At 40.9% G+C, this 54863-nt stretch overlaps 1 protein-coding gene across 1 annotated transcript; it reads left to right on the top strand.

Moving 5' to 3' along the window:
* Positions 1-41466: 41466 nt before the first annotated feature.
* Positions 41467-52077, top strand: LOC307119874 (B-cell receptor CD22-like). The gene is made up of 8 exons (XM_079806578.1): positions 41467-41501; positions 43773-43847; positions 48592-48987; positions 49146-49463; positions 49590-49853; positions 49964-50054; positions 51055-51112; positions 51599-52077. Exons 2-8 carry the CDS (start codon positions 43781-43783, stop codon positions 51848-51850), a joined length of 1446 nt encoding a protein of 481 aa, XP_079662704.1. The 5' UTR covers positions 41467-41501; positions 43773-43780; the 3' UTR covers positions 51851-52077.
* The last annotated feature ends 2786 nt before the right edge of the window (positions 52078-54863 follow it).

Genomic DNA, 54863 nt, shown 5'->3' on the forward strand with positions numbered 1-54863 from the left:
TGGCACACAGCTGGTCCCGGGGCCTGCGCAAATATGTGTTTCCCCCAGTGAGCCTTCTTGCACAGACACTATGCAAGGTCAGGGAGGACGAAGAGCAACTCCTCTTGGTAGCTCCGTACTGGCCCAACAGGACTTGGTTCCCGGAACTAGTGCTCCTCGCGACAGCACCTCCTTGGCCCATTCCTCTGAGGAAGGACCTCCTAACTCAGAGACGGGGCACCCTGTGCCACCCGCGTCCGGACCTCTGGAAACTCCATGTCTGGTCCCTGGACGGGATGCGGAGGTTCTAGATGACCTACCGCAAGCGGTAGTTGACACCATCGCTTCCGCCAGAGCCCCCTCTACGAGGCGGCTATATGCGCTGAAGTGGAACCTGTTCGTCGATTGGTGCTCTTCTCACCGAGAAGACCCCCGAAAGTGTTCGGTCAGATCTGTGCTCTCTTTCCTTCAAGACGGGTTGGAGCGAAGGCTGTCTCCCTCCACCCTCAAGGTATATGTTGCCGCTATCACCGCAAATCATGACCTCGTTAATGGTGAGTCCTTAGGCAAACACGATCTGATCGTCAGGTTCTTGAGGGGGGCGAGGAGATTAAATCCGCCTCGCCCTCCCTCTATACCCTCTTGGGACTTGACTCTGGTGCTGACCGCACTGCAGAGGGCGCCCTTTGAGCCTTTACAGTCAGTAGAGCTTAAGATCTTGTCTCTAAAGACAATCCTCCTGATTGCATTGGCCTCAGTTAAGAGGGTAGGGGACCTGCAGGCATTTTCGGTCGACGAATCGTGCCTGGAATTCGGGCCAGGTGACTCTCAGGTGACCCTGAGACCCCGGCCTGGATATGTGCCCAAGGTTCCCACTACTCCCTTCCAGGACCAAGTGGTGAGCCTGCAAGCGCTGCCTTCAGAGGAGGCAGACCCAGCCCTGGCTTTTCTCTGTCCAGTTCGCGCCCTGTGCGTCTATGTTGACAGAACACAAAGCTTTAGGACCTCAGAGCAGCTCTTCATCTATTACGGAGGACAGCAGAAGGGAAAGGCTGTCTCCAAGCAGAGGATGGCCCACTGGATAGTGGATGCCATCGTCTTGGCGTATGAATCCCAAGACGTGCCCTGCCCGCTCGGGGTTAGAGCTCACTCCACCAGGGGTGTAGCTTCTTCCTGGGCGTTGGCTCGTGGCGCCTCGCTGACAGACATTGTAGAGCTGCGGGCTGGGCGACACCTAACGCATTCGCTAGGTTTTATAGCCTACGTGTAGAACCGGTGGCTTCTCGTGTGCTCGCTTCCCATAGTCAGCTTCACTGAAGTGCCCGTTCTAAGTGTCGGCTTACTGCGCCATTCCCTTCCCCATGGAACGGATACGTGCGCTTATTTTCTCCAGTCGAGTTCCCCAGGATTGGCGAACCCTGTTGAGTCCTCCGCACCCCTCGGCAGTCGGATGTGGCGGAGCGTCCGACGCCAGGTCTGGCACTTGTATGCATTGGTGGAACTTGTGTCGGACTGGAGTCCGTATGTCGTGACCCCTACGGCGGTCCCATACGTGTATTCTCCATGGTACAGCTCCCTACGGCGAGCTGGTGTCTTTCCCTTGGCAGAGTTCCTCCGCCGTCTCAGTACGGTGTCGTCCCCCACCTGTAATAGGCCGGGGCCACCTCTGGGACTTCCGTATGTTGTGCTGCCCACGGCCAGCCCATACGTGTACTCTCCACATGGTAACTCCCTCCGGGCATGATGTGACTCCCGCAGCGTCCTTCGGGCACGCTTTCCCAGCGTTATCCAATAAGTCTGCTGAATGGGTCTTGCGGAACAGCAGTGTGACTCTCCCTGCGTGAATCTCCCCGCCCGCATCAGAACGGGGTCTGAGGGGCTCTCGCTGGGCGCTGGAAGTGGTAGTAACTGTGGCGTTTTCCATAGGGATCCCAATTCGTCGGTATTACCGACGAACGTCGTAGTGACCGACTGAAAGGGAACGTCTTGGTTACGTATGGTAACCCTCGTTCCCTGAAGGAGGGAACGGAGACGTACGTCCCGTCGCCACAATTCCTTCCATCACTGCAGGGCCGAGCCACTATTTCGGCTTCTCAGTGAAAAACGTCAGTGCAATGCTCTCGCTTCCTACTTATACCCGCAGCGCGGGGCGGAGCGCGAGATGCAAATCTTGCACGCCAATGGCCCATTGGCCTGTTCTCTAAATCTCGAAGCTGATAGGGGCTTGCTAAAGTGATCCCAATTCGTCGGTATTACCGACGTACGTCTCCGTTCCCTCCTTCAGGGAACGAGGGTTACCATACGTAACCAAGACGTTTTTGTGTCAAGTTAACTATGGCAAAAACAGAATAAAAACAACAACCAAAAAACCCCACAAACTATGCATATTACATAAACTTAAAGGTGCCCTAGAATGAAAAATGTAATTAACCTTGCCATAGTTAAATAACAGGAGTTCAGTACATGTAAATCACATACAGTGAGTCTCAAACACCATTGCCTCCTCCTTCATATGTAAATCTCGTTTGTGAAAAACACCACGGAAAAATAGGCAAATCTCAACATAACACAGAGAATGATGCAATCGTCGGGATCATTAATATGCACGCCCCCCAACATTTGCATATGCCAGCACATGTTCACTGTCAGGCGAAACTGCGCAGCCGTATCATCTCTGCAAGTAAACAAGCGTCACGCGAGATTAGCGAACATGGCAGATCATGGAAACAAATGTTATGTTCCAGGCTGTGCAGGGGATGTGAAGACGTTTCATACTCTTCCCACAGATAAAACATGTCAACAGGCATGGTTGATGTTTATTTATAATCGGATACCGCAACAATTTAATTCAAAGTTGTTAGTTTGCTCAGCCCATTTCACCACGGACAGTTTTTCAAACCTGGGACAATATCAAGCAGGCTTTTTGCCTGTCCAAAAATACCTTTGACCATTCATCTACTTACATTTGCGAAGTTTGGCCAAAGTGTTCAAGTGGGGTTGGCTGAGCTTACATGAATCGCTTAGGAGATTGACACGGAAGAGAAGAGATTGAGACAGAGCGCGACATGCTACCTGCCTTCAAGGAAGTAAACGCTTGCCAATGGAGAGTGGCCAGACTCTGTACAAATGAAATGTATGAGAGTCTGGTCATACCAGGCTAGTATTCAACAGTAGCATTCAAGAAATTAATTGAATAAACAAATGTAAAAATAAAACACTACATAGACATTATATTTACACTGATTCTTATTAAAGCTACTGAAGTTATTTAATGAAGAGCAGTAATTGATTTTGATTTGATTGAAGAAATCCAAGTTAACATGTGATGTGAATGTACGTCACATACAGTATGTTGGGCGCCAGAACTGCAACTGATGAACTGTGCGCTGTAGCACGATGCTACAATATTTTTTCAAAAGCAGATTGTGGAGACATTTTAATCAAAAATCGTGATATCGCACACCCCTAATGCACCCCATATCTACATGCCTGAATGCATTGCTGTCATATGATTGGCTGATTAAATATTTGCGTTTAATTGTTCATGAATATTAATTGCGTTATCTGTGTTCACTCAAATGTATTTGTTGAAATCAAAATGTGGACTGGAATAGGTGGGCTCTAGCCAATGAGAATCAGGGTATCTTGCGTCCATTCCAAATCCGTTTTCAATTAAAAAACAGAAAACGAAAAAACGAATCGTTTTTCTTGTTTTCATTATTTTCAGAAAAACAAAAAAAGAGATTTCTGTTTGATTTTTTGTTTTTCATTCAGAGGTAGAAAAATGTATAAACAGTTTGAATATTCGATTTCTACACGTGGGCGGGAATTATACGCCCCCGAAGATCAAACTATTCCGTCATCGGTTCTTCCTCAGTTCGCACAGCAGAATAAAAGTCCTGCACTGCTAAAGCTGTACGGATTCTTAACGCGTTTATTGCAACTACATTTAGGCCTAATATATTTTTCTCATCAAACAACCAGACTAACAAATGGTTCGACACAACCCGTACCGGGGCAGAGCCTAGGCAGGGTTTTCTTCTGTGTAGACCAGCGGCTTTAGACCAGCAAAGTGTCAGAGGGTCCGCAAAATAATTTGCTTGGCTATCCTACCGTATTTCCCTGACTGTAAAGTTAAGGTTTTTTTTTATCACGAAACATGCTCTGATTTATTCCAAAGTGACTTATATAATGTATTGAACGTCAAATAATCGAAATGTTGACTTTTTAAAGTAGGCGCGTCTATTCGGTGTATTTTAGTTCATGTTTCTGGTGTGCGTCAGAGAGATGTTCATATGAGACCGAGACGCGCTAAAGCAGCGCATCATGTTTTCTTTTACGAAGGCATGACATTTTGTAGTAATTTTAAATGTACACAAATAAAATAAATATTTTACTGCTTCCAATGAGGAAAAAATGAAGTGATAGCGCCGGAGACTCGCGCGCTCACATAACAGTTCTGGCATTGCTGACTTGACATCGCAGCCTGTTCATTATCAAAATAAAACCAAACATATAAAAAGTTATTCTGCTTAGCCTTAATATTGTACAACAGACTAATTAAATTGTGCCAGTCAGTACTTGCTGTTATTCCAAACTCATACCTATCTCTGCATGTAAAATACAGATTTAGCCTATGCGCGTGACGAAGCCTTCTTTACATAAATAGGCCTAGTAAATAAACAAATGTTACATTGCAAATATGGAAACTTTGGACTGAATGAAAGATGTCCGATACAGTCCAACGTCGATACAGTTTCTATTCAAATAATTTCATTTAGGCTTGGTATTTAAACTAAATGTTGTTTGTAATAAATGGCACAATATAGGCTAGACTATTTTTATATAGGCTTCTATATATTTTTTTTTATTATATGGCTACTTATATTTTTCATTCTTGTTGTTTTCTTAATAACATTAATTTAAGGATTTGTCATACAGCGAGGGGAAGTAAAATACGCATAGCCGTGTTAATAGTGTTTATTAGGCCTATGTTAATGTTGTATTTTATTTACCTGTATTTTAAACTATGGCTACTTCTGAATGCAGGCTAATAATAAAATGCAGATTTTACTACAATGCAACGTTCACGTGTTTCTCTCTCAACATGACCCGTGTGAATTAAGCTACACTCGGTGCGACTTTTCTGGCAAATAAGCCTACGATCAATAAAATATGCTGTATTATTACAAAATGCATAGGATGCATTATAGGCTATACATTGTGTTATTTATCCTCACCCACATTAACTTTGTCACTGCCTAGTTATATGGGGGTCATTGGACATTTATTTACTCAATATGAAATAAACTCAAAGTATAACTGCTTCGTATTTCCTGAACATGTCCCCGCCTGACTGGTGCGTTTATCTGCAGTTTACGTTTATTTAACCCATCGCAATTTATTGGAACTGTGTGAAATAGGGTACCTACAAAATGATGTTATGCTTAGTACTTTCTTTCTTTCGGAACACACACACACAGACACAAAAATATGTCCTGCTCGCATTTGCCCCTTTTTTTTTTAAAGCGGAAGCAAATATCTCGTAACATAATCCATACACAACTCGTGCCATAGGCTATATATTCCAAGCGCTCTGAAGGTATACTGGGTTTGAGAAACAAACTGAAATGGCAAGATAATACAGGCTTTAATGAAAATCTTGTGTGCAGCAGTAGCCTACACAAGCACCCTTTTGCGGTATCAATTATAATCCATTTTAATAAAACACGCATAAATCATAAAATAAAAGAGTATGTCTTTTAATATCTGTTTTTCTCCGGTTGTCTGGTTGCAACGCATTATTCTTTATTATTCTTCTTTCTAATTTATTTTTAATTATTTATTTAACCAAGGTAGGCTATGACAGCCGTCATATATCCTGCCAGCTGATGCAAAGGAGTGAATTTATATCTACACAGAAGAAAACCCTGCCTAGGCTCTGCCCCGGTACGGGTTGTGTCGAGCCATTTGTTAGTCTGGTTGTTTGATGAGAAAAATATATTAAATGTAGTTGCAATAAACGCGTTAAGAATCCGTACAGCTTTAGCAGTGCAGGACTTTTATTCTGCTGTGCGAACTGAGGAAGAACCGATGACGGAATAGTTTGATCTTCGGGGGCGTATAATTCCCGCCCACGTGTAGAAATCGAATATTCAAACTGTTTATACATTTTTCTACCTCTGAATGAAAAACTAAAAATCAAACAGAAATCTCTTTTTTTGTTTTTCTGAAAATAATGAAAAAAAGAAAAACGATTAGTTTTTTTCGTTTTCTGTTTTTTAATTGAAAACGGATTTGGAATGGACGCAAGATACCCTGATTAATGAGATGCCACTATTCACTATTCTCACCCACTACCAAAGGAACCAGCCAGCAGTGGCTTCTGCTTCTTAACCCTTTAAGACCTGAAGGCATTTTTAGAGTTTTTTTTCTGAGTGGCATACACAAAAGACTCATGACCTCAAAACTATAGCAAGAAGAGTCAAAAGGTTGGTATCGTTTGATAGAACACTTTACATTTTTAGAAAATATAAATTACATTACATTTGGACATTCTCGTGTTGAGAAACTGCTGATTTAAGACAAAAAATATACAAATTTTACATGTTTTTTCTTATTTGACACGCAATAACTCAGGAAAGAAATAAGGCATGGGGAAAATTGTTTTTTGCTTCCCTACATGTGAGCTGTATCTGCGTCAAATTTTATGGTAGATCTAATTATCCTGCCAGGCTGTTGTTGAAAATAAGAACTTGTTCTTAAGTAACTTGCCTGGTTAAATAAAGGTTAAAAAAATATAGACTAGGCTACGTAAATTTTATATTATTCATTCTTCATTACAATGGGCCGGCCCACATTGTCCAGCAGCCCACCGGGAAAACTCCCGGTGCTCCCGATGGCCAGTCCGCCCCTGATTGTGCATACATGTAACTAACCCTAAACCACACCCTACAGAGAAGTAGACATTTTGCGCCGTCATGTTTCTACTGTAGCCCGAAATGGACAAACTGCTCTGCAGAGCGCTAGCAACTCTGCTGTTTCAGACGACATCTTTGTCTTGTGTCGGCCAACGTAGATTTTCTGTGCTTTGAAAGTGAGGCGTGAGCGGTGGGCGGTTGCAATTCGCAACCTCACCCCTAGATGCCACTATAAATTACACTGCACCTTTAATTAGCATGTACTTACTATAGAATTAGGAGTTTACTGTCAAATAGCATGTACAACAAGGTCACTGTAAAGTGTTAACAAACGTCATGTGTAAATTATCAGCTATTACTAATATAAAGCTCTGGAAAAGATTAAGAGACCACTTAACATTGATTTCTCAATGTTAAGTGCACTGTAAAAAAAAAAAATAGTTGAGAAAACGTAAAAATGTAAGGTAACTTGATGCAGTAAGACTTTTGAGTTATCTCAACAATTATTTTATTAAATCCCCAGTAAAGATAATTTGTTTAGCCAACGTAAATTTGTTCGTTCGTGCAATATTGATAGCCGTATTTTGCTAATAAAAATATTCTTGTCACAGCAACTGAAACAACAATTACTGTTGTTGAGAGAATTATTTTTTTTCTGTTTCCTGGATGGAAAAAAAATTAATTTGTAAAATAAAGACCTCACTATCCTTTCTACAATTAAGTGATTTGACATTATTTACAAATGACAACGTTTCAGTTTCAATTGAAAAATCAGTTTATTCAGTTGTAAAAAGCACATACATTGTAACAACTGTAGAATTTAGTGAAATGTTAAAGGCAATATTCTTAATTCTTAAAGGCATAGTTCACCCAAAGTGAAAGATTTGTCATCATTTACTTACCCTCATATTGTTCCAAACTTGTGGGAATGTCTTTCTTCTGTTAAAAATAAATTATGATAATTAAAAGAATGTTGGTAACCAATCAGTATACGGCACCCATTGACTTGCATGGTAGGAAAAAAAAAATATGTTCATTAAGTCAATGGCTACCGTCTACTGTGTGGTTACCAACATTGTTCAAAATATCTTCAGAGTTCAACAGAAGAAAGACACTCATACAAGTTTAGAACAACATGCGGATGAGTAAATGATGACAAATGTTTCATTTTTGGCCAAATTATCCCTTAAAGGGTTAGTTCACCCAAAAATGAAAATTCTGTCATTAATTACTCACCCTCATGTCGTTGGACACCCGTAAGACCTCCGTTCATATTCGGAACACAAATGAAGATATTTTAGTTGAAAGCTGATGGCTGAGAAAGGCTTCACACAGGCCTCCATTGGCATTCAGTACATTGACACTTCCAAGATCCATGAAAGGCACTTAAAACGTCGTTACAAAGTCTATCTCACCACAGTGGCTCTACAATAATCTTACGATGCGACGACAATAGTTTTTGTGCGTAAAAAAAAATCAAAATAACACCTTTATCCAACTTGTTCTTGTCTTCCGTGTGCGCCTCCACGACGCATGCGCGAGAATATGACGTAGCGCCGGTTTCGGGAATCGATGAAATACACACTTAAGCTCCATTTTGAGCACTACGCCGAGACCTAAAGCACGATCAATGTAGAATCCAACAGCTTAGACACGCGCGTCTTCCTCTGCTCGTAAACAAATCGCTTCTGGGTCATATGTCCGAACGCCGGATCTGCGTCATATTCTCGCGCATGCGTCGTGGAGGCGCACACGGAAGTCGAGAACAAGTTGGATAAAGGTGTTATTTTGATTTTTTTTTGCGCACAAAAACTATTGTCGTCGCATTGTATGATTATTGTAGAGCCACTGTGGTGAGATAGACTTTGTAACGACGTTTTAAGTGCCTTTCATGGATCTTGGAAGTGTCAATGTACTGAATGCCAATGGAGGCCTGTGTGAAGCCTTTCTCAGCCATCAGCTTTCAACTAAAATATCTTCATTTGTGTTCCGAATATGAACGGAGGTCTTACGGGTGTCCAACGACATGAGGGTGAGTAATTAATGACAGAATTTTCATTTTTGGGTGAACTAACCCTTTAAATTAACAATCGGAACACTTGCCCAATTTACTTTAGGACAAAGCAAATACAAACAGGTCAGTCAATGCCAGATACATTCAACAACAACAATCCTTGTTTGGAACTTGCTGACAAGAAAAAAAAAAGTAGTATCAATATGAGAGTGCAGAATGTTTCATTGCAAAAGAACATGAAATCCACAACACTGCAAGGAACAGTTTTCATACAAACTGAGTAAAAAAACTGAGTGAACTGTGTAAAACCATTTAAACAGTCTTTATAAAACTTCAATGCTTTTTTGTATTTTTAATGTCTCGACAAATGTAAAGTCTCAAAACTTTTCAAAGCATTTAAACTGGAAACACTGGTCCAACTATGCCTCACCAACAACAATTTTTCTAACAGAAAACAATCTTTGTTGGTGACAAGGTATCCCACCACACTTTTCCATTTTCACTTATAACAGTTTGTTTTTAAGAGAAAGCACACGTTGGGTGCATCCAGACCCAAGCTCCATGAACAGATTCTGAATCGTATCAAAAGTGTACTTGAGGTTTTTGGGATAGGAAAAGTTGAGAGCATAGAGAAGGCCAAACAGGTATGCCAGAGCAGTAGACGGATCAGGGAGATCTTCCAGAACAACAACCTCCTCCAGTACAACAGCGATGTTCTGGATCATTGGTGTTGTTGTTTGGGTGTTATCTTATAACACATAGAGAATGCCAACAGAGACCCCTTTTGTCTCATCTTCCTGTGACACAAACACATAAGAAAATATTTTAGTTTAGAATTAAAGTTGTTCGTGATTTATTTTCAAAAAAGGGGAACAAAGTAAAAAGCAAGTAATTTTAATGTTTTAAGACTATGAACAGACTACGCATAAGACTAGTTCTCAACTTTGTTGTGGTAGATAGTTTTATACCGTGAAATCCTTCAGAAGTGAAATCAAAAGTGAACATTAGATAATAATCTAGGCCTAGAACAAGTAAATAGTAAGCAGAAAACACCAAATCTGGAAACAGTTTAAACTAGGGGTTTCCAATCCTTTTCTATGGGTCACTGTGCTGTTGAGTTTTGCTTAAACTCCAATTAAACATATCTGAACCAGATAATAAAGGTCCACAGGATTACTAGAAATGTCCAGGTAGGTTGGAGCTACACTCTGCTGGACATTGGCCCTATAAGAGCAGGTTTTGACATCCCTGCTTTAAATGGTTAGTTCACCCAAAAATGTATATTCTGTCATCATTTACTCCCCCTCAATGTAAGGTTTATCTTCAAAACAGAAATTAAGATCTTTTTTATTTAATCTGAGAGATCTCTATCCCTCCATTGACAGCCAATGCTTTCAAGGCCCATAAAGGTAGTAAAGACATAATTAAAGTAATCGTTGTGACTCCAGTGGTTCAACCTCAATTTGATAAGCGATGTGAGTGCTCTGCGTGTAAATAACAAAAAAAACTATTTATTCTCAAACTATAAATCACCAACACACGTTTACGAGAGCAAGATATTTGTGATGCAAAGCAATTTTAAATATTAATCCTGCATGTTCCGTGCGGTTTCATTTGCAGCGCACGCAGGCATTATTGTCAGAAATATATTTTACGCTATTGTACAGTTTTAGCTATGTTATTATAATTATTATATGTATCTAGATGGTTGCTTATTTTTCATTTGATCTTTTTATAAACAATGTTTACTTTTAAACACCATGCAGCCTTTAAATGTTTATATGCATTTACTTATAATGATTATCATCCTAAATAATAAACTCATTGAATTTAATTGAATGTTTTTCAAATAATTAAATATCATAAGAACGCAAAATGTTAACGGTATTGGTACCAACAACTGGAATTTTGGTATCGTGACATCCCTAGATGGAGATTTATTTTCATTTTGTTTTTTGCACAGAGCATTTGCATCACTTCACAAAACGGAGGTTAAACCACTGGAGTCACATGGGCTACTTAGATGGGCTGCGTAGACTGTCAATAGAGGGACAAAAATCTCTGATTTAATTACAAATATCTTCATTTGCATCCTGAAGATGGACAAAAGTCTTACATGTTTGGAATAACATGAAAATAAGTTATTCATGACAGAATTTATTTTTGGAATATCTAACCCTTTAAGCCTTTTGAAGTCTTTGATACATACTTTACACTTCTTGAATAGCTCGGTTGGGTTCTCGCGAAGAAATACAGGCAGGCCTTCCTGAGCAGCAGTCCTCCTGTGATTAGCAATGTGTAGCGTCTGGAGTGTCTCTCTCTCTCATGGGATCAAAGTGATCAGAGATGCTTTCCTCCAAACAGCTCTGCATATAAATTAAATCCCTGCCCCACTGGCTCCAATGAGTCTGAGTCAGATTGCACAACCGACTGATTAAGACCGGCTAGAGTGTGACCAGAAGATACCATGATGGCCCTTTCTGAGCTTCAATCAGATTCTAATCAGCCAGGACACCTACCTCACTCTTCAGTCTAGAACGGACGGGGGGTGACCCTAACACACACACGCACACACAAGCATTCCCCTCTATTTAGCCTTTAATTAAACTATCCCAGAAATTACATATATGATGATTTCTTAAGTATACGCATGCTCCCCATATTTCTTATGTTTGCGTGATGTAAGAGCTATCTTAAACGCTCAAAATTGCTCTGTATAGAAGATGCACTGCCTTTAGGTCTGTAAACCAAGGCATGTTTGATGTCTAAAAGTTCCTTTTTCTTTGTCTTAGTCAATGGTACAAAGTATATGATTATGAGATGTACCGCTAGTATGTTTAGTCCTTTTGGAGTGAAACTTTACTAGTTCTGGCTTCCAGCAAGAACATTCCATTGAGTAATAAAGTCGCCCGCCTGAAATTCACACCAACGATTGGTCGCCGCAGGGAAAGTGGGCGTAGTTTAATGGACTTTAAAGGACAGAAACACCAACACATTTGTGGCTCAGTCAACTTGCAAGGACCCCGACGAGACAAATTTCCTTTTCCTCCCATCTCATCAGCGCGGCTCGCGGGCTTCGACCTGCGAGCCGGCGCGGTCCAGCCAAGCTGTTGTTTCCTTTGAGGATCGACGCGCTCCGCGACAACAGCCAGCGGCGCGCTCCATCAGACAGAGGAACCTAGCTTGGATAAGATGAACTTTCCCTTCCAAGACACTCCCTTCCCAAACACCTTTAAAACTCCCACGGACCAACTAAGCTCCGGAAAAACCAAACGGAGAGAACGCTTCAGCGCACGAACACTGAGAAACGCCAACGCACGCATCTTGCTTTACACAACACAAAGAAACCATGCAAGTATCAATTCTATCGAAATTTAGATGCGTTTTAAGATTGTACCCCTGTTTAAGGTGATATGGTTCTTGCTGGCTCTAGTGGTTATGTTCGGGAAGGTGTCGGATCGGACACGATCATACCCTTCCTCCTTTCCCTTCTCCTCATCCCTCCTCCTCATCCTTTCCCTTCCCCTCTTTCCACTATTCTGTAAATACATGTATTCTTTATGTAGTCATATGTAATCGTAGTATTAATCGTGATATAAACCATGATATCCACATTTTGATTGTCATTGTTTTGCTCACAGAACACGAGTCCCTTTAATGTCAGATCTAAGCTACGAGCTCTTATAAGCATCGTTGAATGCCTTAATTAATACCATAACTCGGAAAGTTTGTCCTTTGTGGCCAGAGGGATAAACTTCCCGAAAATTGGGTAGGAAGAATAGACCTAGTGAGTGGATAAAGAATTACAGCTCGTTCTTTAAACAGAACGGAGAGGAATTTTGAATCAACTCCCTAGAGGTTATTCTGTGATTGTTTAATATAGATATATCTGTAGTTAATTGCAATAAATTGTTGTTAACCATATATACATTATATATTGCATAAATACCGAGGTTAGGTATTCCCCTTTTGGGTGATTTTGGAGATTTGTGATTAGATTATAACCCGTTGTGATTAATCATAAATCCCTAAATAATAATACCCACTATTCCCTATTGAGCTAATGTTTAATTTAAATATATATGTAACCCTAAGACGCTACATATACAAAAACATAAAAAAGAAACAACCAAAGAGCTAAAGTATGAGAACTGTATTTAGATAGATGGATCAAACCATCAAAACATTAAAATTGAATGTACCCTTTCTTCAAGTCTTTCTAGGAGCGCTTCCATGTCCTGTCCGAAAGCTCCTTTTCTGGCTCTGTAAAGTTTCAAGAGCTTCGGTGTGTACATGTCAATGGCTGCCATGAAGACTCCCAGAAGGTCTTTGTTGGTGATTCTAAAAAACTCCTCACAAATCTGTTAATAAACAATTCAATTGTATAAATAAGCACACATTATGTGATCTGAACACAGATTAAGAAAGCAAAAAATAACAGGTATAATTACCTGTTCTTGATAACAGAGTGCAGGCCACCTCTCCTGAACCTCTTTACAAATGCACAGATAGACAATCAGCAAATCAGCGCCATCTAGAGACCAAAAAAGAGAAAAGAACCAACCTCAACTAAAAATAAATAATTTGAATAATCGTATGGTAAACAGAAATATTACTCATTAGTTTCAGTTTCCTTTATCTTGGCTATATGAAACTTTTATCATGTGTAAATTGTATTATTTACTTGACAAGTAGGCTATTACCACGTAATCAGTGTTGCCAAGTCAATTGGGCTACTTCAACACTGTTCTTCATGTCCGCCGGTTTGAAGCGACCCCAATTATGTGATATTTAGCCACGGGAATGCCAATTTTAGTAGGCAACCCTACCAAAAAGACAAATATTTTACCCCCAAAATTTTTACCGGAGAACCCCCCCTGAAACGAGATTGGGCTTGTTTTGTCTAGCAATTGGGAGGGGTTTTTTTTTGTGAAAACCTGGCAACCCTGCACGTAATGTTAGAGGGATAAATTACTGCATTTGCGCTGGGATCCTGATAACTTAGTTGAAATGCTTAAAATAAATTATCTAATTTACCATAATCTGTGTCTAGAGAACTTTAATTAGCTATTTTTCTGACCAGTGACAAACTTTAAAACTACACAAGGCTACACAGCATTTTTTTTGTTCATTTAGCCTACACAAAACATTTCTGTTGATGGCAAAGGTGCTTCAATGATATGCATTTTAATGTATACGTATAATTACGCCAACATATGCGTATCTGCGGTTTAACAATTAGCATTTTAAACCTCACACAACAAGTATTATGTCTAATAACACACTGTCAGCTTGGGAGTATGAAATTCATTGCATGCATAAAAGTAAAAGTAATATTATTACTTACCTACAGGCGTATGGCAATATTAGATCCTCAAAGGATGAGCAAACTTCCACATGGCACAGAGAAAATGAGGCGCAACCGCAAAAAAATGGAGAAGGAAACCCTGTGCAATCGGCGCGATTTTCTGCCTCATCACGCATGCGCAAAATATAGATCTTGTGGTTGCTGCTCAACATAAAGATGTTTGTCCAGAAAATTTTGTTTAAAAAATCATTCACAGTGCAGGGTGGAAAAATTTATTTTGGTATGTAAACTGTATGCTTTACTTGATTTATTTGTGTGCTTTGGTTCATTGTCTTGTTGCATCACATAACCTCTCTAAAGGTTGAAGACATGAACTGCTGTCCTGTATTTTTTTTTTTACATAACATTGGTTATTGCTAATGACATACAGAGTAATTAATCTACACTGTGAGCCCGAACAAGTTGATTCTACTTAAAAAATTGGAGCAAACTGGTTGCCCTAAAAATGTAGTAATGTGAACTAAAACGAGTACATTTAACTTAAATTTAAGTTAACATTTTAACTTAAACTTTAAACTTGTTTTAGTCAAAAAAATTCAGAACCTAGATAAAACTCCCCCTGCTGCTACTCTGATTTGCATTTGTGTAGCTCACAGCATGTTCATTTACATGATAAAGCCTCCCCTAGAATTAAGGGGAGGGGGGGTCATGGGGGGACAACTGCCAAGCAAGGCCCACGTCAATTTCCAACAATTTACGGCAGTTTTCGGTGTTGCCTGCAAATTGCCGTGCACAGTCGTAAACCTGAAGTTTCACGGCAATCTACAGTGCCACATACTGACAAAAATCCCACTTTTCATGCAGTGAGAGAGTCAACGGCCTGACTTGAATTTACTCACTCAGTATTGGCTGAGGCCACTACTTTTAAACAAGAAAAATCTCTCGTGATTGGTTGGCAGATCACTGCAAACCAATCATTATTGGTCCCCCTGGCTCATTATAAATGTAAACCCCAATAATAATAATAATAAATATATAATAAATATATAATTTATGTTGTAATAATTTATGTTTTATATTAATGTTATTGTGCTATGAAGTATTCATACCATCAAGGAATATATGGGAAAAGTATACGGACCGTGCCGTTTATTCAAAGAAAGAGCTTCATTTATAAACACACAGCTGTTTATTCAAAGAAAGAGCTTTATTGTTAAACACACAACTATGTACAGTGCAGCAGTAATGTCTCGTAATGTAATGTAAAGTTCGGCGAGCTCCAGGCTGCGAGAGGGCAGTGGCCGCACAATCCATCCAGACACCCCGTCAACAATGCCGTCTTCCTCGTCAGACATGAGTTCAATGGTCGCGGACTTCCAAATGTCTACCTCATCCTCAGCCAGCACAATCTCGCTTCCAGCAACTGTAATACAATCCATAAAGACAATAAGCAACCTGAAAAATACTCAGATTGACAAAAAACGGATCTAATATAATAAATCTTACCCTTTTTCTTCTTGATCCGCCTGCGATGTAAGTTCAGGTTGTTTGTATCTGAAGATCCGGCGTGTCGATTCATAATACGTCTTACAGGCAGCTGGAAAACAATTACATGAGACTGGTATTAATAAAAACAGTCACAGTAAAATTAAACAAGGAATGAGAAAAACATTAGAAGTTATACTTACACACAATGTCGTCGTGATCAGCGGTTAAATCTGGACTCGCGGAAATCGCTCCAAGCAGATAAGAGGTCACGGCTTCGTTATGAGGCGAGGATAGTCAATGTAAACAAAATGTGCAGTTTTAAGCTCGGATCTATTAACGCATCCATTTTCTTATTCAGCTGAATAAAAGCATATTCTTTAAATCGTAACGTTACATTACCCATGCTCTGGTTCATAGCGCCTGCAGTTTGCTTTAGAGTTGTGAAGACGAAGACAGCTGAAAATTAGTCGAAAAAGTTAGCCGCGTCCATGCAGAGGAGTTGAAGGGGAGCTGAAGGCGAAACGGCGTCCTGTCATTGTTGATCACGAAAAAGCAAAGCAGCAAAAACACAGGAAATGTATAAAAAAAAAGAGTCCAAGGGTCCGTCCACACGGAGACGCGTATCACTGTATACGTATACATTTTTTATGAAAACGACACCCTTGCGGTTTCGTATATGCGGCCAATCCGTATATTCTGTGAAACGATGATGTCATCACACCACGTCCTGCGCAGGGAAGACTTGAAGGGATACAACTACGGGCACTAGGCATGCGCACATCAATACTGCGTTGTTTAATTACTGTATTTGCATTATTATAAGGGTATGTTTAGGGTTGGTATAGGTGTATGTGTTAATAAAACACATCTGGTAAGTAGCAAATTTATTTATTGTTATTTTATTGTGAGATTTTACCTCACCTCCGACTGTTGCCGTACCCCTTCTAGCCACAACTCTTCTTCTCCGTTTTTAGTGTATATCTGTGGCAGAATTACAGTGCCACATACTGGCCTGGCATGTATACTACATCGTTTTGAGCCGTTTTCATGCTCTTGTGTGTACGCTGATATTTCTTGAAACAAGGAAAAAAAAAAGATCGGATAGGGAAAGTTCTGGCTTCGTGTGGACATGGCCCAAAACACGTCTGTTTAAAGCTCGTCTTCAAGTTTTGTACGCGTCATGGCCATGACCTCGCACGTGAAGTATTGTCAAGTATCGTCAAGAAATGTATTAAATTAACAAGAAAATGAAACAAAGAATGTTAAGAGGTGAATAAAAAAAAAAAAAATGTATGTATTTTGGCTGTGTGCGTGTGTGTGTGTGTGTGTGTCTGCCTGCACAGATGTGTGTGTGTGTGTGTGTGTGTGTGTGTGTGTGTGTGTGTGTGTGTGTGTGTGTGTGTGTGTGTGTGTGTGTGTGTGTGTGTGTGTGTGTGTGTGTGTGTGTGTGTGTGTGTGTGTGTGTGTGTGTGTGAGAGAAAGAGATAGAGAATCACAAGAGTCAGGAAATCAGTCCACAGAGGGGCTTAATTTATCCCTATATTCTTCAACCTCATTGAGGTTTCAGACCACCAAGGAGCTCCAGAAAAACCTATTATATTTATTTTCACTTCATTTAAGTTAATGGGTGTGGCAAAAGTGCTTCAATTACATATAGGCATAACACCATAACTTTTTAATTTGTGTGTAATATTGCTAATGACATACAGAGTAATTAATCTACTCTGTTAGCCCGGACAAGTTGAATCTACTTAAAAAATTTGAGCAAACTGGTTGCCCTAAAAATTTAGTAATGTGAACTAAAACGAGTACATTTAACTTAAAATGTTTTTGTTCTAGATAAAACGTCTCGGGTTATGACTATAACCCTTGTTCCCCGAGAAGGGAACGAGACACTGCGTCGTCGAGTAACGACACTCTGGGGAACGGCCACAGCGTTACGCATCTGAAGCATGAATGAAATCAAGCCAATCTGATTGGTGTTGCGTCGTGACGTAGTAGATGACGGCATACCCGGAAGATACAAAAGGAAGCTGATGCAAACACACACTAGCTCTTTTGCGATGAAGCAAGCACTCTAACCGTGATAGGTGTGGCGACGAGACGCAGTGTCTCGTTCCCTTCTCGGGGAACAAGGGTTATAGTCATAACCCGAGACGTTCCCCTTCGAGGGAACTCGCACTGCGTCGTCGAGTGACGACACTCTGGGGAACGTTAATACCCACTAGGCCACACCAAATCACCCCCACGTCCCAGTGTGAAGCTGGAAACCCAGGCACACTCAGGACGCAAGAACTCGAGCACCAGGCGTCACCGGGAGGTGCAGACTGTAAAAACTTATGAAGGTGTGCGGGGTGGCCCACCCGGCCGCCTCGCATACCTCTTGAAGCGAGACGCCAGAAAGGAGGGCCACTGATGAAGCCATGCTCCTGGTGGAATGGGCCCTCACGGCCATGGGTGAAGGCAAATTGCGCACCCTGTAAACCGTGGCTATAGCCTGGACGATCCAGTTACTGATCGTCTGAGTTGACGCAGGCAGCCCCTTCTTGGGTGAGCCAAAGCACACCAACAACTGGTCTGACCTCCTCCAATGGGAAGACTTCTCTAGATAAATACTCAGAGCTCTGACCGGGCAGAGCAGATGAAGTCTCCCCTCTTCCGCCGTCAGGTGGGGAGGGGGATGGAAAGCCTGAAGAACCAGAGACCGGGCTCCCTGAGATGGAACCTTGGGAATGTAACCCGGTCTAGGGTGAAGGATGGCCCTTACTCCGCCGGGGGCAAACTCCAGGCAGGTTGGCGTGATCGCCAAGGCCTGGAGATCTCCCACTCTCCTCAGAGAGGTAATGGCGAGGAGAAAGGCCACCTTCAGGGTCAGGTTCTTAGGCTCAGCCAGCTCCAGTGGCTCAAAGGGGGCCTCAACCAGCCCTTCCAGAACCACCGCCAGGTCCCAGGTTGGGACTCTGGAGCGAGCTACCGGCCTCATCCTCCGAGCCCCACGGAGGAACTGTACAACCAGGTGGTGCTTCCCCAAAGGTCCATCACCTAGAGGTGCGTGGAAAGCCCCAAGGGCAGCCAAGTACACCTTCAGGGTGGACGGGGTAAGACCCGTGGAGAAGCGATCTTGGAGGAACTCCAGCACTGAAGCCACTGGGCAGTTAACTGGATCCACCTCACGCTCTCTACATCAAGTGGAAAATACATTCCACTTGAGGCTGTACAGTCTCCTGGTAGAAGGAGCCCTGGAGCTGAGTAAGGTCTCGACCACTTCTGCTGACAGGCCCGCCTCTAGGTACCGAGCCCCCTCAGGGGCCAGACCCAGAGGCTCCATAACTCTGGCCGGGGGTGAAATATTGTGCCTCCTGCCTGAGAGAGCAGATCCCTCCTCAGAGGAACCTGCCACGGAGAGCCGTCTAGCAGAGCTATGATGTCCGAGAACCATACTCGAGTGGGCCACCGGGGTGCTACTAAGAGCAGGCTGATGCCCTCCCGGCGGACCGCTCCAGAACTCCCGGGAGCAGAGCGATCGGGGGAATGCATACAGACGCAGCCTCGGCCACGTCTGCATCATGGCGTCCAGCCCTAACGGAGCTGGATGCTTGAGAGAGAACCACAGTGGACAGTGGGACGTCTCTCGAGACGCGAACAGGTCCATTTCCACTGGGCCAAATCTCTCGCACCTGGCCTCCACCACCTCTGGGTGGAGTCGCCTCTCCCCGGGCCTCAGCCCCTGCCTCGACAGGATGTCTGCTCCCTGATTTTGGTCCCCGGGAATGTACATCGCCCTGAGGGACGATAACTTCCCCTGGGACCACAGGAGGATTTGATGCGCCAGTCTGCATAGAGGGCGCGACCTCAAACCCCCCTGGTGATTGAGATACGCGACAACCGAAGTGTTGTCTGAGCGTATCAGGACATGGTGGCCGCGGAGGTCCGGGTAAAAGCTCCTCAGAGCTTTGTAGACCGCCAGCATCTCCAGGCAGTTGATGTGCCATGAAGAAATGCCGGGTCTCCCACAGACCTCTCGCAAAACGGCCTTCCATGACCGCGCCCCAACCAGTGAGGGAAGCATCTGTTGAAGCGGCTCTCTGGCAACATGATGCTCCCAGCACTGGTCCTTGGGACAGGAACCAAGGTTTCCGCCATATGACGAGGGAACGAAGGCATTTGCGCGTTACCCTGATCATATGAAACGGATTTCCCCTCGGGGAAAACCCCCTGGCCCTCCGCCACCACTGTAGGGGTCTCATGTGCAGCAGGTCAAAAGGTATCACCTTGGACGCTGCTGCCCTGAGCCCCAGCAGTCTCTGAAACTGCTTCACAGTGAGGCTGCGGCCCGGCTTCACTCAGGAGACCATCGCCAGTATGGACTCCACGCGTGCGGGGGACATTTGTGCCCGCATCGACGTGGAGTCCCATACAACCCCCAGGAACGTAGTCCGCTGGGAGGGCGTCAACACGCTCTTCTTCGTGTTGAGTCTCAGTCCCAAGCATCTGATGTGGGCCAGAACGACATCTCGATGCCGAACCGCCACCGCGAGGGGAGAGTGCCAGGCCGAAGGGAAGATCTCGGACTGGATCTGACTCACGATGGCTGGAATTATGAGCATCTTGAACCTGAATCTCCTCAGAGACCGATTCAAGAGCCTGAGATCTATAATCGGACGCAACCCACCATCCTTCTTTGGAACTATGAAGTACCGGCTGTAGAACCCGGAGTCCCTGTCCGCCAAAGGAACCCGCTCTATGGCTTCCTTGGCTAACAGGGCTTTTACTTCTTGTTCCATAACCCGAACCTGCTCTGGGCCGACCACAGTCCGGACCACCCCGTTGAAACTCGGGGGAGGAGAACCGAACTGCAGCCTGTAACCCAGCTCTACAGTCTGCAGGACCCATGTAGATACACTCGGAAGGCATGACCATGCGCCAAGATAATCTACTAAGGGAACCAGCCTCTCGAGGCTGGCCTCGGGTGTCAACCGAAACTCATTCCCGACCCCCCTGAAGCGGCTAACCGGCAGGGAGCGGTCGAGAACGATTTTCGGTGGGCGCACACGTTCGCTGCCCAGTCGCAAGTCCCTTTGGAGGCGACGAAGGCAGCGTGTGTGCGCGGGAAATCAGTGAGGCCCGAAGCGTCTTTGACGGCGGGAACACAGCACTGATTTCCCGAGAGCTCCTGGGGGAAAACGACCTCGGTCGCTCCTACCCGGGAGAGGGGGCTGGCCAGCAGGGGCCTCATCTAAGAGAGCAGCTCGACAGGGCCTCAACACTAGGGCGGACACTGCGCCTAGCAACCGCCTGAAACTGATGTGTCCCGCAGGCCACCAGGCGGCGAGAACGACATCAACTTCAGGAGGGCTCCCTCTTAGATGAATATCCAGACAAGTCAAACACGCTTGGGTGACAGATCGATTAAAGTATCTAACTTATCAAAGTCAGATAACATGACACTCAATTCCTCAGAATTAAATGCCATCATAATCACCCAACCAGTGCAACCTAGTCTGAATAATAGGCTGAATAAAAAATACATCTAACTCCTCACGTTAGATAATACTTTAATTTAATTCCTCAGAATTAAATGCAGCCATAATATGGTCTGAATGATAGGCTGAATATCTAACTCCTCAAAGTCAGATCATATATTATTTAATTCCTCAGAATTAAATACAGCCTTAATCATCAGACGATACTGTTTTATTGTATTTATATGGCTCGTAACCACACGTTGCCTCAGCAACGTGGCTCGAGCCGTTATAATACAATTGGCTTTCATTCCTCTGGAAAAAAGTCAAACAGGCGCGAGGCGAAACACCCGAAAAGTGCACAGTAGTACGCGTCGAGATATTTCTCAATGAAAACAGCCAGCACCCTCAGGCGCTGACCGCATGCCTCGCACCCAACAGTATCCACAATACAGTGAAACATGGTCAGAAATGACAGGCTGAATATCTAACTCCTCGAAGTCAGATCCCATTTCATTTAAATCCTCAGACTTAAATGCAGCCCTACTTATAGACGATACTGCTTTATTGTATTCATACGGACTCGTGAACCACACGTTGCTTCAGCAACGTGGCTCGAGCCCTTATAATACAATTGCCTTTCATCCCTCGGGAAAAAAAGCCAAACAGGCGCGAGGCAGAAACACCCGAAAAGCGCACGGCAGTACGCGTCGAGATATTTCTCAATGAAAACAGCCAGCACCCTCAGGTGCTGACCGCATGCCTCGCACCCAACAGTTTCACACTTTCACACTTTCTTTTTTTTTTTGGCAACGCGAGATTGAATCTTGCACTAGGAAATGGCGAGCCTCGATACGGAGCACGTCTAATTCCTCAGAATCAGACAGCTCACGCATCGGGTCCTCCACCCTGGGGGAAGAAGCCGCAGCGCGGGCTTCCACACGGGGAAGGAGAACAATGGAACTGTCAAACAGGGAAGGAGAAGATGCCTCAGCACCCTCTCAAGTTCCCCTGACAGCCCATCTGCGAGTCCCATGATTGATCAACCGTGCTGTCTTTTTTTTTTTTTTTTTCGACAGACACGGGACCAGCCACGGGGTTCGCGAGCCCTGCTTGTGAACAACGTTGGTAGACAAACAACATTTTCAAATAAGACTGACAAAACACAGAGCGCTTCGCTGAAGAGCAAAAAAGCTAGTGTGTGTTTGCATCAGCTTCCTTTTGTATCTTCCGGGTATGCCGTCATCTACTACGTCACGACGCAACACCAATCAGATTGGCTTGATTTCATTCATGCTTCAGATGCGTAACGCTGTGGGCGTTCCCCAGAGTGTCGTCACTCGACGACGCAGTGCGAGTTCCCTCGAAGGGGAACTCCCCCTGCTGCTTCTCTGATTTGCATTTGTGTAGCTCACAGCATGTTCATTTACATGTTAAAGCCTCCCCTAGAATTAAGGGGAGGGGGGGTCATGGGGGGACAACTGCCAAGCAAGGCCCACTTCAATTTCCGTCAATTTACGGCAGTTTTCGGTGTTGCCTGCAAATTGCCGTGCACAGTCGTAAACCTGAAGTTTCACGGCAATCTACAGTGCCACATACTGACGAAAATCCCACTTTTCATGCAGTGTAATTTGCTCTGTCCTGTCAGAGCGCTGAGAATATACATAGAGCGTTCCGCTGCTTACAGGCAAACTGAACAGCTCTTTGTATGCTTTGGCGGCCGCACCCGAGGGTGCGCGGTTACAAAGCAGACCTTGTCACGTTGGATAGTGGATGCTATCTCACTGGCCTATGAGTCTAAAGATCTCAGCTGCCCTTTAGGCATTAACGCCCATTCTACTAGAGGCATGGCCTCTTCGTGGGCTTGGTCTACTGGCATTTCTCTGAATGATATCTGTGCGGCGGCAGGCTGGGCCTCCCCGTCCACTTTTATCAGATTCTATAATTTAGATTTTCCGGCCTTAAGGCCCGGGTATATTTCGGCCGTCCGCTTTCGTGCACCGCCCGCATGACGTAATTTTCGTCACTCGGAGGGCTCGCGGCCGGCCGCAAACCCCATCCGCGCGCAGCCCAAATTTTCAGACCGCGCGGACGGTCCGCGTGCAACAGCGCATGCACCAGCAGTACAGAAGAGTCCACTAGGTGGCAATACGCACAGTATTGAGCACAGTGTTCAGCCGTCGAAGAAGAGTGTGCAAAGACCGGTTTAAAAACAACACACTTGAAAAAAATCGAGAATTTTTGATTCTTCAGTGTTTCTTCCAAACTATGTTGCAATGGTGGATGCACTACAGTTCTTCTCCGATCATGCCCAGCGTATGTTCCGTTGATGGCAGGACTCAGTGCTGCCCTCCGATGTCTGGTAGAGCATAGACACTTTTTTACTGCGCATGTGTCGAACGCGATCATCCGCGCGCATCCGTTGTGTAGTATACTTTGAAAGACGCGCGGACAGGGCTGGGCGCGGTAAGTGAAGTATACCCGGGCCTTTACAAGCTGGGCTTCTTGCTGTGTAAACAGATTTAACCCCTTAAGGCTCGAAAAGTCCGGTCTGGGTTAAATATTGTGTAAGTCATAAGCACATTCCTTATACGGCTCGAATTATCTGGCCATTCATTATTCCTGGCCCGACTATGTCTGGTCTATACATTATATTATTACACGTATATCGTGTTCATTCTCATTAAGGGCCCGACTCAGGTCTGGCTCATTTTGGGACTTCTTGATATCATATTACGGGCCCACCTAGGTTGGCCTGAGTTTGGTGTCGTCGGCTTTAGAGCCGTTAAGCAAGCACGGCGTTTTGCATTGGTCCCCCGGAAGCGTTTTAGCAAACGCAATACGAGAGTACTTTCGTAAGGGAACGCTTCGGTTACTAACGTAACCTCGGTTCCCTAAGATGAGGGAACGAGTATTGCGTTTGCTTGCCATGCTTGCTTACTTGCTCAGGAGTCGTTTCAGTCGATTAACCTGACTAACCTTGCGAGACAGGGTCTTATATACCCTTGGCTATGCAATTTCTTTTGCCCCTTGTGGCGGGAATTTAGAAGGACCTGATTGGTCCGTCCCGCCCCGCGGTCTCGCCATAGGTTGCTGCAGTTGCAGCGGCACAGCCAATCAGCACGCAGCTGCTTCCTGCTGAGAGCTGTGCAGCTGCACTGCGTGTACATGGTATTTTTGGATAAAAATTTTGCTTCAATATCTCGAGGAAAGGAATTCATCTTAGGGAACCGAGGTTACGTTAGTAACCGAAGCGTTTTAAGTGTTGCAACCTCCCTCCAAACCAACCACGATGAGACAATGGCTATTTGTAGGTTGTAAATGTTTTGTGAGTGACCCATAAAACACCGGGGAAACAAAAATGCAGAAGTACAATTTAGTTTTCACAAAAGCCCTTAGGCTAACAAATAAACGTAAATTTCTCAGTTCAGGTAACATGGAGAATGAGGAAACATTGTTCAGTTACTACATATACTGACATATAACGATATAAAGAGGGTTGGAAATCATCAAAATTGCTTAATTATTTAAGTAGGCGTGGGTCGCATAAACACATTGTTCATCCATTCACTGAATTATCAGATTTCTGCCAAATTTGATTGGATAAAACTTCAAGTCAAAGTCTGTATAATTTCATTCAATGTTAACTACATGTTAAAGTCTATGTTTAAAGGATAGTTTTATTGAACAGCTTATTTAGTTAGCATTAATGTTATGGGATAACATGCTGAATACTGCATTAAAGTCTTGGTTTCATTTGATAAAGGGAAAGATCAACTATTTAAAGTTTATTTCATGACTGATGTCAGACCACAATTCATTTTTATCCCTTTTTAGGGTGTTGCAATGGAAAGAATCTTCTGCTTTTGTGAATGACTGCAATGTGGTGTGGTAAGGATTTGTTTCTCTATTTTGTAAAATTATTTTAAATTATATTTAAGTTATCTAAAGTAAATCTCTGTAGTAGATGTATTAAATGCTACTGTACACCTAGCATTAATTCTACAGTAAAAGAGATTTTATTTATTGAAATGGCTATGCGGCTGGCTTTTTGTGAGAGTCTGTAGTAACTGTCTTCTTGGCTGAGGTTCTTTGCTTAAAACACTATTTATTGTGTCAATTAAGTTTTAGCTTTCAGTTTATGTGCACATTAGAAATAGCCCTGAATAAATTTAGTATTATTGTATTTAAATAAATAAAAAATTCACACAATCAAGAGTGTGTTGTAGCAATTGCATTTACATTCTTGTTCCAAAAAGAGGTTTTCGCAGCGATGCTATAGAAGAATGATTTTTGTGCCATTGAAGAACTTTTGTGAACAAATCTTAAAATAACCCTTGTTACATTTTTAATAATTTAAAGAACCTTTTCCTCTAAAGAACCTTTTGTATAATAGAAAGGTTCCATGGATTTTAAAGGCTCTTAATGGAACCATGGATGCCAATAAAGAGCTTTACGATATAGCTGAGCGAAACAGCATGTTGTCAGTTCTTCAGAAACTCACAGACAAAAGCGCCCGCCTCACCGACTGAATGGTTACTTTAAACATAAAGTTAGTTTATTAACAGTATTTTGAGCAGATAAAAAAAGAATGAACCTAAAAAAATGACAGAATTCTAGTCAAATATTGCATTCAAGCATGTATTGATATCTAATCTCAAATTTTGTACACTGCCATCATGAGCATTATTAAAAGTGGCATAAACTGGCTTTTAAAAAAAACAAAGTATACTGTTGTCTGAGGTCTACTTGTTATGTTTGCGTGGTTTTTTACATTAAAAATCATCATAATGAATAAGTAATAGGCTATTTTCTGCCCTGGTTTTGAGCCTCTCTCAAGACACGTTCGGTTTTAATGGGCATGCCGCACTTGGAAGTAAACACCCACTGCTATGATTGGATAAACTTTGCATATTTAATGAGCTTCGGCTCCCCCAAGGCATTGTTTTGAAACCGTACGGGGAAACGGCAACCGGAATGATTCACCCCACATGGCTCGCAAAACGTCTTTATCAAACAAACACAATGATTTATCTCTCATCCACCAGCAATTAATATGAATGTTATTTTATATTACTTGGCCCGCCCGATCGGTGGATATACGTGCGCGCCAAGTACGTTGCAGACAGCATGATCAAAACTTCTGCGATTGTTTTTTTCCTTCAAATATCAAGTCAAGAGAGTGAACAACGTGTATCAAGAAAGGAATGTTATTTCACTATTTAAGATGATACGTATTGGTAGCCCGTCTGGAAAACACATAGCTCCTGGACGTTGGGCTTTGCGAGCCCAGTGACAGCGTGGTAAGTTATGTTTAGTTAGATATGTACACAATGTAACATTGTATTTTATCTGTAACAATGCAATACTATCACATATAATTTTTTTTTTTACTCATTTAAGTGTGTTGCTTCATTCATTCATGTAATCTCATCCTGTCTGCAAATCCAGTCTCGTTTACAAACGAATCCGGTGAAATTAACATACGTGCAATGTCTTCTCCATGTGAGCTGGATATTCATTAAAAATAAAGTTTGACCACACATTCCCAATATTAGAATCTGAAGGAAGCTTGTGCAGTGACTGTGTTCTTCTACAACCAGGCAAAGCGCAATATCTTGCTTACTTCGGCATGTTTATTGATCCGTTTAGGTCCACGAGTCGGTGGGCGGGGCTACAGAATTAGGCGTACATATTTATTTGTTGAGGCGGTGTTTTAACATACGATGACGTCAAGGGTCGACATATTCTGGGATTGAGTGTTTTCTGGGCCTGGTGTGAATAAAAGCTTTTCTTTGTCTGACAAGGAAGTTTTCAGCTCCGAAACATACAAGATATTCTTATATCACGATTAACTTTTATATATCAAAGGCTCAAGGGAAAGTTGATTTCTCAATTCATCACCCCTTAAAAACAAGCTTGGTCAATCAAATTGGAGGATAAAGCCCTCGAGTGAAAACAATAATGATAACTATAAAAATAACAACTAAATAGACCTAACATCCACAACAGTGAATGGTAACGTTATGTTTATTCTTATATCTATTGACTTTAATATTTTATCTTTCATCAGCTGGAAAAAAAACACTCTGAAAGTGATTCTAATTAGGCTATATAATCTGTCTGTGTGTCCTATATTAATTGTTATGGTTATGTTCAGAAGTCAGGACTTTTCTACACTTATTCTGACTGAATGTATATTAGACGTCTAGAGATGCTTCAGATAACTACACTGTACTACATACTCACACAGGTTAGTCCTTTTTTAAAAAAAAATAAGTAAATAATAGCAAAAGGTTCGGTTTCATTTACCAGAAGTTCTATATGACAACTTAAATATGATAATAATGTATGGTTGACATTTAAATAATAATAATTTAATCGGCTAACTATGTGTTTTTATGTTTCAGCTGATGATAAAAATTACTTTGCGGTGATGCCTCAGACAGTAACAGCTCTGACAGGCTCTTGTGTGAAGATTCCTTGCACATTCAACATCTCCGATTTTGAGGACAAACGTAACAAGACAAAATCTATTTATGGGATTTGGCTGAAAAATTAGTGATAGTTTAATTGCTTTTAATAGCAGTGAAAACATCATTAGAGGATTTAGTGATATATAGATAACTGGAGATCTTAGTGAGAGGAACTGCACAACTGTCTTCTATAACATTATGAAGAATCATTCAGATCGCTACTACTTCAGACTGGAAATAGAGCCAGATGTGTTCAGAGCAACGTTTAACCCCGATACAGATGTTTCAAGAGAGACTGTGAGGATCACTGTCATAGGTAAATGTCATCACTGTTTTTAACATACAGCTTTGTAATGGTTTTCTTCATTTGTACAGTAAGTCACTTCGGACAAAATATCTGACAAATAAATATAAATATTATGTATATAATACTACAATCCCAAACCACTAAGAAGTGTATTTTTTCCTAATGATGAACAACAATCATTTATCCTGTAGTGTAGTAAGGTATGTATGTTCAGGGAAGAAGGAGGCGGGAACCGGTGAACGCTCAACATACTTTTAATAAAATAAATGAACACAAAATGAAAGTAAAAGCGGCAGCCCCTCACGGACTACTGCCGCGCACATACAGAAATAAAACACAACTTAAAACCCAGGCCTGGTCCTCTCTCGTCCTTCACTGTCGTCGCTCCTCCTTTATACTCCCGTCACTCCTCCGTGAGACACGAGGCCGACGGCACGCAGCTGGTGATCATCATCACTAATGACCGCGGCCTCGTCCCGTTCTCACGGTCCCTCAGCCTCGCTGCTCGCCACATGTAGATTCACCACAACCTCCTGAACTTAAACCCAATGATAAACTCTCTGTGATGGAGAACTCAACAGTCAATCTGAGCTGCTCTGCTGAAGCACCCTGCCCCGAACAATCTCCTACAATATACTGGACCAACATCCCTGAATCTGCCAACATTACAACACAGTTACAGGAGAAACCTGATAAAACCCAGTTAGTGTTTTCACACATGACTTTCAAAGCTTCATACATGGATCACAGAAAGAACATCTCCTGCACTGCTACATATCCAAGAAAAACATCTGAAGACTCGACTGTGGAGACCACTGGGATGCTACAAGTCCAGTGTAAGAGACTTGGAATAGTTTTGTGTCCATTATACAATTAATAGATCAATGTTATAATTTAAGATCGGGTCTTAATGTTAAGTTTGATCTGTGATTGTGTTTCTGTCAAAGTTCCTCCAAAAGAAACTTGCATCACCATCGATCCATCTGCTTCAGTCTCTGTTGGCACTAATGTCACTTTGACTTGCAAAAGCAAAGCCAGTCCATCAAATGACATGATCTACACCTGGTACAAATGTGAACAGGAGATGCCAATAGCTTGGGGAAAGAAGATTAGTTTCATCGTAACTATAGGATCGTACTTCTGCTCATTTTAACAAAACCGTGATAATATTGAGAATCGTTAGGGATGCACCAAATGTTCGGCAACCGAAATTATTCGGCCGAAGATAGCAAAAATGTCACTCTCGGTGTTCGGCCAAAGAAGTGAAAAGGCCGAATAAATTTTACCGAACAATGAGGTTTTTGATGATGTGAGTGCGACGTGTCGAGTAGAAACAAGGCTTAAAGAAGGCTTGAAAGTGTCCGAGAAAGACACAGAAATTGCTGTTTGCAGACACTGTTCTGCTGAATTGTCTAAGCACCCTCAAAGGCAAGCATGAGCACTTTCAGTTGATACTTTAATAATAATATATTGGCAAAAGCTCCAGTGCATATTTGTGTCTGTAGAACGTCAAATGTGTCCATTTACAACGTGTTTCTGCAGCGGTGACATAGCTGTTGATCTCTTGTACGCAACCAATTGGCCAACAGCCTATGTTTTAAGTTAGTCAGACTCCACTCAAACCGCCAGAGTTTTTATTCAGTGCTGAGTTATACAGGCTTGCAAAACCTCTCATGAACAAACAAACAAAATTGCCTAAGATAAGATGGCCACATAAAAATATTTTTTATATTGTGCTTTGTTTGTATAATGTCTGCTGGAATGCTAAAATGTTCAGTGTTAAAGGTCCCATGGCATGGCATTTTTCTATTATTTTATAATGTTTCCTGAGGTGTACTTATATTGTTAGTATGACTTTTACATCATAAAATGTCATAATTTAGAAATAAAAGGCATTTTTTCTATACTGCTGTTTGCCCTGTGGCTGAATGCCCTGCTTCAAGAGGTGTGTCTGCTGTGAGACTTCAGTAAAAACGCCCACTGTTGTAATTGGCTGACATCTTTGCATTTTAAATGAGCGGAGGGGGCGTGGTTTAACGAGGTCTACGAGGCACGAGCAGGCACGAGCTGCTGCCAGAGAGACGGATGGACCTGAGTTCACTTCACATCAGTTCTCAGCATGTCTGAACTGTTGTAGTTACAGCATATACTTCAGGTTATTAGTCTATTTCTAGTCGGAGGGACTGTCACTCATGTCAGAAAGTTAGTAACTTTAGTAAATTATGGATCAGCGCTGACTGGAGACGCGAACCGTTTAGAACGATTCAGTCCGATTTGGTTCACTAAAAAGAACTGGTTCAAAAGAAAGATTGTTCGCAAACCGGACATCACTAATGTACCAGAGATGGAGCTCAGCGATTGCTAACAAAGTTATTTATAGTAACTACTGAGTTATGAGAGCGCTGTCAGTCAGCGCGAGTTTATTGTGTTTGTATCTGAGAGTTCTGAATAAACACGAGTCCCAGTCACACCGAGTCCGTCTTCATCATTATTACCAACTTTGTAACACATGCAAAGTGCCATTACAGCTGTCGAGATGAACGAGTTAAAAGTAAGTGTTGATAATAGCATTATTTTTCAAATAAAATAAAAGCGTCAGTGACGCGCGTTGAGTACACAGCGCAAACAAAGACACAACAGCAGTAATCGAATGTAATCCAGTTTATTGTGGGGCTAGGCTGGCTAGCCCGGATATGCTCACGCTTACCCCCCTTCTGCTTAATCTCACGCCGCGCTTGGTGCCTCCGCTATGGGCCAGATGCAGTACTGGGGGTCGGGGATGTTGAAGGCCACCGGCCAGTGCAGCCCGAGCTTCGGCGTGTGTGAGGTTTATCTCTAAAGATGTTACTCTGCCGATGTTGAGCAGAAACTCATGACTGTATGCACATTCTAGAACCGATAGACGCGACGAGGACGTACAAAAACACTAACTCACAAGATAGAAAACACAAAAACATCGTTCTGTCTGGAGGGAGAGAAGACGCATTGTTTGCACGAATAATAAATAATTAGCTACACATCAGAAATCACTGATCACAGATCAGAAGGAACTGAAAAAAGACTTCTGTTTTCATTTGTACATCCAAACACTGAGAAACTGCCAGCATTCACTCGTTCACAACCCATGATATCTCGATCGCTTGCATGGGCGTGCCAGATTCTCTGGGCGGAGGAAAGCGAGGTAACCGTTCCTGCTTGGATGTCAAACCAGGAGACTTCAGGATTGGCTTGTCTGGCCTGTCATTTTCTCAAAGGCAGAGAAAGACAGCCAGAACTCGGGTTTACACCGATCAACATTTCTATCCACTTGGGGACAATATTCAGGCTAGGGGAACTCATATTAATGTTGAAAAACCGCATAAAATGAAAATTTCATGCCATGGGACCTTTAAATAAATATTTTTAAATTGTAGTTTTGTATTTTTTATTTTTTTTAAAAGCAAGACAAAATGGTAAAAAAGTAAATGTATGCAATGGTGAAAAAATTGGCAAAATAAATGAAAAAAAAAAATTTGAAAAAAGGCATTCGGTATTCGGCTTCAGCCAAGTGTTTTATTCTTCTTCGGCTTCGGGCCAAGAATTTTAATTTCACTGCATCCCTAATAATCGTGATAATTTTGGTTACTATAATCGTGAGAAATTTTCATCCCATCCCTAGTTGTACCATTGTTTTTCAGAGAAACGAGAATGTGAACTCATCGTTTTTCCTAAATATCTGCAAACACATTATGGTATTTTTCCTTGATAGCACACATACATCTTGTTTTTTTTTTTTTTTTGAGTGTTTGCTCATCTGCAATACATTTCCTGTTAAATGTCAAATAAATTGTGCATTGTGCAGCACAGGTTAATATCACAGAGGTGGATTATGTCAACACTGTCAGTGACATCATGATCAATGAACAGATTTCTGATGATCAAACTCTGATCTGCTATGAAATGACTGACATCTCAAAGCAACAGAACTCCTGCATCACAGAGACACACTTCAGACATGATGAATACACAGAAGTAGAGTACAGAGTATCTTAGGATTTGTAGGATCACTTAAGGCCAATTCACACAGCACTGACAGACACAATTACCTCTGTTGGCGTCTGTTGCTTTTAGTCGCCATTTGTTTCAAATCAAAAACTTCCGGGCACGGCTCTGCCGTACTGACGGTTAGTATAATCGTTTATCGTTTAAAATTGAATTAACATTAAATACATGCTTGATTATCACGATTTTGAAAACTCGTGGTAAATCCTGTCCAGTCAGCATCAGTCTGATTCAGACGTAGCGTGCAACATTGTTTTTTGAACGAGAAAAAAATGGAAGAAGGCGGTGACAGTTTTTCAGCCTTCAATTCGCATACTATCCGTCCTAAATCATATTCGAAAATAGAATTAGTATGTCCTAAATTGTAGTATGTTAAAAAGAGTATTCCAAAGATACCTGGATGGTCTACTACTTCCAGTAAGAATTCGAAATGCAGATCCGTGCACACTCTAACGGCTGATATTGCCCACAACCCATTGCGAGTTGGACGAGGATTCGATTAGAACTACAAACGCGAATAAAAAGTGTTAAAAAACTACAAACATGACTGATGTGTGAGTCTGACGATTAAGCAGAGAGGTTCAGATAAAGGGGTTTGAGTGAGCAATTATCTATTTAACCTGACAAAAATATATTTACTCAATGTTATCCACATTATACACTCACCTAAAGGATTATTAGGAACACCTTACTAATACTGTGTTTGACCCCCTTTCGCCTTCAGAACTGCCTTCATTCTACGTGGCATTGACTCAACAAGGTGCTGAAAGCATTATTTAGAAATGTTGGCCCATATTGATAGGATAGCATCTTGTAGTTGATGGAGATTTGTGGAATGCACATCTAGGGCACGAAGCTCCCGTTCCACCACATCCCAAAGATGCTCTATTGGGTTGAGATCTGGTGACTGTGGGGGCCATTTTAGTACAGTGAACTCATTGTCATGTTCAAGAAACCAATTTGAAATGATTCGAGCTTTGTGACATGGTGCATTATCCTGCTGGAAGTAGCCATCAGAGGATGGGTACATGGTGGTCATAAAGGGATGAAAATGGTCAGAAACAATGCCGTGACATTTAAACAATGCCCAATTGGCACTAAGGGGCCTAAAGTGTGCCAAGAAAACATCCCCCAAACCATTACACCACCACCACCAGCCTGCACAGTGGTAACAAGGCATGATAGATCCATGTTCTCATTCTATTTACGCCAAATTCTGACTCTACCATCTGAATGTCTCAACAGAAATCGAGACTCATCAGACCAGGCAACACTTTTCGAGTCTTCAACTGTCCAATTTTGGTGAGCTTGTGCAAATTGTAGCCTCTTTTTCCTATTTGTAGTGGAGATGAGTGGTACCCGGTGGGGTCTTCTGCTGTTGTAGCCTATCCGCCTCAAGTTTGTGCGTGTTGTGGCTTAACAAATGTTTTGCTGCATACCTCGGTTGTAACGAGTGGTTATTTCAGTCAAAGTTGCTCTTCTATCAGCTTGAATCAGTTGGCCCATTCTCCTCTGACCTCTAGCATCAACAAGGTATTTTCGCCCACAGGACTGCCGCATACTGGATGTTTTTCCCTTTTCACACCATTCTTTGTAAACCCTAGAAATGGTTGTGCGTGAAAATCCCAGTAACTGAGCAGATTGTGAAATACTCAGACCGGCCCGTTTGGCACCAACAACCATGCCACGCTCAAAATTACTTAAATCACCTTTCTTTCCCATTCTGACATTCAGTTTGGAGTTCAGGAGATTGTCTTGACCAGGACCACACCCCTAAATGCATTGAAGCAACTGCCATGTGATTGGTTGATTAGATAATTGTATTAATGAGAAATTGAACAGGTGTTCCTAATAATCCTTTAGGTGAGTGTATTTCACCTGCAACAGCATTGTGAACTTTTGTAATGATAAATTAAATGTGGAGGATTTTAACTGTGACGAGATGATTGTCAGTGCAGTTTAAACGGTGACAGGATGCACGTAACTAGGCAACAGCGCTGTCCATTCAAAGTTAAGTAGTATGTCCCAAAGTTTGCATACTCTTCTGCTACACACTCAAAAGTATGCACTTTCAAGTCGTGAACTGGGACGCAGCATAAGACAAATTTTTAGCAGTGAGAGGCGCCTTTTTTAAATAGCTTTCTATTGGCAGTGAGCGCTTTGCGCACTGCTTATGTCGTCTGCTGTGCCTTGTGGTTTTGTAGCAGCGCTCTAAGTGCCTGAAGTGAAAAAAAACCCCAACTCTGAGCAGAAAAGCACCTGACGTCATTCATGTTTTCTTCCATGGAGAGGCGGGCCTTCCGTTGTGGTGATGGTTACCTTGATAGACTGACAGCACAGATTCGGGGGTTGCCTAGCAACCTAAAATAAACAGTGCATTGCTCTTTTCTAAATTTAAAAATGTCAACCTAAAAAAGACAGTGCGGTGTGCCTCGCGTTTTCAAACCTGAGAAATGCGCTCTGTCTGATCGGGGCCTAAAAGGACAAAATCTGAGGTGTGGTCATATTTTAGCTTATACAAAAGTTCTGAGGGAAACTCAAGGATGCTCACCCATTTCTGCAGAACATGCAAAAAGAAAGTCACTGCAACAGGAGGAAACGCTTCAAATCTGCCAGGTCGTCTTCGTGACCATCACACACTGGCTGAATCCGAAATAGCGTTTGTGCATTAGGCACCTCACGAAACTTTTCGGACAGGCTTCTTAGGCAGTGCAAATGTTTAATGATCTACAGCAAAATAGAGAGAGCTATGGTGAGAACTAAACAGATATTTACATTAGTCATTTCTCACTAGAAATGACATCAGAAGTGGAAAATGTTGGTAAAAAAAACTTTTACACACAAACTGACCAGCAAACGCAACTTTTGAACGCCATCTTTTTTTCTTTTGAACGCCAGCTCAACTGTCACAGAATGGAATGCACAGGATTGTGGGATATCAAAGGCAGCGAAGGATACATACATGCTGCCTTCAAAACTCGATCAGATGAAGGTATCTCAGGAGGCAGGAAGTGAAGCAAACATTAAATTTGGATGTGCCTTGATGCCTTCCTACCTTGAAATGTGTCCTTCGAAGGCAGTATTTTCCAGGTTTCGGACGCAGCAATTGTGTGTACATCAGATGTACACTCGTTATTGGGGAGCAATGTGGATAGAATGAGTGCACTCAATAACATCAACTATGGTTTCGGACACAACTACAAATGGCTGTTCCCTCAAATAGTGCCCTATTTAAGGGCATAGGGGGCGATTTCGGATTCAGCCATTCACTTTCCATAGTCATGGAAACAATGAACCGCTCGCAAAGACCCGCCCCCTTTAGTTACTGTTGCTATGTCCGACAAGCCGTAGTGCTCTCACACCACATGTTCTCACGTAGAGAAAATACATCGCGGAGCAAAGAGGACACTGACAACACGCTGACAGACAGGACAGAGCAAGTTACTTTTGATATGAAACAAAGTCTCAACTTTGAAATTGTAAAAAAAATGTGTGGCTCTTTGATGTGTCATGAATGCTGTAGCGCCTAGTTAAAGCTGCTCGTGAACCGATTATCTCTGCTTTCTAGTTCATTGATAAGCATGAAATAAACATGAATGAACACTAAAAGAAATGTTAAAGTCCACCGACATTAATCTACCAACTCTCCTGACTGCTTTGTCGGACAAAACGGCAGATTCGGCGATGTGATTGGTCAGATCGCCTGTCAATCAAACTTGAGGCGAAGGGTGAATTAGGTTTAGAAAAAAAATCAACAAGTTTTAACTCAAAAGGTTATGTTATCGTTGACTATAGCCTACAGTGGGCAAACACAGCTGCAGCTGTACGGATGTAACTACAACTATAGCTGTAATCTCATGAGAAATGCGATGCCTGACAAAGGTTAATGTTGGTTGAATAGCTAATGACATCAACTGGACATTTTGTCACCTTTTGTTTCCTTGTAAGTTATGTGATTGGTTTAAGCCTTTTCTGTCGCTGCGAGAGTTAAGAAGATCGACATCGAAACGAAAAAAATAAATATCGTTTTTTCGCTGCAGCACATTCGCGTTCGATGTGGAAGCACTCATTACACACACAGCTGTGAAAGGACCTTAAGGAAGGAAATGCCACAGAATAGAATCTTGCTTTAAAAAGTGCATAGAGCCGCTTGTTTTATTTGTTGGTTGATTTTCAAATATAGAAACTTGTTGAAATGTTTTCACTGTGTGCATCAGTTATTTTCGAACACTTTCATCTCATTTTAACAAAACAGTGATAATATTGAGAATCGTTAGGGATGCACCAAATGTTCGGCAACCGAAATTATTTGTCCGAAGATAGCAAAAATTTCACTCTCGGTGTTCGGCCAAAGAAGTGAAAAGGCCGAATAAATTTTACCGAACAATGAGGTTTTTGATTATGTGAGTGCGACGCGTCGAGTAGAAACAAGGCTTAAAGAAGGCTTGAAAGTGTCTGAGAAAGACACATAAATTGCTGTTTGCAGACACTGTTCTGCTGAATTGTCTAAGCACCCTCAAATGCAAGCATGAGAACTCTCAGTTGATACTGTAATAATAATATATTGGCAAAAGCTCCAGTGCATATTTGTGTCTGTAGAACGTCAAATGTGTCCATTTACAACGTGTTTCTGCAGCGGTGACATAGCTGTTGATCTCTTGTACGCAACCAATTGGCCAACAGCCTATGTTTTAAGTTAGTCAGAGTCCACTCAAACCGCCAGAGTTTTTATTCAGTGCTGAGTTATACAGGCTTGCAAAACCTCTCATGAACAAACAAACAAAATTGCCAAAGATAAGATAAGATGGCCAAATAAAAATATTTTTATTTTATTTATTTTTTTAAAGTTATATTGTGCTTTGTTTGTATAATGTCTGCTTTATTTAATGTGTTAAATAAATATTTTTAAATTGTAGTTTTGTATTTATTTATTTTTTTAAAAGCAAGACAAAATGGTAAAAAAGTCAATTTATGCAATGGTGAAGAAATTGGCAAAATAAATGAAAAAAATAAAATAAAATAGAAAAAAGGCATTCGGTATTCGGCTTCAGCCAAGTGTTTTATTATTCTTCGGCTTCGGGCCAAGAATTATTTTCTAAAGATTACGAAAGATTATTTGTTATTAGCTAGCATCCGTTATATTACCGTTATGTTACTAATGTTACTAATGTAAATTAGAAAATCATATACTGATAATATACAACAATGCCAAGGTCTCTGGAAAGAGGTTTGGTTAAGTGATGTTTACGTTCCACGTGGTTGAGTAAGCAGTCCGATGGCGGTGACTTCTTCCACTGATTGTGCTGGGTGACAATGCAGTGGGGAAAGGAGCTGGAATCCGTTTCAACAGCCTTGAACACGAAGATCTGTGGGATACTGATCTCCTGGGGCACCAAAGGGTCCTAAAATCTGTAACATGCAGATGAGGCCCTGAAGTAGGTGCAGAAGGTCCTTAATCTGGAACACGCAGACGAACGAACATTGAAGTGAAGGTTTGCTCTCCTGAGCTTAACATTGTTGCAAATGTCTCTTTGTGTCTTCTGCTTCTCTGGGCCAGACACTCAGAACTTTATATACATACATTTGTCTCTCTGGCATGGAGACTCAGGACGTGCGGTATTGTCACTGTCTCGCTAGACTAAAACTCGGAATTTAGTGTTTGTTAATGTCTCTTTCCTCACAGGCTGGAGGCTCAGAATGTGGTCATATCTGTTGCTGCCTCACCAGCTATAGACTCAGATCCTTGGATCTTTTGTTGTCTCTCTGGATGAACCAGAGGCTCAGAATGTTACGGTGTATCTGATATGTCTCATCCTTGGTGGACAGACTCAGAACTTAGTGAACTGTTTGTCTATCTCAAGGAGAAACCCAGAACAAGGAGTGTCTGTTGAAAGGGTACCTTTATCCCTTTCCGACGAGGAGGAGATTGCAATTTGGTGCTTCTCCATTCCAGTGTTGCAATTTGCTGCTGGCATCAGAGGGGGCACACAGTGTGGCACATCCTTCTTTCCCCTGTGGAACTCATTTGCATACTCTACAGAGTTAGAAGTCTTTAAAGTGTCTTTACAGTTTACCAATGCATTTCTCACTTTCGAAACCACCATCCGAATACCCTTGCCAATATTCTAAACAAATACACACCAACCATAATGGGTTCCTTAACAGCTGAATCTGTGTAAGATGTTGCATTACAAATAGCTGTCACTGAAAATACATATTTCTCTGAATAAGTATGAAATGGATGTGTGTAGTTTACATCAGTCTTAAGGTTTTCAAACATAGTTATGAATGGATTTGGATGGATCATTGTGGTCTTTCTTTGTTTCACCCACTTCTGCTGAGGTCCTGAGGAATTTTTATGGCAGTCACAGACCAGGACATTAGGGATTAGTCTTTAGGTGGGTGAAGGGCAGAAACTGCATGTGGACCAATAAGAAGTCCTGTCCTTCCTGTGCTTGGTACCAGAGGTCTTCTTCTTGCACTCTGACGCTGCGTTCACCCCAAACGCGAATAGAGCATCAAAATCGTGTCTACCGCGTCTGGTTGGACGCTTGAACATTTTGAATCCATTTGCGCATCCACAGCAAAATTGGACACGCGTATAAATCGAGCGTTTGAAGCGAAATAGACGCGCGTTCAACGCGTTCCAGGAGAAAATGTCATAAAACACCACTCTGCCACTTTTCATTTTCATAAAAAAATGCATTAATCATTAATAGCCACACAAATGTGGTCCAGGCAACTCCTAAATTATCTTCACTGCATGTATATTTAAATATCCTAAAAAAATTAAGTTATGAAACTTCTCTTTGCCCTCAGTCAAAACGATTTGGCAGACAACAAATTATAGATTAATGACACCAAAGATCGCCCGTTAGATCTACACAAGACAAACCACTACAGGACACCAGAGCCAGCGGCAAACGTCAGAAGGACTAGCCGAGGAAAGGCTGCTCTCGCCAGGGTTATCGACTGAATCTCACAACTCTCAAGATTATTTTTTTTAAAATAGGCGCTCTCTTTATAAATAAACCACAGATTTGAGCATTAAACAACTACATTCTCTCCTGAAAAAGTCTAAAAACTAAATTTTGTGACATAATAGTAGTATTTTTAAATTATGGGGGGTTTCTCATCACGTCACTTTACAACGTGATAGCAGCAAGCAGGCTCCTGATTGTTTAACGCGGCGCAAATTCACGGCAAAGTTAAAATTTTTCAACTCGGCCATCAGACGCGAATTCGCTTCAAACGAGTGAATAGACAAAAAGTAATACTCGCGCGTATCGCACAAGACACTCAATTTGCGTCTATCACGCTGCAGGACCTCCAGACGCGTGTCAACGCGCCTTTCTATTGACTTAACATTGAAATAACTCACTCCTGACGCTCTATTCGCGTTTGGTGTGAACGCAGCATAAGAGGTGTCTGGCTGTTGTCCTAGCAGCTTTATCTGATGGCGTTGGACTGTTTGTTTGTGTTAGTCCACCAAGATCCAATCAAAATGTAGCTAACCTTTGTCCACTGTTATGGGCAGAGAAGGGCCCAGCCATAAACTGGGCCCTGGAATGTGCTGTCCACTACACTAGTAAAATGAAAAATGTGGATCAACCTTAGTGAAATTCATTCATACACATTACTGAAATGAGAAAAGATTTCAGTAGTTGATGAGAACAAATTTCACTCGAAAAGGAATACCTAAAGTGTACTGGAAGCCATTCACATCTAAAGTGGGACGAAATGGCGCACTTACAGAGCTTGCGCAGCTCAGACATATCATCGGCGCGGCTCAACATCGCAGGGATTACCCTACTTATTTGCTAGCGCGTAGTGCCACCGAACGGACAGCCTAGCGCGGACCACATTAAGCCCAATTTATACTTCTGCGCCGAGTGTACGGCGTAGCTACGTCGTAGGCTGTGTATTGCACATGTAGTCTACGACGTACCCTGATGCGCACCTCTCCAAAAATGTAACAACGCGTCAATTCTACGCGGACGGCAAGTGCTGTGATTGGTCTGCCAGAACCCCTCCCTCAGGGATACACATGCTCCCTCTGCAACACACAGAAAGGAAGCTGCACATATATATAGGTACAGTCGACACAAGCTTATTGATCAATGCATTTGAAACGAGAACACATATTCACTTCACATTTACATTTCCTATTTGACAAACACATTAGAGCTTAGATTGGGCTCAAAAAAATCAAGCCCGTCCCTACCCGAGCCCGTGCACGTTGTGTCTGAGCCCGGCCCGACACACTATGAGGCCGAGCCTCGAAGCGGACCGGTCTGATGCTCAGCTCAATAATCCGCTCTATGCTAGTGCTTCTGAACCCTCACCGGTAAAACAGCTCGCTCAAATCCCGCTCAGACATGATATGTCTCTGTACTGTAGCCTACAATACTTGTTTTATACTTAATTTATACTTTTATTTTTTAATTTCATCTGATTATGAAAAGTGAAAGATGCAAGTGGGTCAGAAAGAGTTTTGGTGGTTATTATATTTTGTTTAACATTAAGTTTTGTTTTCTAGAAAGCCTTTCTGTAAAGTGATTTTAATAATGACCTTAATTTTAATCGAATAATTAAGTTTCGTCAGACAATTGCCTGGATTTAATAAACAAAAAGCAAATGTGACAAAAATCGTGACATGAGGCACGGGGAGCGATCACTTTCATTGCACATGAACTGGAGAAAGTCTCAAATAAACCGATATTCAGCAGGCTACTTGCCTCACAGTCAAAGACAATGTTGTGAGCTTAATGGCAACAGGGGTGTGCTTAAAGGGTACAAACATGTACCCATTAAGCACAGCCAGATTTTTTGCATTTAATGATGAACATCTTAATTGAAATGCTTTTGTCATTTAAAATGAAATATTATTGTGTGAGAGATTAATATTTTATTTTAACATAACTTCTTGTACTGAAAACAATACCCTGTGCACTAAAATGTCTCAATATAGACTTTGGTGAGCTTAATAGGTACGTTTCCCCTAAATAGTGTGTAAATTTGTGGGTTTAAGTGCAGTCTTGTGCACCAGTCACAATAAGCACAGCAGCTCCTCTGCATTCAATAGATGTGTCATGGTTAGTTAGTTATAGTATAGTTATGGTTAGATTTATTGATAAGGACAGACAAAAAGTTAGCAAAAACAGGGTACACAATAAGCAATGAATGAGTGTGTAAATGCTAACATTTATCAATAATATTTAAAAAAATCATGCATTGCCTTTCCTTGTTTGATATGACCCTATTTCCAATAATGATGTATTCTGATTAATAAACATTATTATTGTATTTGAGTCTATCTGCATATTTTTGTGTTATGTTTCCACCCTCTTTGAACAAATGACAAACATTTAAGTGCTGAATGAACAAAGGCAGATTGGTAATATCTCGTCATGTAGTGCTGCTTGGAAATTGTCAAGAGTGCATTACCTCACTAAGTGTTTAACAGATCTCACATAGAGGAAGACAGACTTCTGCACTGCTCTGAGGTAAGGCTTCTCTCTTGTGAACTGACATTTTTAATTGTAAACAACAATACGGTCATGACAACACTTATTTAATCAGTGATGGGAGAGTCTGCAGTGACTATAACTCTCGTCATATCTCTTTAGTTAAACACTGTATTAACACACAAGCTGAAAATGTAATTGTTTACAGTTGTGGACAGACCCTTATGAAAAAGAAGTGTGCTATTAGTATACTTCCTTTAAACTAAAAAATAAGAAAGTGTACTTTCAGTCTACTTTTTACATACTGACTAAATATATTTGGGTCAAAATATATTTGGACTATACATGTACTCAATCTTTTGATCGAGATATATTTAAAAGTATAAGTATTCTTCGTATACTTGGCTTGTAGTTGACTGAGTAGCTTATTAGTAAATAATTTTTCCTCGCATAGTTTTACATACTGTCTTATAAACTTACATTGTTTGTTCTGCGTTCTGAGTATATTCATTTTTGTGTAGTCCACTGCTAGTGTACATAGGAATTGATGTCAAATCTACTTTAATCTTTCCCCGCCATTGACTGAGTTTTCTGTCTATCCCTGTTTTCACTGTTATATGGTAGGGACGCTATTACACATCTGTCATCTTCTGAAAAAGCACAGCATCTCTGGATAAAAGCAGAAACAAGTGATACAAGATTGCTTATGCAAATGTAAAACAACACGATCATCAATTTTAAACAGCATATAAATCAAAACTGCCTATAATATTACTGAATGATATTACTTTACTTAAAGTGCAAAAAGAATAAATACATAGAATTATATATATATATATAAATAAGTATGATGCTATGTTCACTTAAATAAAACTTGCAAGTATACTTGCAGTATATATAAAACTACTTAGATTTTAGAGAGTATACTTCAAAGTGTACTTTCATAAACTAAAAAATGTAGGCTACTAGCCTGCAAGTATTACAATTCCAAACTACTAGTATATTTAAGTTCTACCATGAAGACTCGGGAGACCAGATAAAGTATGATAACACCACAAGTTTATTAGCAGACCAGCAAGTATTAAATTAGAGGTTCTTTGGCGTAGGCCCCGTCACGAGGGTAACGGACTCTGCATTTCCTGCCTGAAGATGAAGGCAGGGGAGCAGCCGACCCCCGGGAGGTATAGATAGGGACCGACCTGGTGGTGGTGGGGAGGATGGAGGCAATGCTGGCGTCAGCATCTGTGAACTCAGACATGTGTTAATTACCGATCTTTTATACTCTGAGAATTATGACTTGATTGGATAGGTCTGAATGTGATAAGTGACGTAACATTGAATCTTCCTGCCAGAACTTGCGCATAAGCTTCATTTCACTTGTAGTACAGAAGCAGTACAAATGAGAAACTTAGTTGTGAACTAATTGTTCAAGTTTACTATTGTTATACACTTTAAAGGTGCAGTGTGTTGTATTTATGAGGATCTTTTGACAGAAATGCAATATAATATACATAACTATGTTTTCATTGAGTATAAAGACCTTACATAATGAACCATTATGTTTTTATTACCTAAGAATGAGCCATTTCTATCTACATACACCGTGGGTCTCCTTACAATGAAATCGCCATTTTGCACAGTCATGTTTATAGCCCTACCAGGGGTGTCCAACCCTGCTCCTGGAGGGCTACCCTCCTGCAGATTTCAGTTCCAACCCTGCTCCAGCACACCTGTCTGTAATTATCAAGCAGCCCTGAACACCATGATTAGCTGATTCAGGTGTTTGATTCAGGTTGGAGCTAAAATCTGCAGGGTGGTAGCCCTCCAGGACCAGGGTTGGACACCCTGCGCCTAAACAGACAAAACTGCTCTATAGAGCGCTAGCTACTCTCTGCTCTCTCAGACGACGTGAGTTTTGTCCTGTGTCGGTCACCGTAACTTCTCCACCTTCATGTGCTTCGAAAGGGAGGGAGAGGGGGAGCGGGTGCAATTGTAATTCACAACCTCACCACTAGATGCCACCAAAATTTACACAGTGCACCTTTAAACTTGTATATACTAAAAAGTTAGCCAATTTAGCCCCAAGCAGTATTGAAATGGTAATCTTACAAGTTTACTACTAGTAGCCTACATTGGTATTAGTATACTTACTACATAAAGTATAGGGCCTACTTAAAAATGTATACTTGAACATTACTTAAGTTTACCTCATAAAATGAACTCAACTTATTCTTCTTTTTCATTAGGGCAATATGCTATGGGGTTTTTGGCACACAAGTATATGTAGTTTATTTCCTGTTTGTGTCATAGCTCCAGTGATGTCTGTGTTCCAGATCATGTCATTCATCATCATCATCATCTCTGTGTTTCTACACACTCACTCAGGTTGGTCCATATTACACTCAGTTTATTATTTTTGTAATTTTTTTAAATAATCACATTTACCAGCAGAACCACTAATGTGGTTATGATAATGATATGACGACAAAAGAGGAAAAAATAGTGAGCAGACATGTGATTGGCAAAAAGACAAGAAAATGTATCGAGCAAAGATTACCAATTTTTATCTGTTCATCAGATAAAGCTATCATATGGCTGCAGAAGACTTTAAAAACTGGGCACAAGTCATATACAGTATGTCATTACGGTGACGCATTGCTGCCACATACATATTATTTGTTCCACTCAATTATGTCGTAATAACGAGATCTTATGTCGTTTTAACATCATCTTTTCTCGTTATAACGAGATTTTATGTCATAAAAACGACATCATTTTCTCGTAATAACGAGATCTTATGTAGTTAAAACGACACATTTTTCTTGTTGAAATTACATATATTTTCTCCTAATAAGGGCATGTGTTGTACAGTGATGTGTACAAAATATGCCTGTATCCACATTAGAGAATTTATTTAGGCCATACCTTTGTCACACTTGTTTGAAAAGCAGAAGTAAACTCAGCGTAAAATAGGCTCGTCCGCTGCCTGTATCAGTGGCAGTGCCCATAGCACGAAATTGTTGTAATTTATTGATATAGCCTATAGTTCTTAACAGCCATGTGTAACAGGTGCCATGGATCGATCATGATTAGCCTCAGTGGCGTAACTTTAACCTAGTGATGATGGACCCCGGTGCAGCCACAAATATCATAACTATCTATAGGCCTATTGTAATTAAAGGTGAACTATGTAGGATTTTTGGAGTAAAACATCCAGAAACCACTAGGCCAGTGTTATATATTTTGTTCAGTTGAGTACTTAGAATATCCCAAATGTTTTCAACTATTTGTAAATCGTGAGAAAATTGCTATTTTAACCAAGGAGCCGGGACGTGTGAGCTATGCGTGTGAGGGAGTCGCCTGTCGATTGCGTCATATCTGCGTCACCCTCGGTCTCCGGTTTTATTCAGTGAAACACTTTACTCTCACTGCAGTGTGAACAAGTGTCATAGCAGCCGCCGAGCGAACGTTATAACTTCCTTTTCAACACACTCAGATATATCTAATACGATAAACAGAGCTGCGTTACCTCACACTCAGCACTGGAGAAGAGGAAGTGCCGCCGGCAACCGTGTCATAATAAAAGTCCCGCCAGCGACTATGCCATAATAACAGTTCCGCTCTTCAATCGCTCCTGCGGCCTTGCTCAGCTCCACAACACTCGCTCCTGCTCTGCTTCAGACTACAGTAATGTTAATAATCGCATCCATGAACATGATTTCTGCCCGAGTCCTATCCTGACTGTTTCCCACCGGCTGTGAGGTGAAGACCACATGTCCCGAGATTCTGCGCTCAAACGTGGCGTCATCAAACTACGCCTTTGTTTTGAACAGGCGACCTCTAGAGTACGGAAAAGTTACATAGTGTAGCTTTAAGACATATATTCAAAAAATGTATTAAAAACAGAAAGACGGTAGTTTCAGCCTTAGGCTGTGTTCACACCGAACGTGAATATCGTGTCTACTGCGTCTAGTTGGACGCTTGAACATTTTGAATCCATTTGTGCGTCCACAGTGAATTGGACATGTGTATAAATCGAGCGTTTGAAGCGAAATAGACACGCATTCAAGGCGCTGCAGGAGAAATATGTCATAAAACACCACTCTGCCTCTTTTCATTAAAAAATATAGGCTATTAAACATTAATAGCCACACAAATGTGGTCATTATCTTCACTGCATGTATTTAAATATCCTAAAAAAAAAGTTATGAAACTTCTCTTTGCCCTGCAGTCAAAACGATTTGGCAGACAACAAATTATAGATTCAAAATGTTCAATCGTCCAACTAGACATGGTAGACGCGATTTTGACGCTCTATTCGCATTTGGTGTGAACGCAGCATTACTCAAAGGCCATTCCTGGCGTTCTTGGTTTGCTTCTTATTTATTAAATATACAGGCAATTAGATGAAACCTTGATCAAAATTAAAATACAATTTATAGAAAACGAAATTCACTTTAAAGAAAGACTTTCTACAAAATAAAATTCAATAAAAATCATGTCTGACCCCATTCCAAGTCTCCAGACATATTACGTGTCTTACTCATGCTGCTCACTTTTCATAATCAGCATATGAAATTAAAAAAAGAATATAATAGGCTAATATTTAAACATAGCCTAACTATGAAACTAAATAGGCTACGTTTTCTTTAACCCTCTGTCCGACGAAAGTGACAGCATTTTTTCCTTTATGACAATGAATATATCACAATACTCTGTCATTTTTAGCCATACAGATAAGTTCAAGACATAATTATAAACTATAAACGGTCTACTTTTATTTGTGTAAACTCACAATAACAAACAAATGCCATGGATTCAGGGAACAGATTATTTTGCATGCACTCTCAAAAAATATTTTTTGTTTATTAAACGCAAAGTTTTTAATTTCAAAAGTATTTCTAAATTCAGTTCATATTTCCAACAAACGAAATTCCAAGCCAAAATAACGAAGTGGTAAAAAAAAACTTGTAAGTTGTTTCAGCTGTCATAATGGAAATAATGCGCCGGCGCTTTCGTCGGCATGAGTAAGATAGGCTATAAGACGCGCAATATGTCTGGATACATGGAGTGGGGTCAGACATGATTTTTATTGAGTTTGGTTTTGTAGTAAGTCTTTCTTTAAAGAATTTCGTTTTCTATAAATTGTATTTTAATTTTAATCAAGGTTTCATCTAATTGCCTGTATATTTAATAAATAAGAAGCAAACCAAGAACGCCGGGAATGGCATAACAAACCCACCGGCCATGTTTCCACGGCCTTTGAGTAAGGCTGAAATTATAGAGTCTTTCTGTTTTTAATACATTTCTTGAATATATGTCTTAATTACAGTAGGCCTATAGAAAGTTATGATATTTGTGGCTGCACCGGGGTCTGTCATTACTAGGTTAAAGTTACGCCACTGAGGCTGAGCGATGCATGACACCTGTTACACATCATGACTGTTAAGAACTATTAGCCTGGATGCCAGCCGAACTTAGCCCCGCCCACAACATTTTTACTCGGTCTACAGTTCGGTCTGGACTTTCTCCATAGAGGAGTAATTATGCCCGAACAGAAACTATTCGGACCAATGAAATTGTCAGGGCGGGCTTTAGACGATGATGGACAGATGATCAACAGTAACGTAATCATCTACGTCATCAAAGGCGCTTGGGTTGAGTTTGTTCTAATCCTAAACGGAGAACTTGTTCGTATATGCACATTCACCTTTACTATTTCTCTCAGAAATGATGATCGTGTTGGTAAGTAAACTCTGTGTATCCTTTTTTTTACAAAACCGGCAAAGATCGTTTACACTCATATTTTTCTTCTAACGTTAGGCTACTTATGCTGCCTTCACGTGCTATCGGAAATGTGATGATTCTGACTTCTGAAGTTGTGATTACGAGCGCATTGCATTCAAGTTTCAAAATGTGAGGGCGTTCATGTGCAATGTTTACCCAGGAAACTCGTATTTACAATAATTCAGAGAGCACGTGAAGGCAGTTTTATTCCAGCGTGCGTGCAGGTTACAGGGTTGCCAAGTTTTTACAACAAAACCCGCCCAATTGCTAACGTTCCTCAAAACTAGCCAAAAACAAGCCCGATAGCTTTCCAGGGGGGGTTCTCCGGGAAAAAAAGGCATTTGGGGGGTAAAATATGTGTTATTTTGGCATGGCTGGCAGTTAAAAATCGCATTCCTGGGTCTGTATATCACATAATTGGGGTCGCTTCAACCCGCGGACATGGCAACACAGTGCATTTGAGTTCTGTTGACATTTGATAACTAACGTTATGCGTCGCTCCGTTGCTCTGATTGGTTGTAGGTCTATCCAATTGAGGTCTTTCCTGGTTCGGTTGAAACACGCCCCATGATCACAGCCCAACGGAGCAGTATCAGACTCATATTCTGACTAGAATTGAGTATGACGACGTCAGGCTAAAGAACTATAGGCTATATCAATAAATTACAGCAATTTTGTGCTATGGGCACTGCCACGGATACAGGCAGCGGATGAGCCTATTTTACGCTGAGCTTGCTTCTGCTTTTCAAACAAGTGTGACAAAGGCATGGGCTAAATAAATTCTCTAATGTGGATACAGGCATATTTTGTACACATCACTATACAACACATGCCCTTATTAGGAGAAAATATATGTAGTTTTAACGAGAAAAATATGTTGTTTTAACAAAATAACATCTCGTTATTACGAGAAAATTATGTCGTTTTTCAACATAAGATCTCGTTATTACGAGAAAAGATGTCGTTTTAACGACATAAGATCTCGTTCTTATGAGAAAAGATGTAGTTAAATCGATACAACATCTCGTTATTACGACATAATTGAGTGAAAAAAATAATATGTATGTGGAAGCAATGGTCACCGTATGTCGTAATTACTTTTATGGTGCTTTTTTTGGAGCTTTTTGGAGCTTGACTTTCCTATGTCAGTGTACACTTTTGTTGTATGCAAGGGCAGCATGAAAAAAAATCTTGAAAATATTTATGTTAGAAAAATAGTTACACAGATTTGGAAGAACATGAGGATTTGTAATTGAGAGGGTGGGATTTTTCCGAATTTTCCTTTTTGTGTGGACTGTCCCTTAAAGACCTTTACCTCATAATGCACTGATGTGTTTTTCAGCTGATGATAAAAACTACTCTGCGGTGATGCCTCAGACAGTGACAGCTCTGATAGGCTATTGTGTGCAGATTCCTTGCACATTCAATATCTCTTTTGAGGACAAGCGTAACAAGACAAAATCTTTTTATGGGATCTGGCTGAAAAATAAATCAGAGGTTGCTGAGAGAGATTACTTTATTGCTTTTAATAGCAGTAAAAACATCATTAGAGGATTTAGTGACATACAGATGACTGGAAATCTCAGTGAAAGGAACTGCACAACTGTCTTCTATAATATCATGAAGAATCATTCAGATCGCTACTACTTCAGACTGGATATGGAGCCATATGTGTTCAGAGCAACGTTTAACCCCGATACAGATGATTCAACAGAGACTGTGAGAATCACTGTCATAGGTAAATGTCATTTCCACTGTCTTTAACATACAGGTTCTTAAGTTTTCTTTCACTTGTAAGTCACTTGATCAATTTAATAAATACATAAATTTTATTAACTAATTATCCAACATCACTAAGAACAGTTTCTTAATAATGAACTACAATTATTTCTGTAGATTCACCACAACCTCCTGAACTTAAACCCAATGTTAAACTCTCTGTGATGGAGAACACAACAGTCGTTCTGAGCTGCTCTGCTGAAGCCCCCTGCCCCGAACAACATCCTACAGTATCCTGGTCCAACATCCCTGAATCTGCCAACATTACAACACAGTTACAGGAGAAACCTGATAAAACCCAGTCAGTGTTTTCACACGTGACCTTCAAAGCTTCATACATGGATCACAGAAAAAACATCTCCTGCACTGCTACATATCCAAGAAAAACATCTGAAGACTCGACTGTGAAGACCACTGTGATGCTACGAGTCTATTGTAAGAGACTTAAGTATTTATTGCAAAAAGCTGCTTAAACATAGAATAGATGTTTAACTACCCAGAAATGTCTAATGCGCGTGTTTTACTGGGCTTCCTATTTATGTGCTTGTGTTTCTGTCAAAGTTCCTCCAAAAGAAACTCAAATCATCATCAATCCATCTGCTTTAGTCTCCGTTGGCACTAATGTGACTTTCACCTGCAAAAGCAAAGCCAGTCCATCAAATGAAATGAACTACACCTGGTACAAATGTGAACAGGAGATACCAATAGCTTGGGGAAAGAAGATTACTTTTGTTGCAACTCGTAATAATACAGGATCGTACTTCTGCATTGCACAAAATAAACATGACAGTCAGTCATCAGCAGAGATCCAGCTCACGGTTGAAGGTGAGTTACAGTCTAAATGTAAAGAACAAGGTAATTTACAGATCTAAAGCAATGAAGATTATCTGAAATACAATGTCCTGGTCCAGTTACAAGTGTTTCACATGCTATAGGTCAAGATGGACACTCTATGTCTTTGATTGCTGGTTGTGTGGGAGGAATTGTGGCAGTGCTCACGCTCTCTGCTCTTGGCTTTTTTGCAAGGTAAAATTAGTTATATTTTCAGTTAATCAATCATCGCTGATGTCATTTTGAATGTACTCAGCATTGTGCTTGTGTTAATTTAAGCCTCAGTAACAGTTAGAAGAACATATGAGTTGATAGTGTTTGACTTCATGATCATATAAGGATTAGTTCACTTCAAAAAGAAAATTTCCTGATAATTTACTCACCCCATCTCATCCAAGATGTTCATGTCTTTCTTTCTTCAGTGGAAAATAAATTAAGTTTTTTGAGGAAAACATTTCAGGATTTTTCTCTATATAATGTATTTCAATGGCAACCAAAATGTTGAAGGTCCAAATCAATGCAGTTTCAAAGGGCTCTGTACGATCCCAGCTGAGGAATAGAGTCTTATCATTGAAACGATCGTTCATTTAAAAAAAAAAAAAAAAGATGCATCTACTTTTTAACCACAATTGTTCATCTTGTGCTGGTCTGCGACGCGCCAGGCATTACGTAATCACGTTGGAAAGGTCACACTGGGCGTAGGCGGAAGTACCGCCCCATTGTTTACAAAGTCAACATGCGAATGGTGCGAAGACTATGGGCCGGTACTTCCACCTACATCTAGCGTGACCTGTCCAATGTGATTATGTAATGCCTGGCACAAGATGAACAATTGTGTTTAAAAAGTATATACATTTTTATTTTATTTTAGAAAATGACAGATCGTTTAGCTAGACAAGACCCTACTCCTAAGCTGGAATCGTGCAGAGCATCTGAAGCACTTAAAATCCCTTTGAAACTGCATTGATTTGGACCTTCATCATTTTGGTTGCCATTGAAGTCCATTATATGGAGAAAAAGTCTGAAATGTTTTCCTCAAAAAACTTCATTTATTTTTGACTGAAGAAAGAAAGACATGAATATCTTGGGTGACATTGTGGTGAGTAAATTATCATTTTGAAGTGAACTAATCCTTTAAAGAACTTAAGCCACGCACAGTCAAGTTTTCAATTTAATTATTTATTTCCTCTCACAGGACCAGGACAAAAACACACAGGGGAGACAATGTTGGAGAAAAAGTTTCCTTTAATCAGGTTTGTGAACTTCCTCAAACACCAGTCAGTTTCCACCACTGCACAAACAACCACAACGTTTTTTATAGATCATTGTCATTGCTATGCAAGTTTTGTACAGCTAAAATTAACTGGAAGATGACACAGGAAGCCAGGCACATTCAATTTAGAAATGGTCATGTCTGCTTTTATGTTCAAAATAAGGTGGATAGTGTTCGCATTAAGCGGGTCCTGCTGCACACTATCAGAGTCCCTCTGAAAGCCAAACTCCACAGGGCTATAGCCCTCCAGGAACTGAGGTTGAGACCACTGTGCTGTGGATTTATGTGTCTATTCATGCAGCAGTAGCATGTATCTATTGGCAATAGCAAGAACATACATACTCTATGGCAGATCTAGTCAGCTAAGGCCAAATACATTAACACTGTCATATCCATTAACTATTCCTAGTTGTCATGATTAAAATGCTGATATATATACACCAAATATTTTTGTTACATTTTTTAGGCACAGGATGAAATTATTGACAGGAATTCCACCTATGATAATGTCCTCGCCGTGACCAACCAGGACAAGATCTCTGATGATCATTGCACGACTGAGATCGACCACAATACAGGGACAGACTCAACCGAAGAAGACAACCATGAAAAAGGTTCAGATGTAGTATATGCTCAGGTCCACATGATATACAAAAAACCAAAAGCCATCAGTGTTGTGCCTGAGAACATTTATGCTCAGGTGAGAAATAATTTTTAAACAACTACTTGAAGACAATTACAAAAATGATACAAAACATTTTTGCTTTCCTTCAAATGTAAATAAGAAATTCCTGTTTTCTAGAACCATTCTGAAATGACTTGTATGTTATATTTCTGTATGCTTGTATATATTTTTATGTCTTATGTGCAAAAAATATATTCTTCTTTCAGCTTTATATTTTCTGATGAATAATGAATATCTTATTAAAAACAATGAGTGACTGCATTTCTTTCTGTTTTATTTGGGGGGGTTTTAATAATGAAAAGTTACACTGAAAAATCTATGAACTTTTTGTCAGTATGCCTATTTTTTCTGTTACTTTTTGCAAAAAATGTACATACAACACTCGTTTAACTTTTTAAAATTGTCTCTAAAATATTCCAAAATAAATTAAAGGGTGGTACTGCTTTGCAATAGTTTTATACATTTGTATAACTGAACGATATTTGAGGACTAAGAAACATTTGCGCAGCACACTTGAGAGTTACATTATCACAGTTAACTATTCCTTTACAGTCACATTATTATTTAGTTGATCTTCTTCTTATCAGTATAATGCATGTGAATTTGTCTGGGAATTGAATTTGTCTGCACCTCTTCAGCACACTCATCGCCTCTGGCATATAACCACACACCTCAAACTGACTCATTGTCTGGTCTATGACTTGGACAATGGATTATTTAGCTGTATTCCTTATCTGCAAATATTACCTCCTACAATTCCCAAGTTCCAAGTCTCCTTGCTAGGCTACTGTCTGTTCCTCTTCTCCAGCGTTTCCTCAATGTAATGATATCCTTTGATTTTGCCAGTTACTCAAGAAAGCCACTAGATGGCACTGTGTTAAGTGTTATGTGACGAACACTGTGCAACTAGTAACAAAGAATACCACATTTTGAAGTGCTATGAGAAAATAAAGACATGTTGAGACTGCACTGAGAAATATTTTATTCATATCACTGGGAGAAAAAAACAAAATAAACACTCAAGGCCTGCGAGACAAAGACTTTAATTATTCAGCCTGCCAAAGAGCAACTAAAGGTGTGGGGGGAAATATATAATAATGCTATTCATAAATAATGCTATTTCATGCATTCTGACTTATTTACACTGTTAAAGAGTTCGATTCTCATGCTAAACATGGCCAAAATTAAAAATAATGATAATAATTGTTGGACATATGACAGAGTAGGGGAAAGCAGGGCACAACCTAACGCTTTTTGACTGTCTGAGTTTGTGTATTCAGAGTATTTATTTTTCCCCACATTAATTTCACATGTCTAGTACACTTATGTGGTTTTGTTTCATTAATACAGTAGGCTATCATTAATACAGTGATATCTTCCAAAGATTTTTTACATTTTGGCACAATTTTTTCTCTAAATAATGTTGATATGGCAATTAGTAAATACACTAAGTTTCGTCATCTGGCATGTGGGGAAAGTTAACCCTGTGTTAGGTTGTGCCCCGCTCTCCCCTAGTTCTGTGCCAAATATACTCCTTTCTGGATTCGAACAAGTTTCGGGAAGTTTTTTTCGTGTATGGCCTTTTATGAAATCATAAAGGGCGGAAATCAAGCTTGTTCTTAAGCTGTAGTGCTATCGGAAATCGGATTTCCATGTTAAGTCAATGTAAAGACACACTGACGAGCGTATCGAGGTCCTGCGGCGCAATAGACGCGTTTAGCGCGGCACGATGGGTGTGATTTCACCTCGTTCGTGCGAAAGAGTAAAGGTTTTTTGAATAAAGACAATAATGAGAGTACAGAGTGTTTTGTTTGTTTTGTGCAACCAACCAAAAGTGTTGCCAAGTCCAGAATTTGGCTATTTTTTAAGTTGTTGTTGCTACTTACTGGTTTAAATTAGGGTCTATTAGGGTTTAAAAATACTTCTATAGAAGTTGAAGTATCAACTCAAGCTTTTTACTCAAGTAAAAGTGTGAAAATACTGGTTTAAAAACTACTTAAAGTATAAAAGTATAAGTAATGTAAGGGGAAAAAATGCCAATAAGGACAAAAGCTTAGGCCCCGCCACAGGGGCCTAAAGTGCACTACCCCACCTCATCAAAAAAAAAAATTCTAAAAGACATAATGACTGTAATGTTATATTAAAATGTTAATGTTGAAAAATGTGCACTACTAAGCCACCCGTTTCAACCACATATATGCCCATTGAAAATGAACACATTTTAGTGCAATGCAAATACATTAAAGAACCATATATTTGTACCATACCTGTCAAGTATCCCGTTTTGGCCGGGAAAGTCCCGTATTTTACCCTTCTTTCCCGCCGTCCTCCCGTATTAGTATTTTCCTGTAAATCTCCCGTATTTTAACCTGCGTTATTAAAAAACAATAATACCGGAGTAAAAAAACAAAAACATTTCCAATCTGAGCTCTGTAACTAGCCTCGCGATAACTCCCATCTGCAGTAGCCTACAGTATAGGTGTCAGTTGTCGCGAGGCTAGTGTGTGAGGTCAGATGACGAGTGACAATGCGGGAAAAAAACAAAACAGAGACGGATGATGATGGACGTAACGATAGAGACGGATTAAGGCACTCCTGCCAAAACAAAAAAAACCCTCGTGTAAATACCGTGATCAATGGGACAGCGAATTTAATTATAAAATGTAAGTGACTTAATGTTAATTAATTGTTTATGGAACTGGCGTATGAAATCAGTGTCATTTCCAGTCGTGATGGTATTCTGGAAAACAACACTCTTGTTAGTGTAATGTTGCTTAACTGTATCATATGTTATAAATATAATAACTACACCATTTTAACCGTGTATGTTAACTGAGTTTCTGTGTGTGAGCGCCGCTCATTTGTTTTCGATTTTCTCTTCGAGAGGCAACCACTCAACATTGTTGTCAGTTCGTTTGATATTATTATCCACTATCGATCGCCACTTACACTAACTGAATGCAGAATCATTATTGCACTTTGGTGATTCCCTAGTTATTTTTTTGTTTTGACATTTTACTCAGGATACTTGTCTGTTGGTCAAGTA

This window comes from Gobio gobio, assembly GCF_949357685.1.
Source record: "Gobio gobio genome assembly, chromosome: 23".
NCBI classification, from domain to species: domain Eukaryota; kingdom Metazoa; phylum Chordata; class Actinopteri; order Cypriniformes; family Gobionidae; genus Gobio; species Gobio gobio.

Excerpts from the sequence above, each read along its gene's own strand:
- LOC307119874 (XM_079806578.1), top strand. The coding sequence starts at position 43,781 with ATGTCTGTGTTCCAGATCATGTCATTCATCATCATCATCATCTCTGTG. Across the intron at positions 48,988-49,145 it reads TGTGAGAATCACTGTCATAG|ATTCACCACAACCTCCTGAA; the intron begins GTAAATGTCATT and ends TTATTTCTGTAG. Across the intron at positions 49,854-49,963 it reads GATCCAGCTCACGGTTGAAG|GTCAAGATGGACACTCTATG; the intron begins GTGAGTTACAGT and ends CACATGCTATAG.